This window comes from Amblyomma maculatum, chromosome 2 (assembly GCF_055883805.1).
Source record: "Amblyomma maculatum isolate TAMU_Amacu chromosome 2, ASM5588380v1, whole genome shotgun sequence".
NCBI lineage: Eukaryota > Metazoa > Arthropoda > Arachnida > Ixodida > Ixodidae > Amblyomma > Amblyomma maculatum.
The window spans coordinates 191984907-192056995 of NC_139345.1; the positions used below are offsets into that span (position 1 = coordinate 191984907).

The window sequence follows — 72089 nt, forward strand, 5'->3', positions numbered from 1 at the left end:
TCCATATACGTAGAAGTTGCCCTCAGAGGAGTGATTCCTACCTGGCTCTGTACTGCACGGCCCGCATGTGTCAGCGAGAGGCGCTCATATTGGGAAGTTAGAGTCGCTTAAATCAGCTCGTCGACTATTTTGGAGATCCCGAGGGTCACCAGTTTGGTGGTTGAAGTGGACATGGGTAGACCCAATGCTGTCTTGTATGCCTTGCGCAGTGATGCATCCAGTCGTTCCCGATCTGTTCGCGTGAGGCGGGGATAAGGGCCAACATAGGCAATGCGCGTACAAACGAAGGTTTGTACGAGGCGCAAAAGGTTGGATTCACGCATGCCCTTATGCTTGTTGGCGACTATCTTGAGCAGGCGGCTGATCTGGATTACAGATTGATCTATTCGCTGAAGAGTAGTGGCGTTTCCTCCATTATCTTGTAGATGAAGGCCCAGGATACGGATTCGGTCAGTATGGGGTATGGGAGTGCCCTGTATTTGCAGATTGAAGGATGCTGGAGGCGAGCTGGGGCATCTTCCTTGGGTTGGGAAAATGATGTATTCAGACTTGGTGACCGAGCAGGATAGGCCGATTGTGGCCAGGTAGGTACCAACACGATCGATGGCTGTCTGCAGAGTCTCCTCGATCGGGCTGTCACTGCCGTGTGTAATCCACAGAGTGAGGTCGTCGGCGTATAGGCTGTGGTGCAAGTGGGGGATATCTGCCAAAAGATTGGGCAGGCCAAGCAGCGCAATATTGAACAGGAGTGGGGAAAGCACTGAGCCTTGGGGTGTACCCCGGCTTCCAAGAGAGATGGTGGAAGGCCTTCGTGAGCCGGTGTCAAGTTGCACTGTGCAGTTCGTGAGAAAGTCGCGTATATATGCATACGTTCGGTGTCCCACCACTAGGGTCTGGAAGTTCTGCAGAATGGCTTTGTGCCGGACATTGTCAAAGGCCTTCGCGACATCTAGACCAACTATGACTTTGGTGTCCAAAGTGTTATGTGTCAGCACCTGATGCTTGAGCAAGAGCATGATGTCTGGGGCCGCAAGGTGTGGTCGAAAGCCAAACACCGTGTCTGGAAGTAGGTGATGTTCTTCTAGGTAACGAAGAAGACGGCTCTGAATTACATGCTCCAACAGTTTTCCCACGCAGGACATGAGAGAAATGGGGCGGAGGTTCGAGAGAGTAGTTGGTTTGCCCGGCTTAGGGATGGGCACGAGGTTGGCGCATTTCCACTCTTGCGGGATGGCTCCCCGCTCCCAGCATTTTTGCAGAAAGTCTGTGAGAGCATGAATCGAGGCGTCATCGAGGTTCCGAAGCATACGGTTAGATATCCGGTCCGGGCTTGCAGCTGAGTTTTTCTGAGACGATTGAGCTCAGCTCGTACCTCCGGTAAAGTGATGGGAGCATCTAAACTGACGTTTTCCTTCCCCTGATAAAGAGGGAAAGATTTCACCGGTCCTGGGCGGATGTAGGTGTCTACTAGCTCCTGTTTGAGGGCGTCTGAGGTGCCCGGAAATTGGTGGAAGATACGCTGGAGCTGCTGGCGAGCTTGGAACTTGCTCCCTTCAGGGTGGAGGAGGTGACGGAGTAGTTTCCAGGTGCTTCTGGTGTTTGGAGCTTTATCCATCTGGTCACATACATTGTGCCAGTTTTGGCGTGTAAGCTATACGGCATAGTTCTCGATGTTTGTATGGACTCGGGCGAGCCGTTGTCGAAGATTCCGATCCCACTTGCGTGTTTGCATCAGGGCCTCCAGCTTGCACTTGTGGTCCCACAGTTGGGCATAATATCTGTCGCAGTTTGGTACGGAGTCTTCCACAGCAACTTCAGCAGTGACATCTGCAACTTGTTTGAGGATGTCGGCTGACCAAGCGGCGACGTCTGTGATAGGTTGGGAAGAGTCTTGTTCTTTCCGCTTGGCGCGAAAGCAGTCCCAGTTGACCACTTAAGCCGGTTGCGTACGTTGTCGAGTAGGCTCCTGAATGACAATCTCCAGAACGTAGTGGTCGCTTCCGAATGTTTCCCGAGTATTGCACCAGGTAGCTGCAATCCCCGGTCCCGTAAAGGCGAGATCCGTGGTTGTGTCCCGCGAGACGCCCGTTCCTCTCCGAGTGGGTTGGGTGATATCCGTTAACAGGTTCAGATGGAGTGTGTGCCAATCGTCCCAAAGCAATCGGCCTTTAAGCGTGTCGTAGGGGTAACCCCATGCTTGACGCGGAGCGTTGAAATCACCGAGAATAATTAGAGGTTGCCCTCGCGCTAGCTGCTGTACTCGGAGGAGAAGTGGCCCGAAGACGGCCCTGCGTGATCGGGGTGGGCTACAGACGTTGAGCACGAAAAGGCATTGCCTGGTCGCACGAGAGGGCCGCGGGAGAATTTCGAGAAGGATATGGTCTGGGAAAGTGGAGTCTAGCTCATGTAAGATAACTGTAAGGTTTCGCCTATCTAGAGTAGCAACCTGGGAGTTTGCTCTTCGCGATGTGTATGTCCGATATCCAGCCGATTTCGCATGTTTCCCTGCTTCTTGAAGGGCAAAGATTTCGGGGGGGGGGGGGGGGGGGGGGGGGGGTCGCTCGCGGTAAGAAACTGCTGAAGGACCGCGCTCTTGCGCGCGAACCCCCTGCAGTTCCATTACCAGATGGTAGTGTTACCCGAGCGAGCCGCCATGATTAGGTTAAGAGAAGTTCGGAGTGGAGGTCGTCGGGTGATTTGGCGTCTCAATCGGGAGCGGGGTCATGCCTTCATGCTTGCAGAGGGAGTCGATTGCCTTACCAACAGATTCTAGCTGTAGAGAAAACTGAGAGCTAAGGGTGCGAAAGGAGTTCTCAATATGTTCCTCCATCGATTGAATATGGCTTTGAACGAAGACGCCCTGTGCTTCGAGGCGCGCTATCTGTACGTGTATGTCTTCCGTTTGCGTATCGCTTGCGGCAAGAGCCTTACTTTTGTGGGCAGTGCCAGCTGGTGCGGGGGAAGTAGGAGGATGAGCGTCTAAGCGTTTTTCTATAGTTTCGACTCTATGAACCAGTTGTGTTACGACGGCCGTAAGGTGTAATGGCTTGTTCGAGTGCGTGAGAAGTGGGAGTCTCTCCTAGCGTACTCACCGCTTGAGGTGGAGCCGGTGGCGGTCCTGGCGAAGCCGGGCCCTGGAGCTGCCCCGGTGGAGCAGGTTGCTGCTGCTGCTGGACGACTGCAGGCGTACCTGGCCGCGTTCTGGATGGCGTGCGAGATGATGGCCTTGAGGCATTTGGCCCGAGGGGTGGGAGGAGTCCAAGCGGTCCCTGAGACTGCGTTGATTGCTGCCGGAACATTGGCGGTCCCAGCGGCTGGCGTGTTGTAAAATTATTCGCCGTGAGGAGGCTTGTTCTGGTTGCTTAGCAGCTTCAGCCTGTCTGCGATTTTCCCATTGACGGCTCTTGACGGCGTAGGGAGTGCGAAATATTTCTCTGCATCGGCTGTCGCCCGTGAGGCGTTCTTTCCCGCAGAGACGGCAGGTCGGCGTACAGGAGTGGTTGCTGGCCGGGTTGGGAAGCCCACAGCCTCGCCATTTGGTAACTGTGCTCACGCATACGTCGGATCGGTGGCCGAGCTCGGCGCAGCGGTAGCATACCTCATATTTCTTTTTGAAGATGGTACAGCGGTGTCTGCTGCTACAAAAATAGATCCATGCAGGGACCTTAGGTTGGGCGAAGGTGATCAGCACGGCAGTGGTGTTGCCGAGTCTTCTGAGGTTCTCGATAGGAGGGTTTCGGTTGTCCTGGAGTTCTGCTTGAATAGTTGCATGATCGAGACGGAGATCAACCCATCTGATCACTCCTCTTCCTGAACAGTCGTGTGTTGCACAGTACACTGATATTCAGTACGATCGTTGGTCGACGACGAGCTCTTTAAGATGTATGAGGCGCTCAGCGCGTTCGACATTTTGTGTGCAGTAGGCAAAAGTGTTTTGTAGGTAGTTGGCTTGTATAAGGTCCTCATGCCGGATGGAATCGCTGTTGAAGTTTGCTGCCGTGCAGACCGCTTCGAGCAGTTGAAATGTAGTTGTCTTGGAGAGTAGTAATCCTCCTCTGGGGCGGACGATGAGCTTGAGCGTGTTGCTAGGCAGGCGGGGCTGCTTGGAAGCTACCGAGCGTCTAGCGAGTTGGCGTCCACGTTGGCGAGGCGTAAGCGCGTCTGCTACCATTTACGGTCGATTTGTTCCGCGACCACGCCGTATGCTCTGATAGGCCTACCGCCCCTCGCCGCGGCTACGCCGCCAGCTGCATCAGGCGCCGAGCGAGCCCACGCGCCGCCTGCCGCCATGAAGGTGACTGTGGAGGGCACAGAACTAACGCCCGAACAATTTGCAGGAAGTAAATGGCTGACTAAAGTGGGCAAGCTCCGGGAAGCTAGAACAGTGAAGGGGACACCCGCACCCGAAGTTCCAGGCTCTCAGGATGGAACACCAGCGTCCCAAACGATCCCCGAGCATGGTCAGGTTACTTTTTTAAACTATAATTGTCTGTTTTTTTCTGAGTAAAAGATAGTTGTGAGTCAGCGCTCGTCCGTGCGGTTTCTTTTTGTTGTCTCACGTCCCTTCGAGAGGTTTATTCACTTAAAATAACAGATATTACGCCTACCTTTTCCTGTAAACCAATACATCCAGCCTATTACTTTGACTCGGTCAAACTGATTGATTCAATCGATGTGCGATGTCAGCGCACGTTAAAGATCCCCAGGTGGTCGAAATTACTCCGTAGCCCTCCACTACGGCTCCTCTTTCTCTCTTTTCACTTTCACTCCCACCTTCCTCCCTTCCATTACGTCTTGGTTGAGGTGTCCACAGCAAGCAAGTGAGACAGTAACCGCGCCTTTCCCTTCCTATAAATCAATCCATCAGTTTTATGTGCTCAACGAGCACTGTAACGAACGTATGGTTGTGTTCGACAAAGGGCGCGCGATGTACCGTGTGCCGCAATGCTCTCAGTTTCATATTTATGCACTGAGGCAGAATTTTTTTGGATGGCCTCAAGTCCGTTACTCAAGGCGACCTTTTGAGCCCACTCAGTTGCCCGAACTTGCGTTAACGGGTCTGAACTGGCCAGTATAGCCTCCCACCGCGCAAAAGAAGGGACTGGTAGTAGGTCCGCTGGTGGCGGCGCTTTTTTAGAGCGCAGCGATTTGGCGTCCGTTCCTGGGTTTCGCGTCGGCGTCGGCCTCGTAACCAGCTCCGCCCCCCTTTCATCCCCCCAGCGCTAGCAGCGACCGACTGATACCGCTGGATGCCGCTGACACCGCTGGAGAGTCAAGATAACGTGACTGCATAGAACACCCTCGCCGCCATGCAGAAAGAGGAGGGGAGGGTCCCCCCCCTGTTCCTGTGTGGCGGATAGGGTGCTCTTCAGTTGCCGACGCGCCGGTTATTTTACGTAGGCCCCAGCACGTCGACGAATACGTGACCACCTTCCCACGGCTAGACCTGGTTCTTGGCGCTGCGGAAGCGTGGGTATCATATTGTTTGCGTCGGCATCGGCGGCGTTGTCCCTGAAACAAACTCCGCAGCTGGGGTTGACTCGCTATCGGCGTCAGCAGCATCAGTCAGTCGCTGCTATCTCTTCCCTCCTCCCTTTATCGCGTTGTCCGCTTGCTGCGCGCGCTTCTGCCCCCATCGTTTGCCGCTGGGTGTACACGCCGCCCCCCTCCCCCCTCTTCCTGCGAGTCTCCTGTCAAGAACTGTTAGTGCAGTCTTTGTTAAAGGAATACGTGTGAAAAATAAAAAAAAAATATGTAATAGCGCATACATGTGTTGCTCGATTTCTTTGCCTCAATCTATCGAAAAGGTGAAACAGCTTATTTGCTGCGCTCAAATTTCGCATTAGGAAGTAACGTAAGCGTCGGTAATTTTTTCTTGTCTCACGTCTCTTCGAGCGGTTTATTCACCCAAAATAATAGATATTGTGCCTTTCTTTTCCTGTAAACCAATACATCCAGCCTATTACTTTGAGTCGGTCAAACTGATTGATTGAATCGCTGTGCGATGTCAGCGCACGTTAAAGATCCCCAGGTGGTCGAAATTACTCCGCAGCCCTCCACTACGGCTCCTCTTTCTCTCTTTCCACTTTCACTCCCATCTTCCTCCCTTCCCTTACGGCGCGGTTGCGGTGTCCACAGAAAAACAAGTGAGACAGTTACCGCGCCTTTCCTTTCTAATTATCAGGCTCTTATAAAGCAATTTACAATTTACAAAAAAAAATTGAAAACAAATACCTTCAGTGGGTTGTGTGTAGGTGTCCACAATTCCGTTGAGACCTCCCAAAAGTGTAGATAGTTAGAATAGCAGCTAGGGCATGTTGGTTATGTATCTTGAGGTAACAGCGCGGAACACAGGACGGGAGCACAAGATTAGAGGACGACACAACGAGCGCTACGTATCGTCCTGTCGCTGTGTCAGCGCTCGTTGTGTCCTCCTCTAATCTTGTGCTCCCATCCTGCGTTTCGCGCTGTTGCCTCAACACCCAAAAGTGCTAGCTCAAAACTTAACTTTAAGAAGAATTATGAATAAACCGCGGATTTAATAGATGGTGTCAAGACTGCCGATGCAAATCTCATAGCCATCGCTCCATCACTAAGCTCAAGCCTTGTTTAAAGCCCTGCAATGCTTCTGCATGACGCGTTTAATACTATTATGCGTTGTTTTTGTTGCGACTGAAGGAAGAAGGAAAAGAAAATGCACGGGCCTGCTACTGGCTCTGTAGCTGAGCCACCTCCACTGCCTCGTGCGGACAGAAGAGAAAATAGAGAAAAAAAGAAGAGGGGGAGAAAGACGCGCGCCGCAAGAAGAAGAGAGAGAGAAAACATTTATTGCTCTAAAAAGTTTCTGGTTTTAGCGGCGGGCCGATGTCTTCATATCTTCGGCCTCTTCACAAGGTCGGCGCCCCTATTCCAGGGCACCGCTGAGTCTTGCTGCTTCGCAGGCGTGCCGCACCAGTGCCCTTTGGGCCGTGAGCTCGCTGCTCTTCAGCAGACCCTCCCATTGTTCCGCACTCGGGTTATTTAGTTTGTGGAAGGCTCTGTTTCGTTCGCATTCCCATGTGATGTGGCATAGTGTGGGGGTTGCCCCGCACCACGGACATGTGTTCCTGTATTGTGTAGGGAACATCTTGTGTAGTATGTATAGATTGTGGAATGTCCCTGCTTGCAGTCTCCGCCAGCAGACCGCCTCATGCTGTGTTAATGATGTGTGGGGTGGTGGGTATTTGAATCTCCGCCCTCTGTGGCAGTTTAGTATTTCTGTATACGTTGGTTCCACCGTTATGGGGTCCTCCAGGGCTTCTGACTGCCCTGCTCGGTTCGTGATCTCGCGAACTAGGCTGTCTACCCTCGAGTTACCCTCTACCCGGTGTGTGCCGGTATCCAGAAAATCCTGTGTCTTAAGGTCTTATTTGGAAGCCTTGCTTCGAGGAGGATGCTCAGCGCTTCCTTGCTTATTTTGCCCCGTGTGTAGTTCCTGCATGCTGCTTTGGAGTCTGTTAGGATTATGAGAGATTTGTTCCTACGGTAACCTTCGGCGGCCGCTAGAGCTACGGCAGCCTCCTCCCCCTCCGTTACCGTACAGTTTCTTAACGTCGCACTGCTGATTGGTTCCCCCATGTGGTCTACCACTGCTGCCGCGACTCTCAACTTTCTGGTCTTGCGGTCCCATGGGTATAGGGCAGCGTCTGTGTATACCGTATTTTCCATTGTGGCTAGGTTCCGCTGCACATAGTCTGCCCTAGCCTGCCTTCTAGCGGCGTGGAGGTTGGGATCCATGTTTCTCGGCAGGGGGCTGACATCCAGTGTTTGACGGACCTCGTCTGGAATGGTGGCTGTTCTATCTACGATCCCTTCTACGTCGTGTCCTAATCTCTCTAGGAGCTTGCGGCCGGTGACTGTCTGTTGGAGCCTGACTATTTGCGCACTTAGCTGGGCGTCCGTTAGTTCTTCGAATGTGTTGTTTAGGCCCATTTGTAGCAGCTTTTCATTTGATGTGTTTTTTGGTAGGTGGAGTGCCGTCTTGTACGCTATTCTTAGCAGCGCCTCCGTCTGTTCAGAAGCGTGTGTGGTGGCCCCTGAAGTGGCAATGACACATGCTTATATATTACGGTCGGATAACTGTTGTGGTGGTAAAACATTTATCGTGGGAACCAGGGTACATTACAAGGATTGAGGTGGTTGCTGATCCCTGTTGGTGTCTGTCAGGCCGCGCCTGGCAGCGACCCAGTCAACCAGCATCTTTTGCGCTGCTGGGTCCGAGCTGGAAACCCCGATCTCCCAACCCTCTTGGTCCGTGAGGCCCCATTGGGGCGTTGGCTTGAAATCTTCTCATAAAAACATTATGTGATTGAAGGTGGCTCTAGGTGCGCCACATAGAGAGCATTTGGGGTTCTATCGGCCCGGGTGTGCCAAGGCCAACCAAGCTAGGGAGGGAAAGGTTCGGGGCTTGTAACTGTCGCCAGAATATTTGATGGGGTTTGAGAGAGAGGTATGTGGTGGAGCATATAAGAGTCTATCTCGGATGTGAAGTGTTATGTCATGATAGGTGAGAAGTCTGTCCCGCGTGCTTCCCCATTCTTTGGTATGCCCCGCTCAGCTGACGTGCGCTCGAGCAGTTGAGTGGGCTGCTCGTCCTGTAATGACATTTGTACCTGATGTTCTCAGGCAGTTATGAAGGGGATTTCTGACTAGCAGAATATTTGCGTTTAAAATAGGGTATTGACGTCAATGTAAAGCAGTATGCGACACAAAAATGGCTGAGGCTTAGCTTGGTTAAGCCTGGTCAGATGCGAAGCATATTGATTGCTAAACTCGGCTTTCCATGGTTACACTTAGCTAAACTTTTCTTTCCTTGCTTACACGTGCTTTTACACGGTTTAAACTTTGAATGCACAATGTTTTCCCATCGCATAAAGCTAGGTAATAAAACTCGTTCATCTCTAATCTGTGTTACCGATACGCACAACGAACATGTCGTCCCTCAGGCCAACGATACTCGATTGCCACTACGCGAATATGTACGCAAAACAAAAGCTCTTAGAACACCGACGTGCACGGCGTGCAACCGCAGCCGACGGCGCGAGCTGGACCCCTGTTGTTGTTGTTGAAAACCTTTATTTCCACCGAGACGAAGCTCCGTTTCGGACTCCCCGGCACGCAGGCCTGATGGAGCCTTACTCAGGAGCCTCGCGAACTAAGGTCTGGAGAATATGCATAGTTCCTTCACGGCCTCAGCCGCCAGGCGGATGGCTTGCTGCTGCTGAGCAGGGTCCTCGCTTCGCAGCAGGGTCTCCCAGGCGTCTCTATCTATATTTTCTTTAGCTCCTGTAATATGATCTATAATGCCCCATCTCCCACACGTTATGCAATGTAGATCCTTTTCATCTTTTGAAATTGTTGCATATACCCAAAAGGGACTAATATGATTGCCCCCTTGTAGTCTCCTCCATGCAATTGCCTCCCCGTTTCCGAGGGAACGGTCTGGCGGCGGATAGACCCTTCTGTTTAGTTTATAGTGCTCTGTAACCTCTTTATACAAGATTAGGCTATCTTTTATATCCATGCAAGAGGGCTTCTCGGCAGCCGCCCGGTGATAGAGAGTTCGGGCAAACTTGTGAGCAGCCTCATTCCCTGCGATGGATTCATGTGCTGATATTCATATAATTTCCACGTTGCGCTCAAGTGGCCGCGATTCGAGGACTCGTTTAGCTTCTTCTGATATTCTTCCCTTCCCAAAATTTCTGACCGCATTTTTGCTATCGCATAGTATGAATTTAGCCTTGGTACCGACACAAGCGAGCGCTACTGCCAATTCCTCCGCCGCGTTGGCGTCTCTCGTGCGGCTTGAAGCCGATACTACAGGTGCTCCTGTTCCGTCGACTACTGCGGATACGGCTGCTCCTTGCCGTCCACATGCAGCATCTACGTAGGCCACTTGTTCTGCTGGTTGTTCTCCCATTCTTTTCTCGTAGGCTCTGGCTCTATGCCCGCGCCTCTGTTTGCTATATTCGGGGTGCATATTTTTTGGCATAGGCGGGACGCGTGTCCTGGCTCTTATCTCTTCCGGGATATCCACTGTCTTATGAGCAGTGTATCCCGGTTGGATGTCTATCCATTCTAGTATTTTTCTTCCTGTTTCAGATTGGCTAAGTCGCTCCAGCTGAGCTATCCTAACTCCCTCAGCTAGCTCGGCCCATCTGTTGTGGATACCCATTTTCTCAAGACGTTCCGTTGATGTGGATATGGGAAGTCCCAGAGCCCTCTTGGCACATTTCCTCAGTATCCTGCCTAGTTTATCTGTGTTCTCTGTTCATATTTACGTACGGCGTTGCATAGCAGATTCTGCTTGTTATGTACGCCTTTGATATTCTTAGGAGGCTTCTCTCTTTTAGGCCTCTCCCTTTTACTGTTATCCTTCTGAATATGCCTTGCACTTGATCCGCATATGTTGCTAATTTCTTTATGGTATTGGTATTGTTGCCTTTATGATTGATAACCATACCCAGGACCCTCATCTCCTCGACCTTCAGCACCTCTAGGCCATCTACTACCACTTTGATGTTTATTGGCTTTTTGTCTCTGCTGTTGGTGTTGTACCTAAAGAGCTCCGACTTCTGCGGTGAGCATGGTAGTCCTCTCTCGGCCTGCATATGGGCAGTGATCACTACATAATAGCCACCAAAGTGGGAGAAGGGGTGAAACTGAGGAAGATCAAAAAGCTGGACCCCCGTTGTTGTTGTTAAAAACCTTTATTTCCACCGAGAAGCAGCTCCGTTTCGGACTCCCCGGCACGCAGGCCTGATCAACGTTTCCTGATGGAGCCTTACTCAGGAGCCTCGCGAACTAAGGTCTGGTGAATATGCATTGTTGCTTCACGGCCTCAGCCGCCAGGCGGATGACTTGCTGCTGCTGAGCGGGGTCCTCACTTCGCAGCAGGGTCTCCCAGGCGTCTCTATCTATATTTGCTTTAGTTCCTGGGCTGTTGCTACATTCCCAAATAATATGATCTAGAGTTTCGCCTCTGTCGTGACGTCAGCGTATCACGTGGTGTGAAGTCACCATACCACGTGGTCCGCACGGCATGCAACCGCAGCCGACAGCGCGAGCTGGTTCACCGTCTCTCCTCTGTCGTGACGTCAGCGTATCACGTGGTGTGACGTCACCATACCACGTGGTCCGCACGGCGTGCAACCGCTGCCGACGGCTCGAGCTGCACCCCCGTCTCTCCTCTGTCGTGACGTCAGCGTATCACGTGGTGTGACGTTGCATTCCACATTCTTTGCACGGCGTGTAACCGTCACGAAGGGCTGTGGTTTACCTCTAGCAATATGCTTCGCATAAAAAAGAACACAGGTATTGCTGTACACAACTACGCGCTGCGCTGTGGCTGATTTTTGGCCTGCAGTGAAACGTGCTGTTAAAAACGCTTTCGTATCCAAGCGCTGCGTAAATATCTGCGTAAATTACTCTCGAGTAACATCAAATGAGCAGGAGGTCCCTTTATTTAGCTGCTCAATAAAAACTACTATTAGCTTAAAACTGATCGAAGGGAACAGTTGTCCCCAAAGAGACGATAACAATACTGAGTTGCATTGCCAATTTTTTTACTAGCATCTTGAAAGTGTGTCATTGGTACGAAGACTTGACAAAGGCTCAGAGTGCAACACAGTATTTAGGCTAGGCGAATAAAAAGCCCCATAAATTGCCTCATTATTGGATTGGTGGACACCTAAGTCGGTCAGAAGGAAAGATGCATAAAAGAGACACAAAGTTGGAAATTGAAATTAAAGCTGTAAATGTAACTTCGTTTAAAGAAGACAAAGATCTTGCAACTTTCACCCTTCTCTGTGGATGCATGAACGTCTTAATAGAAGGCCGCAGGATGGTGGTTGTGTAAGAAGAAATAAGTGGTGGACGTGGGGCAAACTTGCTACAAACAATTCAAATCTGTACTTTCTTTTGAAGCGAAAAGCTTCAGTACGAGGGTCGGAGCCAAGCTGCGTTTGGGCCGTATGCTGCAAAAGCCATGTTCTGCGCATGCGCGAAACCGCGGGATGTCACGCGCAGCGCAGGTGGCCGCCATCGTCACCTCCGAAGCCAGCTGCGCAGTCCTGTCGCCAAGCTCTGCCGGCGTTACCTAGCAACACCTAATACCCCTGTCAAGCGTGCAAAATAAAGTGCACTTAGGCGAGTGTCACTAAAGAAAAGTGTACTCTACCGCTGTTAAATGGCGCAACGGAAGTGCACTTGCCAAAGTGCGCACTCAGGTCGGAGCACGCACTTTGGCCCAGCTCGGCCAAGCTCGGAGAGTCGAGCTGGGCTAAGTGCATTGGCTTGCCGGCAGCAACTTCTTCGTAACAAAAATGTTTCAGGTAAAAAGATACGCATACAAGCTGATATTACGTGTTTTATACAGATTCGTATTTGAGTAATTGTTTTATATTAGTGACGGGCAAAACACCACATAACCAAATTACGAGCGACTTAAGTAGTGAAAGGCGAAAGCCTGAGAAGTCTCATCTTGTCTAGCGTTCCAGACGTCTACAATCCCACACTTGAACGCTCACTAAGGAACGACACGCGGCAGGAGCGATGGCATACAATCCAAACGACTTAGGGACAATGATCTGTGCAAACACTGTGGGGCGAGAGGGACCCTTGACCACATAATTTGGGAGTGCCCATAATCTCCAGGGATAGGAGAAAATATTACAAGTAGAGTAGCCTGGGATACCCTGCTGCGAAGCGCCGACCCTGCGATCCAGCACCGCACCATCCATTTGGCGGAAGAGGCCGCAGGGCTACCTGCCAGTGCCCCGCCGGGGTGGTGCAGTGGTAAGACGCCCGACTACTGTGCCGGAGTTCCCGGGTTCGAACCCGACCGCGGCGGCTGCGTTTCGATGGAGGCGAAACGAAGTGGCGTTCGTGTGCTGTGCGATGTCAGCGCACGTTAAAGATCCCCAGGTGGTCGAAATTACTCCGTAGCCCTCCACTGCGGCTCCTCTTTCTCTCTTTCCACTTTCATTCCCACCTTCCTCTCTTCCCTTACGGCGCGCTTCGGGTGTCCACAGAGCAAGTGTGACAGTTACTGCTCCTTTCCCTTCCTGTGAACCAATTTAACTTTTTTACCTGCCAGCCTCTAATCCGCAGGCGCACGACTCCCCGTCTTCCCCGAAACGCGTGCCGGGGCGGGGAAGAGGACGCCCATTTCCGATGGAATTAAAAGTTGTAGAACCAACCACACTTGTCGGAGAAAGTGTGACAGATACTGCGCCTTTCCTCCAGAAGTCTCATCTTGTCTAGCGTTCTTGCCATCTGCTATCCCATACTTGAACGCGCCCCAAGGTGCACCACGCGAAAGACGCTACTTTAAAAGCAATATTTGGAAGTTTACGTCCGTAGATTCGCATTTAAAGAATAAAATGAATTTTATTGAGTTGCTAGTTTTGTATCTACTAATGCACTGGGATTTCCTCGTTAGCACCAAATTGCGTTAAGTACCCTTCGAACTGCGAAGTGCATTCCTCGTAGGTGCACTTTAACTTGCACGCTTGACTAGGGTATAAGAGGTGTGCGACGCCTGCTCATTAAAAAATTAATTATATTAATATTAATAATAATTGGTTCACAGAAATGGAAAGGCGCAGTATATGTCACACGTTTCTGTGCACACCTGAACAGAGCCGTCAGGGAAGGGAGGAAAGTGGGAGTGGAAGTAGAAAGTGAGAAAGAGGAGCTGTAGTGGAGAGCTAAGGAGTAATTTCGACCACCTGGGGACCTTCAACGTGCTCTTACATCACACAGTACTCGGACCACCAGCGACACCCGGCCGATTTCCTACCCTGTCTAGCTCGGACCTGGAGGCCCAGCGAGTCCTGGGCCAGAGAGCTCAGGCACCGGCGGCGGCCAATGGCGTCCCATAATTGGGTCTGCCACTCAGCTCAACAACCAAGCACCTCCATTCCCAAATCATATCATCGTAAATAAATGTTTTCTCCTCTTCCTCCTCGTATGCAGGCAAAGATAACACGGAGCTGGACACTCCGTTCCAGCTCCACAACCTTCGGGTAGCCTTAAGGTAACAGGGTAGATAAAATTAAAAAAAAATGATTTTTTATTTTTTGGCATATCAAAACCCCTATTCCATCTTTTACATATTCCAGTCCTTCATTTACCGGCACGCGAAATATTTACTCGGAAATCGACATTTTTCGAAACCAAGGCGGTGAGCAGCAATGCCCTCTTTTGACACCTGCTTGAGGCCTTTGCCTTTCCCAATCTGAAAAAAAAAAAAACATTTTTTGCAGCATCTATTTTGCTCACGTTGAGCGGCATGGTTTTCATTGATCTGGCAATAGTGAAAAGTTAGCTAGCACATTTGTTTTAGCCAAGGAAATAATACAACGCTGCTAGACTACTCACGACTCACAGCATTTGTTTGCGCTTCGGCGCGTTTCGTGGGCAACTGATATTTTCTTTATTTTGAAGCTGAATATTTAGCGCTCATCCAATGACGAAGAGAAAGAAGGGGCTTTAGGAGACTGCGCTTCCACAAGATTTGGCATAAATCAATCAGCAATGACACCAAATCTCCGCAAAACAATCCAGCGCTGGACGCCGCGGTCACTCCGCGCGTCTACATCGTAGCTTTTACGCTTGGTGAGACGCATGGAGACAATAATGGCAAGAACTTGCGCCCGTAGCTATGGCCTGATTGACATTAACCTTCTCTCGTTTGCCGTCGCCGAACACTGTTAGTGTGAAGCATGCGGTAAGGATTTCCAGCTGGTTGAAGATGCTGCACGACAAGGAGTTGCTGGCACGTTCTCCCAGCATTCTGTAAAGTGGCTCTCAGGGCCCAAGTCGAGACATCCAGACGGAAAACATTGAGCAACATTGCTCGAGTTGGCATTTGTGGTTATTCGAAATTTCTTCAGCGCGATTAACAGTCCACTGGTTATGTGAAGCTGACTGACGGCCACTACACGTCGTATTGAGGCTACATGACAGGTTTCTAAGAGGGTCAAAAGAGCAAAGTATCTCGCACAGGAAAGAAATATCGATTATGGTGGTGACTAATATGTTGGTGGCTATTGACAAAATCTCATCAGTATCTATTTCTAGAGTTAGTAGTGTAATAATGCTCTTTCTTCCACTTCAAAGGCAATTATCTCAAAACGTGAAATGTTACTGCATTTGACCCTTTTTGTCAGGACCTACAGGTGATAGGGAGATAAAACTTTGGGAGTAATGAGTAAAGACTACAGAGAGTTTGCTGAACTAGAATATATAAATGTTAGGGCAGAATATTTATTTTAAAGGATATTTACTGCAAATTGTTGTGAATTTGGTAGGCCTAGTAAAAAAAGCAAACAAAAAATCTAATGTCGGAAAACATTATCCTAGTTCAGTATCACTACCTCCGATTGCTGATTACAATGATACCAAGATGAATGTTCTAACCCCAGCAGATCCTGAGAAAAAGGGTCCCAAACATAGGCTAAATGCATGGGAGGAATTTATTTATTTGCAATACTACCAGTTTCTTGTTGAGACCATAGCAGGTAGGCATTACATTCATAATATCGACAAAGTGACGATGACAAGCATTAGAGCAGCTCTACAAAAATACAGTATTAGGCAATTCTTAAAGCACAAAAACTGAAAATGTGTTATCAAATTCGCGCAAACAACTCACAAATAAAAAACACATACAAGTTCAAAAACGAAACAATGCGATAACAAGTTGTCGACTGCGTTAAACAAGTGAACGAAAAAAAGAAAGCGAAATCTGTAATCGAATAATATCAGCTCACACCGTGGCCTGTAGTTTGGAACAAAAACTTGAAAATGAATCAACGTTAGGAACAGATGAGTGCCGGAAATTCCATTCGCTTGTTGGAATAGGGCCTACCCTGTGCCCTTAAGGAAGATGAAGCGCGGCGCTACACCCGGGCGCATCAAGGTTAGTGTAAAGCTTTTGGCCAACCTTCCCGACGCAGCCATGCCGTGCACCTCAAATGCTTCAATAATATTTGGGACGGAGACACTCCTTTCCCTCTCGATTTAAAGTCGACTCTCGTAGCCTTTATCCCGAAAGCCGGGAAACCTTTGACGTGGAGAACCTTCGCCCTATATCTCCCACGTCTTGTGTCGGCCAGCTAATGGCAACAATGATGCGTGAGAGACTCTCCGAATTTCTGGAAACACATCACATTTTCGCGAACACCATGTTCGGTTTCCGTCCTCAAAAATCAGCACCGGATATACTCATTCAGCTCCACCACGACATAATAGATCCTGTCGAATGCCCCCATAATGACAAAGTGGTCCTCGCCTTGGACCTTAAAGGTGCATTCAACAATGTCAAGCATGAAGTAATCCTCCACCACATCAGTCAGAGCAACTGCTGCCAAAAAACATTCAATCACATAAGACAATTTCTTACAGACCGCCAAGCCTACATACGCATACAACACGCGGAACACGGGCCATACACCATTGGCTCGAGGGGAACACCTCAAGGCGCGGTTTTGTGCCCCCTCCTCTTCAATTTAGCTATGCTTCAGCTTCCCTTCAAATTGGCTTTTCTTCCCGGGACACATCACACACTTCCAGCCGATGATATTGTTACGGGCAAAGAAGAAGAAGCGGACAATGGCGTCGGCAGGCGCGCTCGCGCTAGGTCCGCCATCATTCATTAAACGTCATCTACCATCGCCACCGGTCATGTTCTGTCTCCTTTCATCGTCGGCTTGCCGCCCTGCAACATTTGGTGGAGGTGCGGGGTGCAGCATTATACCTTGTTATCCTTGCCCGGAGCTTTGACGCCTGTGTCATCTTGCGCCGTCGGCACTGGTTTCCTGGGACGACGCATCACCTGGCTGTGCGCCAGCCTGCTGGACCCAACGCCACATCGCCGTTCTGCACCCCTGCCCAGTCCGCCGCCCTGACCAAAAGACACGAAGAAACACAGGCAGCCCTACTTTAAGATCCCACCGACATAAGATGCCACGAACACGTGCAAGGAAACATCACAAGACAAAGAACATGAAAGACCTGACCGAACGCGTTGATCGACCCGAATCGCCGACCAGATGAACCCACCGACCCGATACAACACTACACGTGAAGACATCGCCCTCGCCTGTGCCGTTTGATGCGTACCTAGGACCCAGCCATCAAATCCTGGCAACCGGTTCAACGAAGGCTTCCTGGGCCAGGCTTCATTATTCATCATGGCGGCAAGTCGTTACCTTCTTTCTCTTCTTTCTTCACCGGCCCGCACAAGATCACCGTCATGTCACAGATTGCCAATTCCTGACACCATTTTATGGAGCTGCATCATAGCACCGCCACCGGCGGATATTATGCGTGATCCTTCCCTCGAGCAGTGGGAGGCCGTGTTGGCCAGCTTAAACCCGGTCGTCCAGAACAGGGCCGTAAAGTGGGCCACCCAGGTCGCCGTCAGCCATGGGTTGATGGCCATCTAACACGGAATCGTCCACACATGCCCTCTGACGAAACGTTTTTCCATCCCTTCATCCATCCACCGTCATGTCACAAATCTGATCAACTTTGACTTCTTCTTCGCACACTGATCGGGTGGATCGCTCGGTGGCCCCGGGTAGTGTTACGGGCGAAGAAGAAGAAGCGGACAATGGCGTGGGCAGGCGCACTCGCACTAGGTCTGCCATCATTCATTAAACATCATCTACCATCGACATCGGTCATGTTCTGTCTCCTTTCATCATCGGCTTTCCGCCCCGCAACAATATCATAATCTGGGCCACGCAAGGTAACCTAGGCCACAGCGAGTCCTGGCTTCAAGCAGCGGCGACCGTTGTCGATGACTACGCGAACTACATCGGACTCCAATGTGCCTCAGCTAAATCTAAATTTCTGCACATACGCCCCTCCTCTCGAGACACAACTCAGCTTCGCATCAGTCGCCCCTTGGGAAAGATCCGGGAGGCCAAAGAGATCCGCGTCCTTGGCCTCTTTATACAAGCGGTATTGGCCGGCACAAATTCCTTCCTGCAGCCTGTTCCTACTGTCCCCCTCCCCTCGGTCACCTCCTCGGAGGCAGCCGAGGAAGCAGCCATCGCCTACGCGCTTGCACACACGGAAGCACGCTACATAATTTCCGACTCAAAAACTGCGCTACTAAATTTTGCGCTTGGTAGAGTTCACATTTCTGCATTCAGTATACTGAGCTCGCCCGCCGCTAACCCACCCCGCTATGTGGAGCTGATATGGGTGCCTGCGCACTCCGGGAATCCCGGTAACGAGGCCGCCAATGCGTTAGCCCGAGGTTCTTTAAACCGGGCGCCGGCGGCCTCCGATCCGTGATGCACGCGTGATCGCATGCACTCCTTCAGTGAGCTAACGCAGGCCTATCGGGCCGAGCGACTACTCTATCCTCCACCTCACCCATCTTTAGACAACTACCACCAGACGCTCTGGCGACGACTACAAACGCGCACCCTCCCGTCCCCTTATAGTGCGTCTCGCTACCACCACACCCTCACCAATCTCTCCTGCACCATTTGCAACAACTCCATTGCCACCCTCGCCCACATCCTGTTCCAATGCCCGGCGGATCCTCCCCCGCAGGGTCGAGAGCACCTTACCACCTGGGAGGACTGGGAGACCCTGCTGCACTCTGAGGACACGGTTCGGCAGATGATCGCCACAGACTGGGCTGCCGACGTCATGAACCATAGAAACATGAACGTTTGAGTGTAGTGGGGCCGTGCGGGGGCCCAGGGGCATGCATGCCCCAAACTCCTCCGTTTTAATAAAGTTATTACCACCACCAACACCGACACCATCTTAGCCAAACTTCTCACGGTGGGAGACCAGGGGGGCCGTATGGTCCGCCAGGTCTCCACCAAGCGGGGCGGATTACGAAGCAAGGATGCACTGCGGCTTGCCCATGCTTTCGTTACTAGGCGAATCCTCTACTCGACCCTGTACTTATACTTGTGCAAACACAATGATGACCAACTCGAGCCCATCCACCGAAAAGTCATCAAGCGGGCTCTCGACCTTGGTTTGTGGGGTTTTAATGTCCCAAAGCGAATCAGGCTAACAGAGACGCCGTAGTGGAGGACTCTGGAAATTTCAACCACTGAAATCGCACAGCACACGCGCGCCTTGCTTTTCGCCTACATCGAAAAGCGGCAGCCAAGGCCGGGAATCCATCCCGCGTCCTTGGGCACAGCAGTCGAGCACTGTAACCACTGCACCACTCTGGCGGGGGCCCTCGACCTTCCAGTCAGCACGGTCCACAAGAAACTTCTGGCTCTTTGCGTGGTGAACACCTTCCGGGAGCTTCTAGAAGCCCACTTACTGAACCTATACACGCGTCTTACACAGACCACGTCCGGTCACCGCCTTTTAAACCGGCTACCCATCAAACACGAATACCACATTGAGGAAAGGGTAAGAGTGCCAGAATCGTGGAGACGCGCCCTCCGGTCCTGACCCCTTCCCCGAAGCATGTCCAAAGAAGACCATAGCGGTCGTCGCCAGGCGCGCGTGGAATCGTTGGAACGATACTATAGTCACCAACAACACTTGTATACGTGGACGTTGCCGGCCCATACCACGGGGGGTGGTATATGGGGGCAGTCGTACACAACACGAACACAGTTAAAGCGGTAACTTTCAAAGCCTACAGCACAACACAGGCGGAGGAGATTGCCATCGCTTTTACTCTCCGTATTGCCAAGTCGAAACACATCATCACCGACTCGCGAGCGGCCTGTCGGATGTATAGGCTGGGGTTTACGGAGCTTCTCCCAAACGCACACCACTGGAAAAGCCGAGCGTCAGGCCGGGGGACGCTTGTACCCACTTTCCCGGCATATACTGCAATCTAGCTACCGATACAAATATCCAACTCTGCATAACCTCCTTTGGGCGCCTGGTCACCAGGGTCTGAAGGGAAACGAACAGGCCGATCAGGCTGCCCGCGCAACCTCTCCCCAGGCTATCTCCCTGTCCTTGAAAGCCTACTCCCACTCAGACAATCTGGGTCTTACATTCAAAGACATGACCGATTACTACAAGGAGGAGCACAGGCGCTACCCGGCCCCTTGTGAGGGAATGGATCGCGCTGATGAGCGCCTCCTCATCAAAAATTTTACCAATAGGTACTGCCCGACGGTACTTCAACATTTCAACCCATCCTTTCATGGTGCATGCCAGTACTGTGGGGAGGTGGCTGACACCTTCCGTATTGTCTGGGCGTTCTAGTCAAACCCATCCACTCCCCCGAACGACCAATCCAACCATAGAGGACTGGGAGGCGGCCCTGCTCGGCTGTCAGGACCTCAAGGACGCGGGCGGCGTTGCTTGCCAATGGGTCCCCGGAATCTGGTTTTCCAGCTAAATGGTATAAGAATTTAGAAGCACAAAGAACAAGGAAACGTGCCGAGCGTGCTCACGAAACGGCTCAAGACACTGAGCGTCGTCGTGAAATGGATGCCGAAGCGAAGAGGAAGAAACGTGCAGTAGAAACTCCAGGGCAACGGGATGCTCGACTGCAAGTGAAGGCTGCTGTGAGATGGTACACGCCGCTGAGAGGCTCGCGAAAAATCAAGCTGCAACAAGCATAATTGCCCGGGTGCAACCGACCAAGGGCAGCGGTCGGAATGTTTGGGCCTTAGGTTTGTGTGTTGTGTGTTTTGGAAGCGCAGCCGCCGGCGCTCTTTGTCTTTGTGACTGCTGGCCACCTCTTGCGTGAGCTGAGGGACGATATTGGAGCGAGTGTACATCGCTGAAGTGTATGCATGAAAGGTATAGCGGAGATAAGCGATGCTACGTACCTACTTGGTATTTGATTAACTATTCAAATCGGCCATATTTTTTTCCTTCTTCCTACAGCCACAACAACACTGTGCTGACACAGGGGCGGGGAGGTGGTGAAGGGTGGCAGTTCCAAGCCCTACGGGGCTGGGACGGTAGGTCAACGCCGCTTGCGGCGGTGGCTAGCCAGCCACTGACTTTTATCTGTTGTAGGCCGTTATTGCACCAGCCACTGCTTCGGTGGGGGCGGACGACGGCTGTTGTTACGGCGCTCGTTTCTCTCTCTCTCTCTCTTGTTTTTTTCTTTCTTGTCTATTTTGTCTTCTGGCCGCACGAGGCAGAAGAGGTGGCTCAGCTACAGAGCCAGTAGCAGGCCCGTGCATTTTCTTTTCTTTCTTCCTACAGCCACAACAACAACTGCGCTGACATGAAATACTGGATGTGTTCGACAAGGGGCGCGCGATGCACCGTCACGACAGGTCATGATGTCAGGTGTACCAGGAGTATAACTCGGCAATGTTTCTGATGTGGCACCATCCACAGAGTATAGTTGGACTTCCGTCTGGCTTTTAGCCGACGCAGCTGTCTTGGCAGAGGGGGGCCACACTATAGCGGAGGAAGCGTACTTGCGCCGCATCCGAATAGGAAAGGCGCACATAGCATGTGACCGTCAGGTGGTGGTAATGTGGACAAGGTGATTCATGCATATACGAACCTCACCCCGCCAAGCATCCAATCCAGGCGCCCGTGCGGTGCCCTTCATTTACCGCTTCTTCGAACGCTGGACCACAGAGCAAACAGAAACAGACCCAGTTGTCTAGGAGGTGCTATTACAGCAGGCATCAGCAGCGTTTGAAATTGATTTACACAATGCAAAAGGCGCAGCACCTGTCACAATTCTCCGTGGACAAATGTACCACGCCTAAAGGAAGGGAGGAAGGTGGAAGCGAAAGTAGAGAGGGAGAAGTGCGGTAGCGAAGGGCTACGATGGACCACGCTATAATGGATTCCACCTCACCGCACATTAGTGGTCCAAAGTGGACTCTAGAATTTTTTCGGTCGGCTCAAAGCCTCACATGCCGACAGCAGCTTCTTTCTGCGAAATCCATGCTTGGCCTGGATGCCGCGAACTTTAGACGGGCACGGCGGTTTCGGTGACGATATGACAGCAGCGGTCTCGATAGCAGATGGCTCATCCGAGAATCCGGGGCCACCGCGGCATGAGCCTTGGTTGCGCATGCAACTACAACCTCGGTTGGACCTGCCATATGCTTATCAAACGCCAAGTCACCACTAGTGGCCGTGCTTTCCGCCGGTGTACCAGGAGTATAACTCGGCAATGTTTCTGATGTGGCACCATCCACAGAGTATAGTTGGACTTCCGTCTGGCTTTTAGCCGACGCAGCTGTCTTGGCAGAGGGGGGCCACACTATAGCGGAGGAAGCGTACTTGCGCCGCATCCGAATAGGAAAGGCGCACATAGCATGTGACCGTCAGGTGGTAATCACCGCAGCACCGGCGGGGATGGGAGTGGTAGGTCAGCGCCGCTTGCGGCGAGGCTAGCCTGCCACCGAATTTTTATCTGTCGTAGGCCGTCATTGCACGCGCCACTGCTTAGGTGGTTGTCGAGGGCTGTTGCGGTTCGCGTCTTTCTGTTCCTCCTATTTTGCTTTCTTTACTTTCTTTCTTCTGTCTGCACGTGGCAGTGGAGGTGGCTAAGCTACAAAGCCAGTGGCAGGTCCGTGCATTTTCTTTCCCTTTTTCTTAAAACCCCAACAGCAGCAACGACCTTCGCCTTGGTGACCATGGACATCACATCGTCCACAAACAGGTGGTGCTGTTGTTGTTGCCACTGTGGGAAGAAGGAAAAGAAAATGCACAGGCCTGCTACTGGCTCTCTATCTGAGCCACCTGCGACGCATTAATTGGAGAGAAACAAAAATAGAGAAGAAGCAAAGAAAAGAAGACAGCGAGAGAAAGACGCACGTCGCCACCGCCGTTGTCCATCACTGAAGTGTTGGCTGGACTACAACGGATAAAAATCCAGTTGCAGGTTGCCCCCATCGCAATTAAGTGGCTGTGATCTACCAATCCCAGCCACGTAGGGCCAAGAGCAGCCAGCCTCCCTCTAAAAAAGGCGCTGAACAGAATGGCCGAAATTGGTTCGAGGAGCCACACCTTCGCAAACAGGTGCCATACATCGGTAGCCGAAGGCGATGCTGACCAGCGACGCGTAGGTAGTTGGGTACTGGTGATGTTGCAGACATTTCCATCTGCACATACCGCCTCCCAGTCAGAACACCATTTTGTTGGAAATGTAAGATGGCGGGAAAAGGCAGGACATGATGGTCTTTTGAGGCCCAACCGGAGCAATTGTTATATGCTCGCTAGCGATGACGATGCAGCAGGAGTTGACGATTAGAATCATGGAAGCCATGCTCTTCACTGGTACTTGGAAGAATTGGGCGAGACGAGACGTCCGCTCAACCTGAGAACAAAACTAACTGAAGAGAATTTTATTGGGACTCCGAAAACTGAGGATACATGCCCACATACACACTATACAATACACCCTGCCCAACACTATATCAAACAATGATATCCAAGTTGCAGGTCCGTCCTGCACAACGACCATTGCACGAATGCCATTGCGCTAATGCCAAGCTAAACGCACATATCACCCCGCCGGGGTGGTGCAGTGGTTACGGCGCTCGACTATTGTTCCGAAGGACGCGGGATAGAATCCCGGCCTCGGCGGCCGCTTTTCGTTGGAGGCGAAAAGTAAGGCGCCCGTGTGCTGTGCGATGTCAGTGGCGTGTGGTTACCTCAAGTGGTCTAACTTTTCGGAGTCTTCATAGTCATGGCGTCTCTCATAGTCTTAGTTGCTTTGGGACGTTAAACCCAACAAACCAACCAACAAAGCACACATTATGCACGCGTTAAGACTTCAACATCCCTCCCCAAAAAAAAGGAATAAAAGAGAGGAGGTGGGGCGTTCAGAACACGAAAGTTGGCAGAGGCTTAGCTTGGTGAAGCCCGGTAGGTTGCGAAAGCATCCATAGCAGTAGGCGGCATCGTAGTCATGCGGACCGCCGTCACTCACGGACGGCGCGAGTCGGTCGCCGCTTTATACAGTTATATAACGCCACAACACCTGTGGCGCTCCTAGCGGAGAGAGCGGGAGGTTAGGCCGGCGTTCTTGCGCACCGCCGTCTCTCACGGACGGCTCGAGTTGGTCGCCCAGCTTTGAAGCGTGACGTCATAACACCTGTGGCGCTCCTGGCGGAGAGAGTGGGAGTTAGGCCACCGTTCATGCGCACCGCCGTGTCTCACGGACGGCGCGAGTTGGTCGCCCAGCTTTGAGGCGTGACGTCATAACACCTGTGGCGCTCCTGGCGGAGAGAGTGGGAGTTAGGCCACCGTTCATGCGCACCGCCGGGTTTCACGGACGGCGCGAGTTCGTCTCCCAGCTTTGAGGCGTGACGTCATACAGAGGTCATGCGAAAGGTCATTTCATGTGCATCGCCGTCGCACTGCAACGGCTTGAAATTGAAAGTAGTATTGCTTTCGCAATAAAAAGAGAATTTATCGGGTACATACATGCATACAAATACGCACATTTCTCTCAAAATAAAGCACTGTAGGTTACATATGCATAATAAACTAAAAATAACATGATTCCCCAGAGAGGGGAAAACAGTATAAACGAAGAGGGTTCTAATAAAGGACGGCAGGCATCTCAAGTCTGCTGTCTCGTGCAACATAGAAGCGAGTGTACCAGCGCCGCAGAAACCGCGTCTCGCCGTCAGTTTCTAACTGTCCAGAAAGATACTTCCACACGACGAGAGCCTCTGCAAGGCTTGGTATATTGCTCGGGCGGAAGTTCGGCGCGCCTCAGCGTGGCACCTGCGACGCCGCAATACAAACAGAACCACACTGAACGAAAGGTATTCAAAAGGGTTGCCCCGGAGCCTGAGGCGGGGGTTCATACGGACGTTAAACACCACACGACACTTTATAACACTCAATGCAGCAGTGCGGGCATGGCGAGACCATCCGGACGACCAACAAAGAAAGGTGTATGCCAGCGCGGCAGGAACCGTGCCACCCCATCTGTTTCCATACGCTCGGACAGGTACTTCCAGAGGGGGAGACGGGGATTTCGCAGCGCTAAATGTATTGCGCGTGCCGGTTGCCTGCGTGCTTCCACCAGGTAGCGGCGACACCACAAAATAAACATGACACAACACACAACCAGCCGTGCAAACACTTCGCGCGGGCGACGAAAACCTGGCCCGTAGTGTACGGAAAACTTACATCTCACGAGGCGCCACATGACTCGCGCCACTGAGCAGTCATGTGGTACTGCACGGTAGATTGTTTCCGTCGCGCCGCAGTTGAGACAGTTGTCGTTAGGCACGACGCCCGATGAAGCTAGGCGCTGACACGTGGGCAGAACCCACCAGCGCCGCCGCCAATCAAAGTCTCTGACCTCGGGGGGCAGGTGGCTTACTGCCCAAGGCCTCCATGTATTATTTGAGGTGCCCCGCTGATCGTCCAGGCTGAGTCACAAGCTGGCGACTATATCACTAACTGCAGTCGGTGGAACCGCAACTATGTCCACCTCGGGTAAGTCGGCGTTAAGGGTCTGCATGAAACCTGCTGCGACGCGATAGAACGGGTGTGGCCTTTCGGTCTGCGGGCCACTATGTCGATCCGCGGTACAAGCTCGACTAGCTTTGCTCCTCCAGTAGAATAAGAGCGATCGCCCGGATACCAATCACTATCTAGCAGTGTCGTAACTAACTTAGCCATAAGGACACGAGCCACTGTGTTGATACAAGGCAGCCCGAGCCCTCCTCTGCCAGTCGGTAGGTGCAGGAGGTGGCGCGCGACGAGAGCCGTCCCACCATCCTACAGGACCGCGCCTATCAAAGACGCCAGACGGCCAGCCGTGCGGCGCATGAAGACGGCCACTCGCGCCACATAAAATGTGAATGCACATGCTCGAGATTTTAATAACGCGACCAGGGAGTTGAGCGACAGCTCGAAGCGCGCGGTGTCGTGGAGAATTCAGGTCGTACGTGAAACTGCTTTGTCCCATGTGCGAGCCAATACGCCGATTGGTTCAAATATTACTCCAAGTACGCGGAACGCGTCCACAAAGGGGACCTCGGCTGGCAGTCAACCCTGAAATAATCGAAATCGGAGCGCATGACCTTTCCTTGTGTTGAGCTGAGCCCCGAACACGGCCGCGTACTCGGAAAACACACCTTAGAAAATTAGGAAGCTATGAGCATCCCGCAAGAAAAGGGAAAAGTCATCCGCGCACGCAGAGATTGCCATTGTCACCTGTCCAACAAGTGGAAAACCGTGAATGAGCCTATCAGCTGCTACTCAACGTAGAAGCTAATCGAGTGCAAGAGTGAACAGCGCCGACGATAGAGGACACCCCTGCCGAACTCCCCGTGAGACAGGAAATTTGCCTGCAATGCCACCATTTGGAAGGAGCTTACTTGTAAGATAAGCATAGAGGGAACGGACAAGGTGAGTAAATTCTTCACACAGGCCAAGAGGGCGCCGCACAACGAACGAATACCTGTGCTCAATTCTATCAAAGCCTTTGGCGTGATCTAGGGCGACGAATACTTCCGCTAGGCCTTTAGCGCAAGCGTAAAAGAATACATCTCTCATTAGAGCTAGTGCAGCAAACACGGACTGTCCAGGAGCCGAACAGCACTGGTACGGGCTTATCAAGACTTGCAAGTGGACCCGTAGCCTTCGAAGAAGAATGGTGGCCCCCAACTTGTAGTCAGTGTTAAGGAGGGTTATAGCTCGCCACGACGATGGACTCGCTGGGGTCATATCCTCCTTTGGGAGCAACACAATGCATCCCGAGTTAAAGGAGGGTGGCTTAGTGCCGCTTTCCAGTAAGGTATTCACTACAGGGAGCAAGAGAGGACCTAGAATGTCGTAAAAAGATTTATAGAAACCCGTCAGCAGGCCATCTGAGCCTGGCGAACTGGAACTGTTCATTGCGCTAATTGCACTCCGAATCTCCTCCAAATTTGCTGGGGCACAAAGCGCCCTATCAGTCAGCAGGAAGCACGGAAAGGGGCCCACAAAAAGACCCGAAAGGCGTGCAATATACGAGCTGAAAATGCTTCTGATGTCGGCATGATCGGATGAAGTGGAGCCATCCTCACGAGCTACAGATTCTACACGAGTGCGACGGTTGCTGTGTTGGCTTAGAGCTCTCGCGTGCCGGAGATCGGCGCTACCTTCGAGCGACAGACTCAATGCTCATGCGGTGAGTGACATGAAAGAAATATTCTCCAAGATTTGGCGGAAGGAACACTACTAAAAATATAATTTATTGGGTACATACATAGATACAAAACGCACATTGCTCACAAAACGAAAGCACTATACATACAAAACACTATAGGTTACATGTGCATAATAAACTAAAAATAACATGATTCCCCAGAGGGGGGAAAACCGTATAGACGAGGAGGGTTCTAATAAAGGACGACAGGCATCTCAAGTCAGCTGCCTCGTACAACATAGAAGCGCGTGTGCCAGCGCCGCAGAAACCACGTCTCGCCGTCAGTTTCTAACTGTCCAGACAGATACTTCCAGACAACGAGGCGCAGTCTCCGCAAGACTGGGTACATTGCTCTGGCGGGAGTTCGGCGCGCCTCAGCGAGACACCTGCGACGCCACAACACAAACGAGACACCTGCGATGCCACAACACCTGCGACGCCACAACACACTGAACACAAGGTGTTCAAAAGGGTTGCGCCGGGGTTCATGCGGACGTTAAACATCCTATATGCGAGCCGCCACATTGTTCTTGCAAACTACAGATTCGAAAAAAAAAAACATGCGCGAGGCTCTCGGGAGCACCCCAGGTGGCACACTGGTCATTGGGTACAACACCCCATCTGGCAAAGCGCTGTCTCGTGGGAAGGACGCCCCAGCGCCTAAGCCAGTCAAAATCTTGCACTTAATTTGGCAGCCGACAAGCTGCCCACGCTCGCCATTTGCGTACAGTGGTTTCTCGTGGCTCATCAGCTGAAAGCCTGCGAACGGCTACTATTTCGCTGGTGCGTATGGCTGGTAGGTCGCCTACATTAACATCTGGCAGGTCTGCATCGAGAGTCTACGTTATCTCTGCAACCTCGCGGTAAAAAGGCAGAGGTCTGTCCGCCTGTGGACCGAGGTATTGTTCGGGTATAAGCACACGAGGCGCCGTACTCATCCAGTACAGGATGAACGAGCGACCAGGGTAAGACTCGTCAGCTAATAGCCTCTCTACCAGCCTTAACGCGAGTACTCGAGCCACTGTCTGGATGCGCGGAAGGCCAAGGCCTCCCCGGCTGCTCGGAAGGTGTAGGATGTGACGGGCGACTAGCGCTGTCCTGCCATTCGAAACAAAAGTCCCTATAAGCGAAGCGAGTCTGTTCACCAACCTGGCGCGGGATTGTCGCGATACGTGCCACATAAAAGGTGAAAGCGCATGCTCGTGTCTTGACGACACTAATTTTAGCACGTTGAAACGCGCTGCGTCAGAAAGGACGTGCGTGGCTCGCGAGAGAACTACGTCCCATATCCGGGGGGAGACTCCGCTTGGCTTAAATAGCACGCCAAGTACGCGCACTGCGTCCGCAAACAGTACGGCGGCGGCTAACGGGCCCCTGATCTGACCGAAGCGGTGAGCGTTACTTTTCTCCGGGTTGAGTTGGGCTCCTGATACAGCTGCGTATTCTGAAGCTGTCATTGTCACGCACGAAGAGCGAAACGTCGTCCGCGTATGCAGATACAACGACAGTCTCTTGTCGTACTGATGGAAAACCTCGAATCCGCCTGTCAGCAGCGACCCTACGCAGCAGAGGGTCGAGCGAAAGTATGAAGAGTACCAGCGAGAGCGGGAACCCCTGACGCACTCCCCGCGTAATCAGAAAGCTGCCGGCAATTTGGCCATTCAGTACTAGTTCACTGCTAAGATCTGTGTAAAGGTCACGTAGGAGCTGAACGAATTCTTCAGGAAAACGAAATGAGCAGAGCACGGCGAACAAGTAACCATGTTCGACGGCGTCGAAGGCCTTTGCCTGGTGCAAGGACACAAAAGCTCCAGTGATCCGTTTGGCACAGGCGTATTCGAAGACGTCTCTCGTCAGTGTCAACGAAGCGAACACCGATCGTCCAGGTACCGAACAGGACTTCAAAGTCAAAGTCAAAGTTTATTTCCCATCTAAAACTACAGATGGAGGAAGTGTAGAAAAAAGCTGCCCTTGGGCAGCTTGACGAGTCTACAATCCTATTACTGGCAGGGAGGCAACACAAGAGTTTATACAATTTTAAAAACAAGCTCGTCAAGAAACACCAGAAGATACACGAAACAGCAATATGTATACATAATGAAACTTAAACCATGGTATTCAAAAACAAATTATGTAGTTCACGACGTGGAAAAGAAAACAAATCGAGGTTAATGTGGATATACCTATTTAGAAGAGATGGAAGAGTGTACTGAAGGCATTCCCTACCAAGATTTAATCGAGGTGTTGGCACTGTCCATTCTTCGCCACGTCTTGTTGGATAGACTGATTCTTTTTTCCTTAGTTCTGCTAAATTCTTAAGGTTTGTTACATTATTCCTGATTTCTGTTTTAAAAGTAACACTGAGGCGATATTTATAAAGATTATGTGCTTTAATAACTCTGGAATGACAAAAGAGAGCTGCACTTGGATGTCGGAACGGTAAATTATATGCATTTCGGAGATATCTTTTTTGCATTAAATGAATAAGTTCAAGGTTAGTGAATGTTGTAGTGCCCCACACTAACTGGCAATAGTTTAAAGGAGAGTTGAATATTGAATTGTATACCAGCATCTTAGTTTTTGTGGGAAGTATGTATTTTGGACGGCCTATAATACCAGTGATTTGAGCTATTTTTTTTTTTCAAGATATAATTGACATGATAATCCCATGACATACTGGCAGAAAATATAACCCCGAGGCATTTAAATTGCTCAACTATTTCTACAGCCCGCGAGTTTAATATAATATTATCGTGCGGTGGGATAACTTTGTTTTTCGGCCTAAATATGAGAGCTTTGGTCTTACGCTCGTTTATTTGCATCAAGTTAACTGCAGACCAGACCTCAAGTGCTTTCATTGTGGCATTACATTGTTTGATAAGTTCATGAAGATTTTCACCTGAAAAAAATACGCTCGTATCGTCGGCATAAATGAAAAACTTTGTATTATCGCGGATGTTGACAATATCGTTTAGGTAAATATTGAAGAGTAGAGGCCCTAGCGTACTGCCTTGGGGGACACCGCAGAAGAGCGGCTTCGGCTCAGACCGTATACCATTTATGAACACCACTTGCTGTCTAAACGACAAATAGGAACTTAAGAGTGAGAGCGCTTTTCCTCGGATACCATAGCAGTGTAATTTATTTAGTAAGATTTCATGATTTACCAGGTCAAAAGCCTTTGAGAAGTCCACAAATACACCAATGACAATAGCTTTGTTTTCAAGTTGCTTTATTATATATTCCTTTTGTTGGAGTAACGCAAGTTCAGTTGATTTGCTTTTGCAGAAGCCAAACTGAAACGGTGTTAGCAAGTTAAATTTATGGATGAAATTTGACATTCTTAAATGGAGCATTTTCTCAAATGCTTTCGAAAACACTGGCGAAACAGAGATTGGTCTGTAGTTGCCGAGGGCGTTGCGATCTCCTTTTTTGTAAAGAACAACAACTTTTGCTAATTGCATTTTTACCGGAAAAACTGCAGCCTCTAAACACATGTTAAAGATGTGAGCAAGTATAGGAGCAATTATATCAACTACATGCTTGACTGGCCGTATTCGGATACCATCAATGTCACAGCTAGTGCTATTGTTAAGATTTGTTATCACCGACACTACCTCGCCTACCATGACTGGGTGCAGAAAAATTGTTTCATCATTCTGAATTCGAACATATTTGCAAGCGTCAGATCCGGCAGCACGGGTAGCCAAGCTCGTTAAAAAAGTATTGAATACATTAGCGAGTTCAACGCCAGAAACTTCCTTTCCACCAATATTTAATTTTGTTAATGCAGTGCGTGAGCTGTCCCGCTGCAGAAGTGTATTTAGTCTCGACCATAGTACACCATTTCGAGCATCCTTAACCTCTAGAAGTGACACATGATAGGCTGTTCGTGCAGACCGCAGTTTTTTAGTCAGTTTATTCCTAGATTTTTTAAATACCGCAAGGTCCTCAGCCTTCCGGCTGGTCAAAAATTTTCTATACAGTTTGTCTTTCATTTGTATTTCTCTGCGAAGCTCTGGCGTTACCCAAGGCTTGCGGGTTGTGCGACTTTTCACACGTGTTACAAGAGGAAAGCAGTCGCGATATATCTGTTTAAAACAATCGATAAACGTATTATAAGCAACATTTTCGTCATGAAGTTCAGCTATCTTACTCCAATACACTTTCGTGAGCGCATCCCTAAAGGATTTCAATGATGATTCTGTGATAGCTTGGTATGTGATTGATGTGGACTTACTCTCTATTGTACTAGCCTTCTTAATGCAAGCAAACACGGGAAGATGATCACTAACACAACAAGATAAAACACAAGAAAAAGCATTCAGCTGCATAGAGTTAGTAATAATTAAATCGAGAACTGAATGGCCTTCGCTTGTGACTCTGGTTGGTGTATTGATCAGGTTAACAAAGCCATTAGACATAACAGTCATATTAAAATCTCTAGCAGATGGGTTGGGATTACCCATATCAATATTAAAGTCACCACAAGCTATTAAGGTTTTCTTATTGTGATACTGAACAACAAAAGCCAAGAACATGTCATAAAACTGTAAGAATGATGCAATATTACCGTTAGGAGGGCGATAACACACAGAGAATACAGCACTTTGTGTAGAAACTGAAATCATTTCATAATCTGTGGTAATTAAAGTGTATGCTTCAAGTAATTCGCCTTCAACGTCATCCTGAAGCAATAACGCAACACCACCGCCGCGAACATGTCTGTTTGCATAATATGTCGTAAAATTCTTCAACCTGAAAACATCACAGTCACTTGTGCTCCACGTCTCGGTTAACATTATTGCAGAGAATTCAAAGGAAAAACTAGCAAAAAATTCTTGCAGGCAGAATACTTTGTTTTTCACAGACCTAGAATTCAGGTGAATACATTTGTAAGAGGTCGCCGGAAAATCTGACACCACTTGATCAACATCACTGGGCAAGTAATAGCGAGTACCATCCATCACTTTTTTTTCAACAAATTAGAACAAACATTTGGTCTTAACAACAATGGCAACTGCACCGCTGGTCTTTCGAACCAGAACTTTTACGTTCACGCACCAGACAAAAGCATAGCCTTTTTCCTTTGCCTTATTCTTCGCGTCGCGAAGAAGTTCTCTGTGGTAGCGAGTTAGGTTTTCCTGAATGAAAGCATTTGTTTCACTGTCTTTCAGCACGCTTCTTTTCTGAAGCCATGCGTTTTTTGTTTGCTGCTTGGTAAACCGGATAATAATTCCGGGGATTTTATCTCTCCTGGCTGGCAGGCGGTGAGCTGATGCGACGTCAGCGTCAGTGAGCTGAGGGACTTGAAGCATGTCGGCAATCTGATTCAGAGATGATAACAGGTTTTCGCCCGCGACAACAGGGACACCGTGTACTTCCAGATTAAGCCGCCTACTGCGAAATTCTAGATCATTTATTTGTTGCTCAAGATCAACTTGTACTGTAGCACGAGCTAAATCCGTCTCTTCCAATTCTGCCATCCGCTCTCTGAGCGCCTTTATTTCTGTGTCCTGTCTTCTTATCTTCTGCCCAAATTCATCGAACTTTCCTGACATGAACTGAACAGATTTTTCCATATCGCTGATTTTTTCAACTAGTGCCGGCAAGCTTTCGAGCTTTTGATTAATGGTCATGAGAACATCGGTTTCAACTTCGCTTTGAACGCGTGTCACAGCGCTTCTGCATGTTGGGCATCTCCAATTAGCCTTGGCGGTTTCGGTTTTTCCCTTAAAAGATTTCTCGGTTACGCCAGCGCACTTGCCAAAGTGGTACCCGCTCGAGCATTCTGAGCATTGCACTGACCCCTATCCTTCATCCAAGACAATGGGCAGCTGACATGAGAGGCAATTATAAGACATATCTAAAAATCTTAAAAAAAACAGCAGCAACAACAACAAATCACGGAAGGAACAATTGCAAGGTGACGCTATGGCAGCGGCAGCAGCAGCAACATTGTTGGTTAACTGTTGATAAAATAATGAGTGCTTTGTACACCAACCTGTAAAAAGCAGGATTCCTCGATAAGCAGGTGATCCCACGAGCTGCCGCCGCTGCCAAATGACCACCGAGCAGGAAGACGTCTAGTTATATCAGTTCCTGCAGTGTGCCAACTGCGCATGCGCTGGCAGAGTTTGTTGAAATGGCGATGCAGGTGATCAGGGCTACGGGGCTTGCAGCGCGGCACTGCTGGCAGGGCTTTGTGCAGAGCCGGCACCACGTCCAAAGGTTCCCACGATGGCTTGTGTCAGCAGAGAAACAGCCCGGAAACTGTAAAAAGCAGGATTCCTCGATAAGCAGGTGATCCCACGAGCTGCCGCCGCTGCCAAATGACCACCGAGCAGGAAGACGCCTAGTTATATCAGTTCCTGCAGTGTGCCAACTGCGCATGCGCTGGCAGAGTTTGTTGAAATGGCGATGCAGGTGATCAGGGCTTCGGGGCTTGCAGCGCGGCACTGCTGGCAGGGCTTTGTGCAGAGCCGGCACCACGTCCAAAGGTTCCCACGATGGCTTGTGTCAGCAGAGAAACACCACGGAAACTGTAAAAAGCAGGATTCCTCGATAAGCAGGTGATCCCACGAGCTGCCGCCGCTGCCGAATCTTGTATGGGCTAACCGAGTCCTGAAGGTAAATTCGCACCCTACGGACCAGCAATGTGGCTAAAAGATTATAGTCGGTGTTAAGAAGGGTAATCGGTCGCCACGATGAGGGACTTGACGGCGTCATACCCTCCTTCGGTATTAGAACGATACGGCCGACACTGAACGAGGGTGGCTGGGCGCCGCTCTCGAGAAAACAACTTACAAGCTTAAATAAAGAAGGACCGAGGATGTCAAAGAAAGTAGAATAAAAACCGGTTACAAATCCGTCAGGACTGGTTAATGGCGCCTTAGGCGCAACGCACCTCCTCCAAAGTTTCCAGCTCCTTAAGTGCCGAACATGCGTCTTCTGGAAGTTGAGGAAGAGGCTCGCAGAAGGAGCCAACAGCTTCTTGAAACTCCTCCTCCTGGTCGAGGCCTTGCAACGAAAAGTAGGCCGCCAAATGCTCGGTAAACAAGTTGGGGATGTCCGCGGGTTCCGAAGACGTCGTACTGTCCGCAAACGTGACACTCTCCACGCGAGTTTGCCTGTTACTGCTCTGGCTAACGGCTCGAGTGTGTCCGCGGTCCGCGGCATCCTCAAGCGGCACGTTTGATGGTCCCGCTGAGAGTGATGCGCGTGAACTGTCTTCGAGGATTCCGTGATAACGCCCGCGCAGCGTCTCGAGATATTCACGTATTGCGAACGTAAGCGTTTCGCCGCCCCGTCCGATCAACACCACCTAGACTAGTCTAGGCGGTGTTGGTCCGATGCGTGTACGGTGCAGAACGTCATTCAGCATGGTCGTAATGCGGACATGCCGCGCCTTCCCTCCCCCCCCCCCCCCCCACAGACACAAGAACATCGCGCCAGCGTCTTTTCTGCGCGTCCCAGGTAGCAGGTGTTATGTCGCTAACTGCGGCCACAGACAAGCACAACTCTCGGCTTATATCAGTGAAGCACTGTTCATCGCGTAGTACCGCTGCATCCATGCGCCACATCAGCGACCGGGACTGCTCGCACGGCCCGGGACTGCTCGCAGAGTAACCGTGATCGGGAAGTGATCACTTAGTTTAATGCCTGGTGGGAAAGGCAATACCTCGCACTGTAGCAAGTCAGGGAGGGGATGTAAACTCGATCTATTCGGCTCGCGCTCTGGCCCCAGACTAGTGTTGCCTCGAAATGGTCTCTGTGAAGAGTGACCCACGCGTCCTCTAAGCGTGATGATCACACTACTTTTCCAAGTTCTTTCACGTGGTAATTGGTGGCGCCCTGACCAAGCCCCCTAATGTTGCGTATTGTGTCTAAAACACAATTGAAATCTCCGAGCAGAAGTGGGGCACGTCGTCGAGAAAGTGTGTCATGATGGATCGAAAGAACTTGTTTGTTAGTCTACGCGTGACTGGGGCGAAGACTACTGCGGCTAGAAAGCAGGTACTGTTATAAATTACGAAGCACAGCGATGTGGCTTCCTTTTGGCACGCTAAGAAACGCGCTTGGAAGATCTGCCTTTGCATCCATGTAGTGCTTAAAATAGTATATCTGGGCCTATGGGAAGGGATTAGGAAGGTAATTTTATTTTTCTGCTAAATGAAAATGACCGTTAGGTGGCAAATACTCAAATTGAAAAGTACTTTCCGCAGAGAGGGTTGAAATACGCAGATGCATTGTGAATGCGTTTGCTATTGCCCTGAGCATGTGTCAGTGCCACTAGCGCATCACAAGGGGTCTAGGTATAACAGGTGCTTTAGCAAATGAAGATAGTTCAACGGCTTTCCGAGGAACACACTGTTACCAATCTCGAACTCATTGCCATACGACTTGCCATTACTCGAATAGTAGCAAGACAAGATCGGGCTCCCTGCACCTACCATGTTTACACAGATTCACAAGCAGCGTACACTGCATGCCGCGCAGGGGGAGCAGACTATGCCATTCTGAACACTATTCGAACACAAGCCCGTCGCCTGAGAGAGGAGGGCTACACGTTAATTATCAAATGGATTCCTGCACACGAAGGAATCACTGGAAACGAAAAGGCACACCAGGCAGCGCGCGCAGCAGCTCTTTCCGCACCTTTGCCTGGATCCACATTCGTTTCCGCTTCGTGGCCCCCTGAGGACGTTACGCATCCGTCGTAGCCTCATATGGATAGGGCGGAGACATGGCATCGAGCACAACGCTATCGTCGAAGCATACTCCAGCACTTGGTCAACCCTGAGAAACTATATCGCCGCCCAGATAGCTCATTCCAGAGAGTGGAGGCAGTACTCCTTCGCCGAGCCCAGACTGGTCAGCTTCTGTCACCCGCGAAGCTGCACCTCATAAACCCGCAGGTATACCCTACTCCTCAGTGCCCGACATGCCCGGCCAGAGGCACGGCCGAACATCTCCTGTGGAGCTGCCCTGCTTTTGACGCAGTACGGGAGAGAGCACTCAAGTCCCTGGGTGGGCTTCGACCTGCAACCCTGCAGGCATGGGTCGATCCCCCATCGCACATCGGGCCATCAGACGCAACCCGGCTCTGGCGAACTTTTCTTTCCTACTTCAAGGAAGAAGAAGGACCAGGCCATTACTACGCGGAGCCGACCTCGGGACGACCCTACCTCGAGGAAGAAGTGGACACCGGTCCCTCATATCTATCCCAACCTTCACCCCCACCCCCACCCTTAACCGCTCCCCCACCCCTACATCCATGAAGTAACTTAGTTCTGCCGCAAGGTAAACGCCTACAGTAAGCAGGAATTAAGACGTAATAAAAAAGGAGAATTACGAGGGACTTTATTACTTATTAATACTTCGTTCACAGGAAGGGAAAGGCGCAGTATCTGTCACACGTGTTTCTGTGGACACCTGAACCGCGCCGTAAGGGAAGGGACGAAGGTGGGAGTGAAGGTGTACAGAGAGAAAGAAGAGCCCTAGTGGACGACTACGGAGTAATTTAGACCACCTGGGGTTTAACGTGCGCTGGCATCGCACAGCGCACGGATGCCTCTTCGTTTCGCCTCCATCGAAACGCAGCCGCCGAGGTCGGGTTCGAACCCGGGTACTCCGGCACAGTAGTCGGGCGTCTTACCACTCCACCACCCCGGCGGTGCATTACGAGGGACTTTAGCGACAAAAGTAATGAAAGGCGAAAGCTTGAGAAGTCTCATCTTGCCTAGCTTTCCTGCGATCTGCAATCCCACACTTGAACTTGCGCCAAGGAACGCCACGCGATATGAGCGATGACGTACCATCCAAACGCGGACTTGTCGCAGACGATGTGACAGATACTGCGCATTTCCTCCAGAAGTCTCATCTTGTCTAGCGTTCCTGTTATCTGCACTCCCACATTTGAATTCGCGCCAAGGAATGCCACGCGACAGCAGCCGCAAAAACGGGACACACTTTGTCCACTACAGTATGAGCCATTAAAGGCTTTCGCTTTAAAAGGAATCAACTCAATGATTGGTGGACACCTGAGTCGGTCACAAGGAACCAGGTTCATAAAGCATTAAAAGAATGCCGGAAATTGAAATTAAAAGCCCCACCGCAGTGCTACAAGGGTTAAGATGCCAGACTACTGTGCCGGAGTACCCGGATTCTATCCTTACCGCCAGCGGCTGCGTTTCTATGGAGGACTCCTAGTTCCATGAGCGTTTGCGTCGATGCCTTGGGAGGGAGGGGGGGGGGGTCCTTGCGCGATCTTATATTCTTTCCTAACTTGGGCGTCAATTTGTTTTCCTCTTGGTTTAGCTTTTGGTACGACAAGCTGCATATCAGTCGTGGTATCACCAAGGCAGTCACTATCTTGATTGCGTCGGCCGCCTTTAGCCCGTTTCTTATATTCGTTATCCTGCGGATCATTCCGCATATTTGTTTCGTTGTTTTGGTTAATGTTTTCATCGTGTGGTCTCTTTTCCCGTAGTTTTGGAGCCACATACCTGTGACCCGGAGTTTATCCGTTCCCTTTATTGGTTGTTCGTTTAATAATAGCGTTATCTCTTCAGGTTTAAATCTCCTTGAGTGTATTCGGATAAATTTCGACTTCTCCTGTGAGCAATCCATGCCGCTGTTTCTTGTGAAATCCACGATGCATTCTGCCGCCTCCTTCAAGTTTTGTTCGTTCTCTCCGGTGGATCCTCTAGTGGTCCATACAGCGATCTCGTCTGCGTATATTACTACTTTACGATGCCAGAGCACGTTAGAGATTCCCAGATTCCCAGCTAATCCGGAGACCTCCACTACAGCACCCTTTTTTTTTTCTCTCTTCAGGCTTTCATTGCCACCTTCTACCTTCCTTAATGATGTGTATTAGCTATTCACAAATCAAGTGTGGCATTTACGGCGCCTTTCTTTTTCTATGAATTGATGAATAAATATGCGTGAGCTTTAAGTAGCCATGGTTGAGGAGCTTTTCGCCAGAACTTTGTTGGCAGAGCTGCGTCGATGTGGGGGGTGATATGAAAAAGTGAATAGTTGTAGTTTATAAAAAATGAAGAAATATAGCCAGGAAAAAAGTAGGGATGAAGAGCTAGCAGTTAACTGATTACAGCCAATTAAGCCAATAGTACGTCTAAATATCCAACTAAAAGAATACGTACGTCCGAAAGGATGACTTGATACCCCACTTCCTGTCCCGTTGTACCTCACTTCCGGTCTCGTAGCCTATGAGGACGTCAGAATATTGACGTAATTATGTTAACATAGGGATGAGACGTGAGTGTAAACGTCACAAAACTGGAAGTGCACGTTTTTTGACATAAATGAACCAAACAATTATAAGTTTCAACATGAATGAGCCGAAGAAACGAGTGAAAGTTATTGGAAAATGCGTAAAGTGTAAGTTATTTGAAGAAAAAAGAAAAACGTTCCGTGAGCACTGCACAACCTGCAGCCGAAAAATGGGCGGCCCTCGTAATTTGTTTTGTACTCGTAACTACCGTTCAGTGCCCGCATTTTTATTCTGCATTCATTGCTGCTTTACTTCTGATACATATGAACAGACGAAATGACTCAGGGCTGTGTGTTCGCGCCAAACCTTTTTAATACATTGATGACTGATATTAGCGTTCATTCTGATGTCAATGAGTTTGTAGGGCGCTGTGATCCCAGGAGAAAGGACGCGACAAGAGAGAAGTGCGTACACGTTAACTGTTTATTCTCCGTGTGTTACGCGGTGAGAGCGGAGCGGCGTCAGACAGCCGGTGAGGGCGCACCGCACTGCGAGGGAGAGAGAGAGAGAGAGAAGAAGAAAGGACGCGCGGGCGTGTTCGCTGCTGTCGCGGGGATGGTGGCAAAAGAATGCCCACGATTATGTTACTTCCTAATGCGAAATTTGAGCGCAGCTCATCAGCTGTTTCATCTTTTCGATAAATTGAGGCAAAACGAAGAGGCGTCCGTGTGCTGTGCGATGTCAGGGCACGTTAAAGATCCCCAGGGGATCGAAATTACTCCGTAGCCCTCCACTACGGCTCCCCTTTCTGTCTTTCCAATTTCACTCCCACCTTCCTCCCTTCCCTTACGGCGCGGTTCAGGTGTCCACAGAGCAAATGTGACAAATACTGCGCCTTTCCTTTCCCGTGAACCAATAGAGAAAAAAAAAGAGGCAAGGATTTCGAGCAAGGCACATAAGCACAATTACATACTTCTTTTTTTTTAATTTTTCACACGTATTCCTTCAAGAAACACTCCACTAACAGTTCTTGGCTGTCATGAAAGAAGCTTTGTGGTCCGAGAAATGAAGAGAGCAATTGAGTTATCGGCAGGTTGTGGGATGCAGCGCGTGGGTCCAATAGGAACGTTGCGCAACGAACAGATAGCAGCGACTCGCTGACGCCGCTAGCGAGTGAAGCGAGCCTGGAAGCGAGTGAGAACGGGATGCACGCACCGTGATCCGCCGCTGTACGGTTGTTTTCTGCGGATGAAGGATGCGAGCGCTATTGTATCCCCCTCCGGACCGGTCGTCTCAATGCGCCCGCATGCTTGCGGAGCAGGTCGGCGTTTCCGCAACTATCCGCAACCGGAGAGCACCCTCGCCTCCACTCAGGAAGAGGGGGGGGGGTCTCCTCTTTCTGCATGGCGGCGACGGTGTTCTACGCACCACGTTGTGTTGACTAGCTAGCGACGTCAGTCAGTCGCTGCTAGCGCTGCCTCCGGCGACCCCCCCTTTTTTTCCTCGTGTGCTCCGGTAGCTGCGCGCGCTCCTGCCCCCATCATTCGCCGCTGAGTGTACCCCCCCCCCTCCTCCTGCGAGGCTCCGGTGGCCAAAGCGCCGGTTCGAACGGGGGGGCTGAAAGGGGGGCGGAACTGGTTACGAGGCCGACGCCGACGCCGCCGCGAAACCCAGGAACGGCCGCCAAAGAGCTGCGCTCTAAAACATTTATCGCCACAAAATGAAGGGAGTTATTTCGGGCTGGGGCGAGTCTAAGGTGGCCTCTAGACGGGGGCGACCTCTTGAGCTCGCGTGACGAGGGGCAGTGAGTAGTTTTTCTTCGGCTGGGCCACCAGCTTGTCCCATTCCTACGCTGAGGGAGCTGGCAAGAGTGTCTTTGGAGGGGGATTGCTGGCGCATTCCACAGTATATGGTCTTGAGTGGCCTGCGTCCCGTGACCGCAGTGCCGGCATGCAGGGCTGAACTCTCCGTTCGTAATTAACGATAATCGGTAGGGGCTAAGAATGGCCTTTGTTTGTAGGCGTCTGAGTTTCGTGGCTTGCGCCCAGTCGAGATCGGGGTGAGGGGCGGAGTACGCGCATCTTAGCTCGTGATAAAAGTTTATCTCCGAGTACGTGCGCGGCGCCTCGACAAGCGCATCCGTTCCCGATAGATCTCCCGTCTCTCGGTTGGTTAAGCCTCGGGCTAGACGGTCGAGCCCTTAGTTTCCGGAGTTAGCCGCGTGAGCCGGGACCCATACGAGATTGATGTTGTGATTGAGAGATCGGTTGCGCAGAATTCGCGCCGCGAGTGCGCTTACAGAATTTTTGGCGAAATTTTAAATTGCCCTCTTTGAGTCGCTTAGAATAGTCTTGGTGCGGGGATCTGCGATGGCCAGTGCGATAGCTACTTCCTCTGCCTCGCATATGGAGCTTGCATGAAATGTTACGGCGTTAATGAAGGTTGACTTTGGAGTGGCCATACATGTCACGTATGCTCCGTTTTTGATGTGTTGTACTGCATCCACGTAGACTGCTCGTGGATCGTCTTAGTACTCTTTCTCAAGGGTCTGTGCCCTTGTCTTCTTGCGCGCATCATGTCTGCCTGGTAGAATGTTTTTGGCTTTTGGTTTAACAACTATTCTACTAGTAATGTCAGCCGATAAATGGGATGTTGCGCACACCTCCTCAGTGGGGTGTATGTGGAACTTGTCGAGAATTACGCGTCCCGTATTGCTGCCTTATAAGCAGGCCACTTGTGCTGTCTTATGGGCTTCAATTAGTTCAGATAGCGTGTTAAAAATTCCCAAATGCAATAGTCGATCTGAGTTAGCATATGCTGGCAAGCCAATGGCCGCTTTGTATGCTGTTCTAATTATGCTATTAAGTGCATCTTCGTCCCTACGACGCAGATGAGAGCAAGGGCAAGTGTACATTATTCTGCTTATCATGTAGGCTTGAATGATCCTGCACAGGTCACCTTCAATCATGCCCCTGCGACGTGTGGCAATGCGCCTCACCAGCCCACCTATCCGGTGAGCAGTGACGCGTAGCCGGCGTATAGCTTCTGTGTTCTGCGTAATATTCTGAATCAACGCTCCCAGAGCTCTTATCGTGGCTACCGGGGGTATCGGATGGTTGTCATTGTGCAACTGGATAGGTTCTCGAGAATCTGGTTCTGCCTGTGAAGCCTGTTTGTTCCTTTTAACTAATAGTTCTGATTTAGCTGGTGAACAGGTAAGTCCGTTTCCCTACACGAAAGACTCTACCGTGTCGATAACTCGTTGTAATGACTCTGTAATCTCTCCATCGGAGCCAAAATTGGTCCACAAGGTGAGGTCGTCGGTGTATTTGAAAGTGTATGTGTGGGATATCATCTAATAGACGCGGGAGGCCGCTCATAGCGATGTTGAAGAGAAAAGGTGAAAGTAGGATGCCTTGCGATGTAATTTTGTCCCTAGTATTGTCAACGAAATGGAGCGTAGCCCTACGCGCATTCAGAAATGTAGCGATGTAGTCCTATGTCCGTTTTCCTACGTTTATCTGTTAGAGGTGAGTGAGGATGGAAGCGTGTGAGACATTGTCGAAGGCCTTACTCACATCGAGTCCCAGAATGGTTCGCGTGGGTCTTATGCGATATGGATCTAGAATGTCTTGCTGAATTTGCCACAAGATGTCCTGAGTCGAAAAACCTGCTCGAAACCCAATCATGGACGGGGGAAACGTGCACTCCGCATCGGTGTGCATAAAGAGCCTGTTTAAGACAGCGGGTTCCATTACCTTCCCGAGACATGACGTTAGCGAGATTGGGCGGAGGTTCCCCATCTCGAGTCTGCCCAGTTTAGGTATGAAAATAATTTGAGCGTGCTTCCATTCTTCAGGGACGCTGCCCTCTGTCCAGTACCTGTTGAAGAGGTCCGTAAGAGCCTCTACTGACTGGTCCTCTAAATTGCGCAACATCGTATTGGTGATGCAATCTTCCCCGGTGCCGAGGTGGTGTTAATTTGGTAAAGAGCAGCTCTGGTCTCTGCTACGTAAAAGAAGCTATCCATATGAGGATTATCCAGTCCTGTGTACCCATCTAGCGTGGGTATATCCTGGGAGGTGTTATTGTATTTATCTCTTAATGAGGTCATCAGCTCTTCGTCAGTGCCTTGGAAAGAATGCGAAACCCTATATTGGTTCTTGTGGGATTCGGCCTTAGTTCTCGTAGGATTCAGTAAATGTCTAAGTAAAAACCACGTGTTCTTGTTGCCCAGTTGCCCATTAAGGCGTTAGCAAGTCTGATGCCACTGTTCTTCGCAAAGTTCCCACGAGTACGCCTCTATTTCCTAATCAAGCCGAGTTAGCCGAAGTTTGAAACGTCGGTTGTGCTTATTTTTATGCCATCGAGCATGGATACTTCCTTGTGCTTCAACCATGTGCACTAGCTTAGCGTCCGGGCTGGGACGGCTGTCCTCCAGGGTAACAGTTTTTGAAGTGTTTGCGACGTCTTGCAACAGACGCTCCGTCCATTGTCTTAAATCTACTATACCTTCCGCTGGCCTTTGCGAGCGGACATATCTAAAGGCGTCCCAGTTCGTATGCTTCACTTCCTGGTGACGCATTGTGCAATGCGTGGCTCGGAAAGTGGTACATAGTACATAGTGGTGGCTTCTTATGTTTGTATTTAGATTTTCCCATCTCGTATCGGGGATATTTCTGGCAAAGTTAAGGTCAGCGCACGTATCCCTGGTTACACTGTTACCAATGCGTGCAGGTTTATCAAGGTTGACGAGTAAGGTATGCCCTAGTGTCTGAGCTGTCTCCCATAATTTAGTTCCATTTCTACTGTTAACTGAGTAGCCCCATTCTGCATCGGGTGCGTTAGTCTCCAGCAGTCAGCAACATTCCATTATGAGCGGCTACATGCGCCTTACGGAAGAGTTTGGGTATTTATTTATTTATTTATTTGCAATACTGCCAGTCTCTAGTTGAGACCATAGCAGGTGGGCATTACATTCATAATATCGACAAAATGATGATGACAAGAAATAAAGCAGCTCTACAAAGATACAGTATTAGGCAATTCTTAAAGCACAAAAACTGAAAATGTGTTATCAAATTCGCACAAACAGCTCACAAATAAAGACCACATACAAGATCAAAAACGAAACAATGGATAACAGGCTGTCGACTGCGTTAAACAAGCGAACGAAAAAAGAAAGCGAAATTTGTAACCGAATAATGTCAGATCACACCGTGGCCTGTAGTTTGGAACAAAAACTTGAAAATGAGTCAGCGGTAGTAACAGATGAATGCAGGAAATTCCATTCGCTTGTTGCCAACGGGAAGAAAGAATGTTTAAAAGCATCACTGTGACATGAAAATTCGGTTAGCGTGAACGCGTGATGGTTTCTTAACTCTCGCTTATGTGATAATGAAACGTACTGTGATAAGTGGATGTTAAAGCGTTATGTAGTAGTTGATATAAAAATTTTAATCGCGCCAACTTTGCTCTTGCTGATAGCGTTTCAAGCCCGGATATTACAGCTAGTTCGAGTTCGGTTGGTGAATCTGTTCGCTTGTATTTGTTATGAATGAATCTTAGTGCTTTACGCTGTATTCTTTCAAGCCTCGAAATGTTAGTAAGAGACTGGAGAAATCAAACGGTGTTAGCATATTCTGGTACTGGTCTAATAAAAGTCTTATAAGCTGAAAGTTTAGTTTGTGCAGGGGCTAGGCGAATACATCTTCTAAGAAAAAATAACTTGCGCAATGCTGTAGCAGTGATGTTACTAATGTGTTCGTTCCATCTAAGATCTGAAGTCAATGTGACACCTAAATATTTGTGTTTGTTAACAAAGGTAAGTGGAATGTCATTCATTTTATACGCGAAATTAGAAGGCTGTTTTTTCCTGGTTACTGCCATTGCTACGGATTTCTTTGTGTTGATTGACATCTGCCAGTTATTGCACCATTCAGCGATTTTTTTCTAATGACCTGTTAAGAATGACATGATCTTCGTGGCTTCTTATTTCTCTGTATATTATGCAGTCATCAGCAAAGAGTTTGATCTTACAGTTAATATTGGCGGTAATATCGTTAATAAAGTTAAGAAATAACAGGGGTCCCAGAACAGAGCCTTGAGGAACTCCGGATGTGACTGCTGCCGATCTGGATTGCACGTGGTGGTAGAATACGAATTGTGACCGTTGATGCAAAAAGTCCTCTATCCAATGAAGCCTTGCAACTTTGCGATTAGTTTCGAATGACACACGCAGTCAAATGCTTTAGCGAAATCGAGTAATATAATGTCAGTTTGGCTGCAGTTATCAATAGTGCTGTTGTCTTTAGGTGCACTATATAAGTTTAGAATGTAAAGGGGAGATTGTGTTTGTTTGTTCGTTAGGATTTGTATAAATGTATGAGTTACCTCCGGTGTTTCCAAATCTAGAAGGTTTGCTGTTAGATTACGGTGTACAAGTGTAGCTGCGATCGGCCGGCGCTCAGCTGACACTTTCTCATTGTATGCTGTATACCCTGCAAGCTTTACTTCTGTATTCGTCTATTGAAGTGCTATGACTATCGGTCTGTTTGTTTGGGCCAAAACTGCATATTCCGGAGCCTTACACTTGGCTCGGAATCCCCTGCAGTTCCACTGCCATACTATAACAGGTGTACTAGCCATCGCGTATCAGGTAAGGTTCCGCTCGCGCGGGTTGCAATATGCTGAGTTTGAGAATGCTGCTGGGGGACGAACGCGCCGAAGCGCCGTCGGCTGGGCCTGAGAATGCACTGTGAGCGGAAGGCGAAGAGCCTTCATTTGGCGTTGAAGATATCATCATCAGGTTGCTAGGGGATGCTAGTGCGTCAACCCTGGTTGTAAGCGTGTCGAGTTTAGCTAGGACAGTTTCAAAAGTAGTTGGAAACTTTGTCATTGTGTCAGTTACTTTGCTAAGCTGTGGTATTCTTTTTTCTGGATTGTTCCTTCCACCTTGGCGAGTCATTGGTCTATTTTTGCAAATCTCTCTTCATAACTACTCTCTAAGTAATCTGTATCTGGCCGAGGTACCAAAGAAGCCTTTCGTTTATTACGGCGGTTTTGATCTACTTCCATGTCCTCATTGCGAGTGCCCTCAACGCGAGCGCAAGCCATAGACGACTTTTCATTTTTTGATTCCGCATTTGCAGTTTGTAGCTGTCTTATTTTTGCGTTAGACTGAGCTAACTGTTGCTGCAGTTGTCGGACTTACTCTTCCAGCTCACTTACCTGTGGGTCGGGTGCTCGGCATTGCTTGTCGTCTGTAAGTGGCGTCTTCCATGACAAATGTTTGGCAGGTCTTCCTCCTTCTCCGGAATTGGAGTTGGTCCGCTCGCTCCGTCTCTGTGACGACGACCTGCTCCCATCTCTGCTCCCACTGCGTCCACCTAGAGGGGAAAAAGAGTCATCTCTTGGTTCCTGCGGCTGAAGTTTTTGGCTTGTGGCTGGGTCAGTTGGGGGACTGCTGCTTTGCAGTGGCGGGAAGGATTCATTCCTTGGGGGTGGTTGTTGGTGGCCGCTTTCTCGGAGACGGGACTGGCGGCCGCTTGACGCACTGCCTGGGTCAGGGGCAGAGTCTGTAGGGGATTGTGAGGATTTGGGCCTGTGGCTAGGCGCGAAACGGTATTTGCAGCTTCTGCTGCCTGTTGAATGTGAGCCTTTAATACGATGCACATGGCTTGACAGGTAGGTGGTTGGCCAGTTTCTGGGGACTCAGGGGCGACGCCGCAGCGGCGGCAAGTAGATATTCATGGTTGGGGGCACACGTCCGCTCGGTGACTCAGCTTGTGACAGTTGAAGCACGCCTCGGAGCGAGACTTCAAAGGGAATACTTCGAAAGTAAACCCCCAAGTACGCACGTATCGGGACAGCTCGGGGTTGGCGAACGTCAGGACGAAGCGTTGTGTCTTGCCCATACGACGCGAGCGACGATGGGGAGATCAGGATTACGAGCGCGGAGCTCAGCCAGGATCTCGGCATCGTTCTCGTAACTGTAGGCTCGGTACAAAATCCCCCGTACGAAACTGTCCGTGGCTGGGGCGTAGGCGGCAACCGGGACTTCTGTTTCGTCAATGGTAATGGTGCCGATTGTGGCATAAGACATTGCACGGGCATTGTCGGGCGTGCTGACTTTGATAGGATAGGATAGGATAGGAAATACGTTAGTTTCTCTAGGAATATCTTGTGCTAGTTGCAGAAGAGGTCCATCTTCCGTGTTGTTGTTGTTGGTCGGCAGCAACCGCTAGCCGGTAGTAGACGTTGGCGGCTGCGGAGACAGCAAGTGGAAGTCGTACGGGGCCTACAGTGGGGAGGTTCAGTGTGCCCTGGGCAGAGGATGATCTTGAGGTATTTCGAGGGCAGGCGGGGAAGAAGACGCTTTTTGGTCAAAGGTGGAGGGCTCCCACGTGGCCGCGGATTCGGTGGAGTCGAAGTCGTAGCTGGCGTCTGGGCCTCGGCAGGTTGTTTCTGGGGCAGAGATGGTCTTCGGTATCGGCCTTGCATCTCGAGCGTCGTCTATGAGCAATCGGATAACTCCGCGGCAGTAATGTCGGTGCCTTCCACAGTGTAAGGCATAGTCAAGGCATTGTTGGGCTTGTTGGGACGCGACGTCGCCACCGCCGCTGCGCGCGAACGCGCCGATGTCGTGAGGCAAATTTGGTCAAAAAATCATCAATCTTTGCTTGCTTAGTCTGGAAATCACCATACCGGGTCCGGAGCGCCAGATGAACGTCCAGGGAAAAATTGGTGAATGCAAGTGGCCAAAAACAGGGACGTTTGCTGGGTAATCACGGAGCTTACGTGAGATGCGTCTGCTCGCTCCACTGTCACTCTGCCACTCCCTGTCGCGGGGATGCGCATGGCCTTGGTCATCGGATAGTCAGTCACACATAGCTCTAATCAGAGCGCCAAACTCTGAGCAAAACCTGAGCCGCAACACAGTTCCCCTTCGAGAGAGGAAGCCAAGGCGAAGAACAATTTACGTTTGTAGGCAGCTGCTGTGAAAGTGATCGGGACTAGCCGACGGTGACTGGCGTCTGTCGGGAAGGTTTATTGTGGAAAGCAGGCGCCGAAACACAAGAAACCGGGGTCTGGACGTACGCCGGCTTGAGCCGCTCAAGCGCCACTGCATATTGTGTTCCGTCCATGTCGATGACGAGAGTAGACTGACGGCGCTCGATCACACGGAATGGGCTCAGGTAGTGTGGTTGCAGGGAACCGCGCACTGGGCCGTAACGGAAGAAACATAGTTTGTAGTTGTTAGGTCTGAAGTCTATTACATCGTGCGTGCATGGGCTCGCATCGGCTGTGGGCGAAGGTGGCGGAGGATCACTCGGAGTCTGTCGATGTAGTCACTGGCATCGGGTGGGGCAGCTGGGGGTGTACTTTCGAGAAAGTCCACTGGCAAGCGTAGGCAGGTCTCATAAACAAGCTCGGCACATGGGCATAAAAGATCCTCTTTGAAAGCAAGCGGTTTCCGAGCAGGATGAGTGGCAGGGCGTCAACCCATTTCACCGGAAATCCGTGTGCCATTATCGCTGACCTAAGGTGGCCAAGGAAGCGCTCCACAAGTCCGTTGGTTTGCTGATGGTAGGATGTAGTTCGCACCCGCGCTGTTCCGAGCCGTTTGAGCTGTTCTGAGAAGAGAGAGGATCTCGAAATGGCGGCCGTGGTCCGTGACGATGTTTGTGGAACAGCTGAAACGCGCCATCCAAGTAGAAACAAAGGCCGAGGCGACGGTTGCTGCTATGGTGTCGGCTATCGGCGCTGCTTCAGGACTTCTGGTGGAGTGTGCGTCTACGCATGTTAATAAATAATTGTAGCCTTGACAAGAGGACAGGGGCCAACAATATCGGTGTGGAGAACTGCGAAACGTTGGTCAGGCTGCAGAAAACGCTGGACTGGCGGCACTGGGTACCGGTGAACTTTCGCATGCTCGCATGGTGCGCACCGTGGACCCAGCCGCGAATGTCAGCGTTCATGCGGGACCAAACAAAGCTTGATCCGATCAACTTTTGGGTAGCACAAATTCCAGGATGGGCGAGGTTGTGCAGGGAATAAAAAATTTTCTTGCGGTGCCAATTGGCAAAAATGCTCTAGGTGTTCCCTTTGAGGTATCGCAAACGATTGGCACATTTTCAACAGGGACTGTTTCATGCTTGAAGGATGTTTGCGCTGTACGTAGGGGCGACAGCTCGGAGTCACCCTTTGCGCTGCTGACAGTTCATGTATGTCCAAGGCAAAGAAGGACGAACTTGATGTTTTAGAACGCCTGCGTGTCACAGAATCGCCGTGACTGAGGGTGTCAGCCGGGGTGTTATGAACACCACTAATGTGTCGGACGTCTGTCGTGAACTCTGAGATGAAGACGAGTTGTCGCACTTCTGGAGGCGTATATAGCGATGCAGAATGACCAATTGAGTCAGTGAGTGGCTTGTGATCCGTGAAAAGGGTGAACGCTCGGCCTTCAAGTAAGTGGAGGAAATGACGTACTGCCAGGTATATGGCGAGGTGTTAGCGACCGAAAACACTGTACCGTGTCTGAGCAGAAGTAATGCGTTTTAAGAATGCGAGGAGTTGCCACACGCTACTGACTTGCGGGTGAAGAACCGCTTCGAGTGCTGTGTTAGAAGCGTCCGTCATTAGCACCAGGGCAATATCCGGGTTTTGGTTTTGGTGGGCGAGTGAAGTGGCGTCGGCCAGGGTGCGCGTGATAGCATCAAAGGCGTCCTCCGTAGCGGTGTCCCAGTGCAGTGTTTGCGCAGAGTTTTTGCCGCAAAAGCATGCGGTCGAGATGTGCTGATAATTCGACGGTAAAAGTTTACGAGGCCGAGAAACTCGCGGAGCTTCGTGGTTGAAGTGCGCGTTGTAAACGCGATGCACTTTGTCCGGAAGCGGACGGATGCCGTTGGTGTCCATGTGATGGCCGAGAAACTGGAGTGCTGGTTGACCAAATTCGCTATTTTCTGTGTTGATAACAATTCCGTTTGCCGAACGGAGTTGGAAAGGTAGGCGCAGGTGTTCCACATGTTCTTCGGTGGATGAACCTACCACGAGAATGTCGATGAAACTATGGGTGGTTTGTGCAGTATTGCGAAGTCCGAATGGCATTTTTAAGAATTCAAACAGTCCGAATTGTGTTGTGATTGCTGTTTTAGGGATGTCTTCTTCTGCTACTGGAATTTGGTGATAGGCCCGCACAAGATCTATTTTAGAGACGATGGTTGCACCATGTAGCGCTGATGTTAAAACTTGAATATTTGGCAGTTGGTAGCGATCTCGGGCGGTCTTGCTGTTTAGGAACCTGTAGTATCCGCATGGTCTTCAGTCTCCTGACTTCTTCGGGACAAGATGTAGTGGAGATGCTCAGCGGCTGGAGGGGGTCTGATGATGCCAAGTTCCAACATGGGCTCGCAATCTGCGCGGGCCACTCTGAGTTTGCTAGGTGCTAGGTGTCTTGGGCGTGAAAAAACTGGTGGTCCTTATGTCATAATATGGCGCTGAACGTCGTGACACGCAGGTTGAATCCAATCCGGGGATGACGTTAGCTTGGGGAACTCCTTAATCAGGGCTGCGAACGGTTCTTTGACAACTCTAGCACATGAAGGTGCTGCATCAGTAGTTGCGCGCGCTGCGATGCCGGGAATGTTTAGTTGCGGATTCAAGTAGGCGCTTTCGCTTGACGTCGACGAGGAGTCCATGCTTGGTCAGAAAGTCGGCACCGACGATGGCATACCCAAGGTCAGCGACAAAAACACCCACCGGAAGACTATTCGGAGCCCCAGTCTGAGCTTCAAAGAGCGCTGCCTGTACAAAGGGATGCGAGTTCCGTTCATTGTTTGGAGGTAGGAAATTGCAGCGGAAGCGCGCTCAGCTTTTGTGACTGGGCAACGTTCACTTGGGCCCCGCTGCCAATGAGAAAATTTTGTCCGGTGGTTCGGTCAAAGACGTGGAACAGGCGACACTTTTCTTGGCAATGACCGCTCGTCGCCACTAGTGGTCAGCCTTCAGGTTTTCTGCCCACGTGCAAGGCAAGAGGCAATGACGGGCGTTGGCGCCGAAATTGCGGTGATAGTAGCATGTTGTGGAGCCTCCGGATTTACTTTGTTCGTGTTCTCCACGCCGGCGAGACGTTGAGGACCGACGACGTTGGCGTCCATGTAATCGCGGCGGCTCTGAGACTGCACTTGCCGCGATGAGTTGCTCGAGCCGTGAACAAAGACGGTCGACTTCGGAAGTGGCGGCGGGATGAGGCGGCTGCGGAGTGGTGAAAGGAGTGGCCAACAGCGAAGCTTGTGTGGACGTGTTGACGGCAGCGACGCTTAGATGTGGCGTGGCCACCTCCATCACTTTGTCAGCTAGCGCAGCCAACGATGTCAAGTCCATGGTTGCGGCAAGCACCATTTGCAGGTTGGATGGAAGGCGCTGTAGGCAAAGTTCGACAACACAGCATTTTCCAAGGCTTGAGCACTCGTCCCAAGAAGCTGCCTCATCCGTCGCCAATGCTGACATGGCCGTCGGTAACCGAGCTTCTCCGCGGAGAGCAGCTGCTGAATTCTTGTCCTCTCCGATGCGGCTGTTCGTATTAGTAGTGCTGCCTTGAGCTGGTTTAGGGATATGTTGGGAGACTGGTGCTGAACAAGGTGAGGATATCGGGCACCTCCTCCGACGCTGTTGATAGCAGTGCACTCACCACGCGATGGAACTTCTGTGTCTGGGATGTAATTTTACCGAGCTGAAGTTGTGATTCCATTTGTATGAACCACGCAGCCGATGGCGTTCCCAGTACGGGAGGGGGCGAACAGCTACAGAAGAGAAGGCTCCACAGGGCTCGTCTGGCGTTATCTGGCTGGTGCTAGAAGTCAGTGCCTGATTGTGGTCCATGACAGCGGCGTGGATTTGCGTGAAATATTCCTTAGGGGGGTGAAAATCGGGTGACCTGCGCTACTTAGGTGCGCTAAAAGCCGGGTCACCAATTTCAGGTCGCTGTGATCCCCGAAGAAAGGTCGCGTCAACGGAGATGTGGGTTCACGCTAGCTGTTTATTCTCCGTGTGTTGTGTGTTACTCGGTGAGATTGGAGCGGCGGCAGAGAGCCGGGGAGGGTACGCCGTCGCTGCGAAGGTGAGATAGAGAGAGAGAAGGAAAGACACACGGGGGCGCGTGGTGCTGTCTTCGGGGGTGCGCATGGCCTTGGTTATCGTATAGTCAGTCACACGTAGCTCAATGAGCAAATACCCCAGCGCAGATCACGCGAATGATCGCAAGAACCTCCGGCAGAAGACGAGACATGTCCGAGGAGGAGACATATAGGCTGGTACAGGCCCTCGTTGTAAGTCGCATTGTGTATGGTGTCCCCTACCAAATTGCGCTCGAACAGGAAAAGGAACAACTAGAGGCAATCCTGAGGAAAGCCTACAAATGCGCTCTTGGACTACCGGTCAACACCACATAGCTCAAATCTCGGCGCCGTACTCCAAGCAGGAACCGAGCTGCTACATATTTATATGCAGACGACTTAGCAATCTTCGATTCTGTAAGATTTATTCATGCCCTGTGTCGTTAACTGCAGGCTTATATAAATGCACTTGAGGTTTGGCTGGTCATAATTTAGTTTATTTTAAATTGAACATGAAAATAGTGCGCTAGTTTATAAAACGAACACCCTCTTATAGCTTTCCTTTCACTGCCGCTCAGACAACATACATCAAATTAAATCCGCGGTATTTAAGCATTATTTACATGCTAGAAATTTTTAGAATCACGGTGAGCCTCGAGCCGATTGAGCACAAATCGTTTCTTGGTCTTTCACAGTCACGATGTTAGAGAGGCTGGGCGGACGTTTTGAAGCACAGGTTTCTTGCCTGGCTTTGACAGTAATGTTGTAAGTGATTGTTCACAAGATGCTTGAAGGGTCCTTTCTTCCCAGTGTAAGTTTACGATGCTCAAAAATTGCTCTTTATTCTTGTCAGATACGTTTCGATGAGTGAGTACGTAATCTGGTTCTCACTTCAGACAGACTTCCGCGTTAGCTGTTCTAGCGCCCAGTCTAGATCCTAGAGGACAAAGGGCTGATCGAGTTCTGCATTGGAAACACCATTGTACGGAGGATGAAGACTAGGTAGGGTAGGAGGAATGTAGGGATTGTGGAGGTGGGTTGTTAACATATCCGCGCCTAGTAACGACTCTTGCTTCTCGAGAGTGCGAACAGGAGCCGATTGATGCCCGAGGAGTTCTCTGCATAAGTGCCAGGTTCTTTTTTGATTTAGCGTGTCGTTGATTGCATTAACGTATTAACTTAACTGTTGAAAATCCTCCAAGGTTGGCTGCAGCAGTATGTGGATCGGGAGCTTCCGGACGTGCAAGCTGGGTTTCGCAAGGGCAGAGGAACTAGAGACCAAATTGCCAACCTTCGCTGGATCATGGAAAAAGCAAGATAGTTCCAGAAACCCATCTACCTCTGCTTTATTGATTATGCAAAAGCGTTTGACTGCGTAGATCATGGCAGATTCTGGCAAGCTCTCCAAGAGATGGGAGTTCCAATTCACCTCATCTGTATCCTCAGGAACCTGTATGAAGGGCGAAAGGCCACAGTCAGAACTGGGCATGGTCTTACTGATTGGTTTCCGATTGAGAAAGGAGTGAGGCAAGGCTGCATACTATCGCCCTGTCTATTTAAACTATATGAAGAGTGCATCATGAGGAAGGCCGGTCTGGACGAGTCTTCAGCTGGAGTGAAAATTGCTGGAAAACGTATCAACAACCTTAGATATGCGGATGATACCACTTTAATGGCAGACGCCTGCTTCTGGGAAAGAGAGCAATGGTTAGCCTTGACCGCCTAGTAAAGAGCAGAGACATTAATCTGCCAACCAAGATCCGTATAACTCGTGCTATGGTCTTTCCAGTTGTGATATATGGATGCGAGAGTTGGACTTTGAAAAAGGCTGACCGCCGAAGAATTGACGCGTTTGAATTGTGGTGCTGGCGAAGACTCTTGAGAGTTCCTTGGACTGCCAGAAGATCAAATCAGTCGATATTGTCGACCATAAACCCTGACTGCTCATTGGAGGGTCAAATTCTAAAGTTAAAGCTCAGCTACTTTGGTCATCTGATGAGAAGAGAGGAGTCGCTGGAGAAAGATTTGATGTTGGGAAAGGTTGAGGGTTGCCGGAGAAGGGGTAGGTAGCGAACGCGATGGTTAGATGGGATCCTCGAGGCACCGCAGATGAAGTTATGTGATGTTAGGAAGATAGTGAGAGACCGGAAAGCGTGGCGTGACATGGTCCAAATGATCACGAAGAGTCGGACACGACTGAACGCCTGAACTGAACTGATTAACTTAACGCAAATCACCCTCAACAAATTGGCTTCCAGAAAGGTGTCTTCTCAGAGCCTCTTTTCTACTCACGTACGAATTAGATCCTCCGCCCCCTTCCCAAATACAAGCCATGGTTGCCTTTGAAGTGCGTAAGGCGTTTGATGACCTTGTCTATGATCCTCTTTTAAACATCCTTGCCTCTGCTGAGTATGGTCCTAATATGTACGCGTACCTCGCTGCATTTCTCCGCGACAGCGCGGCCAAGTTCCGTCTCCCCGATTCTGTCTCTGATCCTTTCCCCCTCACACGTTTCACTACTCAGGGTGCTATTCTGTAACCCATCCTTTTTAACCTTGAAATGGCTCCCCTATCTCATATTCTAGCATCTATCCCAAACCTCAGATTCTATGCAGACGGCCTTACTATTTGTGCACTTTTGGATCTCCTGGAGCAGTTGAGGAGACTAAAGAAAGTTATCGATGCAGTCGCTAGTTAACTTGACAAAGTAGAGCTACTTCCCGCACCTGAAAAGTCCGAATTGCTGCTGAGTACAAAAACTTGATATAAACTTAAGAATAACTATCTAATCAATCTCACGATGGCAGGTCACCCCACTCCTCGCGTACCGACCTCAAGAATCCTTGGAGTTCATAGCAATGAGTCAGGTAATTATACCAATGTTTCAACAACTGTTAAAGTTTGCAATCAGCCTACGCATCTAGTTCACAGCATTGTAAATAAGCACGCCGGGCTACACGAGGATCAAGTAAGGCAGCTTGTCTACTCATTATCACTCAGCACAAATATATATGCAGTTCTATAGTTTACTCTGACCTGTCGCCAAACACATCAGATTGAGGTTGCACTTCATATATTGTACAAGGCTGTCCTTAAACTCGCTCTAAATATTTCCACGGAGGGCCTATACTCAAAAGGGCTGTTCTTGCCCCTGGGAGAGCTCATACAGCAACATCCAGAGCTGTAAATGACATGTCTTTCTAGCACCAAATGACATTGTATACTTCGTTTTCTATAATGTCCATCCTACTGATTCCACGATCGTACACAGATGCATCACGATCTAACGTCGGAGCGACTGCTTACTCAACTGAGAGCTGAAGCGAGGTAGCGATGCATACCCTTGGTCCTTACATAGAACCTCCTCCTAAGCGACTCTAGAAACGCTACCAAGAGCCGCCAGTATTCAGGTGCTTGCACAAGCACCCCCTAACCCTTAGCGGCATTCGCACAAGTCGCGTTCCTGAAGAACGTCAAGATGATCTGCAGAAAGCTATCACCAAAATACGTCCCAACGCTGTCACACTGGGATGGATTCCTGGTCGCACTGGAATCCAAGGCAATAAGGTAGTGCATCACCTCGCCAGCTAACTTCAGCGCCAGGAGCCTGGGATTCCCTGGCCTTATCCACCCACTTGGGTAGCTACTCTCCACTACAAAAAAGAGATCCACATTCACTATGGCAACAATATTAAAACTCTTCGTACGCTTCTTCATGTATAATCTCAAATAACGCAAATACACTATGCAAACTTAGAACACTGCAAGTTTTCCTGCCCTGTTGCTACCTATCTCACTTTCTTCACCCACCTCCTTCAACCTGGCGTGCTTGGTTAGCCTTTGACCAGCTGGAAGGCCAGTTGGCTTTGGTAACTCTGGCTCAGGATATTCTCGAGCATTGAATAAAGTTGTTTTCTCCTCCCCCTCCTATATGCTAGTATGAGTTGGAGGGATCACATCAAAAATATTGCTCAGAAATTTGAGCTTGCAGTCGGTAGGATCATACATATAGGTAATAGGAAATATGAGTGCGATTGGACACTCTTGTACTTCTTGATAAAGCTTATATGCGACCGATTCTTGAACTTGGATGCATTCTTTTTTTCTGCTTCTCTAATACATAAGCTTCATCACTGACGGTTTTAGAACTATGTGCGGTGCTTCTACCTAGACCTCCCACAACCAGTCTCCACAACTGTTTTGTAGCTGGAGGCTCGTATTACAGACCTTAACTCCCGTTTCCGCGCCTTCTCAGTGTCAGATAATTTTTGCAGCCATTTGAGTATACTCGCGAGGTGACAACCTGTTTTTGTATCCCAACCGGCCCTCTCTCTCATACCAGTGGGTAATGTTCTCTATGCCTCATATTCTTTTCATTCATAGTAATTCAGAAAACATTGGTGTGAATATTTGTTCCACATGTGTAATTGGGTACGCACCATCCAATGTCGCTATCAAGTTATTTCTATTTTCCATCTAATGTGAAACCCTTAGCTTCCAGTCTAGTTATACAGTCTTCTCTCCGATCATCTTCAAGACATTCCGGAACAAATTATAATGGCCCCTGATGCATCTGTAACCATAGAGGAGGCAGTGATTGGAATATTTTAGGCGAAAGTCTTTCTAGATGCATGGTGAATATTCCTCTTCTGCTAGATTCGACCGCGAGATTCCGCGAGGTTTGTTTCCGAGATGTGTCATCGAGATTCTGCAAGATTAGTAGATATGTGACAGCGAGACTTTGCAGTATGTTTTGGCGTCAATATAAGGACGTTGCGATATGTTCTGACAATGAAGGCAAATAAAAGAAAGTAATGAAATTGCAACGAGTACACAAACACGAAGAATAGATGAAAAAGAGAAGGAGTGAAGGCCTTTGCTATTACGCTCTTAAGCGAAGGCATCTGTAATCATGTAATGTTTTCAGAAGCTATTCCATGGAATTCGTTTGTTGCATGTTTCGAAATACGCACCAATCGTTTTAGCACAGTTTATGGCAATTGTACTTGCACTTATAATCGTTCCCTAGAGTCAAAATTAATTTTTCTATCACACTATCTCTCTACCTTGTTAGTGGCATCAGCACATATTGCTTCGCTTCCTAAAGTATTTCATACCTGGTTGGGGGAAAAGGCACCCTTCATCTGGGTACTAGGTCACTGCGGAATTTTCCAGAATAAAGCAGCAGGTGTCTTCGCAAGATCACCTGTTGTTGCACCTGTTGTTGCACCTGTTGTGCGTAACTTCCCATATATAATGCGTCTTGGAATGTCCCGTTTTCAGCGCTACTAGTACATAGCCGCCTAGTGCATCGATCCCATGATATATACAGCTTACTATCAAATTCTCTGTATACATAGAAAGTTCTTTCATGTACTTCACTGCAGTGTGAGTACCGTTGAATCTTATAAATTGCAGTATCCCCGCCAACATCTGCTTATGTAGAGGTGGGTATAGTCAGTCCTACAAACTTTCCTAAGGCTTGCGGTGAAACTGAAGTGATTGAGTAATTCCTGCTCACTTGACGAAGCTTTGCGCATGGCACAATCGCGTGGCAAATTACCATGGCAAAATAGGAATTTTCTTTGACGTTTCCGCATCTTCTCTCCTTCAGTGCGAGTGCAACAGGATTGGTCTTGCCTCATGTGTCAATATTTACACGCCTGCACCACAGCTATGGACATATTAACATGCTAATTGTATTCGACATTTATAATCTCCAAAAACCTAATTCTATTATTTCCTTTCATACGAACACTTTTTCTTAAACCCTAGGCTTATTTTATTATTTTAAATTGATTTACTACACTATTCGAGGATCTGCAGTGAACTTGGTCAACAACACTGAAACCTGGGTAATTCCCCTTCGTGGGTGTGTACCATTTACCAAGAAAGAACTTCAGCGATGGTCCAAAAGGCGAGTTTCTCATTCATCGCCTAATGTCGTGAAGTCCGAATAAGCCCCTTCGACTTGGGGGAAGTTTCCGGGCCCTCATCCAGGTCCTCGTGAACATCCAAACCTTGAAACTTCAAAACCGCAGTTTACGTTCTTTGGATACCATCCGAGCCACCATCGGTCCCTTACTAGCAGGAAACTCTGTTCCAGGGCGCAACGCTAGCCTGACCCACCTTTCCTCAGCGGTACCGACGGTCACGACGTTGACAACTGGCTGGCCTCCGAGTGCGACAGCACATAGAATCGGTGGGATGAGTCCGTAAAATTAAGCAACGTTCATCTTTCAGAGAACTCACTGCTACGGCTCTTGGAGATGGAAGGCTCGCTACTGTTAATGCTGTCGACTGCTCGTCCATTTAATCTCTCAACGGCTCGGAGATCTCAAAGGATTCCAAAAGTGACAATGATGCCCCGCTACGTCCTTGTTGTGGTTTTCCCTTTGCGACCGACGAGAAAGGTGACTGCGTAATAGACGAGACTTTTCTCCCTGTCGTGTCCTTTCTTCGTAAGGGTACGGTACTTCTGGCTTCACCTCAACGCTGAAGTGCAATGTCTTGACGGGTTGCTTTTGGGGATTACGCGGGACCACTTTTGCATACTTGAGTATTCTTGTATGCGCATGCTTCTCAAGTAGGGACAGACATTGTATATAATGCGCTGGTGCGAAATTGCCTCACAAAGGTCCGTTGCAGAACTGTGGTGGAGACGTCCTCATGCTGGCGGTGCGTGTTCTTGTTTCTTCTACTCATCGGCGTTACACGCACTGCGCTCCTTCATTCCGATTTTAGGAAATCTATTAAAGCCGGTTCAAACGTCATAGCTGTCTTATAAAGCAAGTAACTTCTATACAGGGCTCATGATGGAATAGCACGCTTTAATCATCGGTAAGCACATAAGACAATAGCAAAGGAAGGGCATTTCCTCTAGCGCATTCCGCAATACATGAATAGGATGCAGCACAACTAGAGTAGATTTTCGCGGCTGGCAGCATGGTAGGCAACAGAAACCGATTCTTTCTTCGCAACATTTAGTTCTCGAAGTTATTAAGATTTAACCGATGTTTCAACCTCCTCTAATGGCTAAGCTCAAAACTTTGGAGCCATTGTTTATAGATGTATACATTTATATAGCTAAGTAAGGTAGTATCATTTGAGGTAGGAAAATGCATCCGTTTCCAGCAGTACAGTACTCCATACTTTCTTGCATATAGTAATAATAACCAGCCTCCATAAAACATTTCTAGATGGCCTATGTTACTCCCTACGATCCCCTTTAGAGTAATTCGTGTTTAAATTTTATATGTAGCAGTTACGTAGCTTCTGGCCACCAAATGAGTGTAGGATCTATTTTTAATCACAGAGGAGCTCAAGAACCGACTTAGTGTCCCCGCTACTAACATGAAAGCGTTCAAAAGCCTGTCATCCAGAATATTAGGAACCGGCAATATCACCATTAAGATCGAGATGTCATGGGAACGCCTCTGGTAGGCGGTAGTCGCCAGTTGACATGGTAATTGACTCAATGGGTAGCGGGTTGTATGAGGCCACACACAAGGCAATGATGTGGCGCAAGTTCCGGGAGAGAGCTCGTGCAGCTCCTTCTAGATGGGTGGGCGAAATAGGACGCAAATTAAGAATGTTAAGTACATCCCGAGATATACAGACTACTCCTACGCCACACAGGCGCGCTCGTTCTGTATGGAAAAAGCTGGAATAAATATACATCGGCAGGGCGCTCGCTTATATTTGTGAGATATGAGCCCGCTTCAGCTACCAACACATGGCAGCACTTTATACTTGACATATCCTGCCACACCACAGCTGGCGACACCTGTCTTGGGTTCACTGTATTACTGAGAGGCTAGTGGGAGTCTTTTGTGTGTGAACTCCGCTTGTGGAGCCATGGGAGCCCCGTGTAGTCACGCCTTTTATTCTGATTCATTGAGTACTACGTAGTCACTTTGCCATTTACCTTTTGCACCGCACCGAGCCTCACAAAAGTTGTAGCTTCAAACAGTATGGCAATGAGTATGCATGTTAAAATGGAGATACAAATTAGAAATTATTTAATTGGAGAGCCACTAAGGGCATGTACGGGAATGATGTTCCCCCAGAAGACCCTCAGACTGAAGGAACAACACACCAACCGGCTGAGAAATGGACCCTGTAAATACCTCATGACAATTAGCGAGGAACGAGCATTGGGAGGGACTGAGCCTTTATCCGAAAAACATGAAGGCTGGACAAGAGTGACAAGCAGCCGCAAATACGGCCACCGCTGAAGCACATTTTCTCTCTAAAGCAGTGAAATATTGAGCGGATTTAAGTTGGAAGCTCAAACTGCAGCTTCTCTTGAGATGGCTGAACAACTTACCAAAATTTATGTACGGATACTAAGGAAACCACGAATAACTTTTTCTTACGCTACACGGCTCTGCCAACCCATCGGCCAAGTTTCGCAAAGGAAGCACATACCGCTGTCAGAAAGTGTCGTCAGATACCGTTGTAGTGATTGGTGAGAGGTCCGCTGTAATTACGCCCGGTAAAGTGTGCTGACTCTGATGACGATTTGCGAAGTCCGACATCCCTGTTGAGGTGTAATGTTTAGAAACATAAAAACAGTAACATGGCCCGACTATCACTGGTATTGTGTATTATATTTAGGACATGGCGCACAAAAATACTCAATTTATGTTTTTCGTATCAGTTAGGCGGAGTGGGAGTGGGGTAAAGGCTCCAATAACGGCCGGTAACGGCCGTCCAACTGGTTAAAGGTTGTTTCAACAGTGGTAGTAAATAGTTTTGTAATCCTCTTGTCTTCATCCATCTCTCTCATGATTCTGCCCTTGGTCTTTGCAAATATGCAAGTCTGAAGGGATGTCGAAAGTCTGAGAGAGCCTTTTATTTCGCCCGTGAAGCAGTAACATAAGACCGCTGTCCAAGTGCACTGGAGCAGGCAGCAAAGATTTGATGTTGGACATAGCGCATCTAGGCCAAAGAAATCTCAGTAAGGTGGAGGGTCCTGTTAAACTCACATTCTTTTCAAAGTGTACTATAACCTAGTCAGCCTAGCGCTCTCACCCATATAAGAGTCCGCAAGCACCTGGAGCTACTTTTTGCTTTGCGTTTGAGCAGTAAGATGAAGACAACTACTGCAATTTATTAGAAAGTATATTTGGCACGAGATACGATCTTTTACAGTACTATTCAGCGATAGCTCAGAGGAGTTATTCAAATCTAAGGAATGTGAACTGATAGGGAAAATATTTCTGGCAAATGCTTCAGTAATCTGCGAAGTGGTGATGACAATGGCTTGGTAAGTAACGCTTGGGCAGAATACAATAAGATTGATGACTCAGGGAGATAAAGCAGAACTCCAGGCATCGAACCTAACATACAGGAGAAGGGGACTTCATTGGAAAGGAACAGTTTCAAAAGGAGCAGGAGCAAACGATAGGTAGCAAAAGGCTGGGAGTAGTAATGAAATACATCTACATGGCATGGAAAGTGGCAGCAGAACCGGGTGCAGAAAGGAAAATAACTAGAATAATCAGGCTGGGCAGATCTCATTTGGCAAGTAGTTGGACGATGAACGCAGGTTAGATTATCCTTCAAGAGCAAAGAACATAACAATCCATGTTACAAGTAGTCACCTTTGGAGTCTATCGAAAAGAGTATAGCTTAAATTGAGGACTACAAAGAGAGCTATGTAACCTTTAAGATTGGTGCAGCGTTTAGAAACAGCAAGTGCGCCGAATTAGTCAAGAAACAAACTAAATCTAATGACATTCTAGTAAGAATGGAGAAGAAGAAACTGTCGTGTGTAAGTAATATAATGCCAAGAGATAATACTCGGCTGTCTCTTAGTGGGAAAGATTGAATTTGGAGGGATAGCAAGAGTAGCAGTTGGAGGTAGAACGTTGCGTGGGGAGATGAGAGTGGAAAGGTGGGGGAGAAGGAAGTAGGCAGATGAAAAGGATCCTTCTGCAAAATGACCCTGTTATTTGGAGAGATAGTGCAGCAGTAGTTTCTCTCTAATGGGTATAGCCAGGCTGATGATTCTAATGAATATTAGGAAGGTAATAAGTGAGTGAGAGAAAAGTAAAACCGATAGTGCTGCAATGAAGGTTGAGATGACATATGTTATGTTGAGGCAGAAAAGGAAATAAAAATAAAGAGCCTCGGCCCGTGCCACTTAGTATAACGGGCTTAATCCAATTAGAATAAAATGAATAGGGATTAATCCAATAAATAATTTTGCATTGAAGAAATGGAAAAAAAATATATTATCTACTGTCCAACCCAACCGCCGCCACGGGAACGGGCCAGCAAATAGCGGATTTATTTGATTGCTTGATTTGTTGGATTACTATTTACATGATTATTGCAGTTAACACTGTGATTTAGATATTTACAAGCTTCTTGATGATACCATATTGATTTATTTGGATGAATAGGGCTTGCTTGAGGTTTCCGGTGACCAGACTTGTTTTGGAGATGTCTTGCTTGTAGTTGTTTGATGGCGCTTGAGTTGGAGATGAGTCTTCCTTGGATGTCACTTATTGCCGCTCAATTGGGTTCTGGAATGATTTAGTGAGGATTAGGTTCCCCCCCCCCCGCGTTTAAATTCTGCCTAACAAATGTCACCTGGATACATCCCCTCCCCAGGTGTCCCCTAAGGGTTTGTTCCATGTATATGGTGGCTGATTATCGGCAATGATCCTTGGGTATAATGAGAAGCGCTGGTTGTTGGAAGGAGACGTCCTGGAGGCGAGGTTTGTTTGGTGTTAAATGAATTAGTGAGAATTGGTATTTATTTTTTTATATATTTTTTTTCGTTCCCCGTCCCTCTCCCCCTTCCTCCCGGGCTTTCCCCCCATCCCCAGGCCGCCCCTCCCCCATTCCCTCCCTGTTTTTTTTTTGAAAGGTTATGGAAGGATAGATGTGAAGGAGACGTGAAAAGAGTGAGGGAGGTAAATAAAGTTGACTATGAGTATAATTTATATCTATGTAGTTAGGTTATATGATGAGTATATAGTAAATTGTGGGAGGATTTTAATTCGGATTTCTAGATCTCCTTAGGAATTATTTGAGAGAGTGTGTTACTTATTTTCTCTTTTGTCCCTTATCCTCTCACCTTAGAAAGTGCTTATTCTTTTGAGCTATGTTTGGTTGATTGGTGGGACCCCCATCCTTGAAGTTCGGAATTGAAGTTCTGGTAGGTCCCGGGCGTGGTTACGGCCTCCGCCCGGGAGCCGCTTCATTGAGCGACTGACCACCCTCGGCTTACCGGTCGTTGATTGAGCGAGCTCACCCGTCTGCTATCCTGTAGTGGGGTAACCAGTGTACATGGTGCGATGATTGGTCATTGCCCTTGCCGAGCCTAGTTGTAGTTGGGGGGCCGGCGGATAGCAGTACTGCGCAGCAGGTGTAACCTAACTAGTTTTAGGTCCTGCCACTCGCGCTGATGCCATGCGCTAAGTGAGTGCGCAGCACAGACGTGAGGAAAGAGTAGGAAACCTCTGTGCCACTTGCGGGGCCCATGAAGGGTAACCCGCTCTGGTGGTGTGAAAGTTGAGGCCTCAGAGGGCATTGGGCTGGTTTTTCAGGGTTAGGAACCTGATCAAGTAGCACTATTTGGCATTGCCCAGATTTTGGTGCTGTAGTTTCGTTGCGCCTGGGGGTCAATTCTTCTTTGCTTCTGCCCAAACGTCCCTGTCTTAATTTCCCGTGAACTGTCCTTTTTAGGGACAGCTAGGAGGTTATTTTGTGCTCTTTATCATACTTTATATTGAGGGGATGGAATAGGGAGAGAGGAGCGGGAGCCTGCTGCTTTTAGTCTCCGGTGAGATGAAAAGATGCATAGGGGTGAGAGGATTATTTATTTTTCCTTTCCTTTTTTTATATCTGAGTGAGTGAAAGAATTGGATAAGAGGTAGGAGGAGGAAATAAAAAAATACTAAAAAAATAAGTGAAAGAGAGAAAAAGATGAGTTTAGGTATAGTACTTGTAGTTGGTGATGACTGAGAATAGAGGGAGGAAGAAACAAGGAACGAGAAAGGGGGAAAGAGGGGCCGGGGGCCGGTGGCATTAAGTTGTCATTCCACACCAAGTGTGTTTGCACTCAAAAGTACCCAAATGGATAAGGATGTCTGTAGAGTGGTCATGTTTGATCTAGTTCGTCGTTTACTTTTTTAATGATTGCTTCGAGCGCCTTGTATGTTTTTCGTTTTTGATGATTTCAGGTTTATGTTCTGTAGTGTTTCTTAGAAATTTACTCATGATGGGTTGTCCTTCTGTTGTTGTGATTGGGCAGACTGTAAGGTAGTGGTCAATGTTATCTGTCTGAGCTCCACATTTACATGTGTTGTTTCTTGTAGGTTAAATCTTTTAAGATAATGTGGAAGGCGTCCATGCTCTGTGATTGCCTGAGTGGTATAATAATTTGAAGGAAAGTATGATGGAATTTGTGATGGATTTTTGATCCATTTATATGTGTTTGAATTTTTTCCCTCTTTATGACAATGTTGTGCCCATTTTTTGTACATGTCTTTGCGAAGGGATGTTTTGATGTATTGTTTTGTTGCAGGTATATGTAGTGTAGTGCCATGTTTTGTTGCTTCTTTTGCTGCCTGATCTGCCAGTTCATTACCTATTATACCAATGTGAGCTTTTACAAAGTGAAGTGTTATGGTTTGATTTTCTGATGCTTGATTATATAGTGTTTTTAATGTTGTTTATGAGAGGATTTATGTTGCAGGGATTTTTTAGTCCTTTTAGAGTGGATAGGCTGTCTGTCATTATAGCGATTTTGCTGTGTTGAGAGTTTGTGGCGTAATGGAGTGCTTGTGTTATGGCGGTGGCTTCGGCTTCGAAGTTTGATTAATATTTTGGTAATATAAATTTTTTTTTCATCGATTAATTTGTGATGTGAGTTTAAAATGATTATTGCTGCACCTGTGCCAGTTTCAGACTCCGATTCGTCGGTATATATGTATAGGCCAGCATCAGTTGGAATTTCTTTGCTGTAGTTTATGGAAGTTAATTTAGCTGGGTGTATTTGTCTTAGGTCGGTTTTAGTGGTGATGTTATCTGAGTTGTAGGTGCATTCGTTTGTGTTGTATGATGCTTTGTTGTGTAGTATATTGAATAGTGTATTCTCCCTTTCAATAGTTAGATGTAATGGAGGAATGTTGGCTAGGATAGGGAGAGCGATGTTAGGAGATGTTATAAAGGCCTTTGTTATTTTAAGGAGAGGGATTCTTTGGATAGATTGAAGTTTTCTTAGCATTACAGAGCCAGGTGTATACCAAATTGGGGAGGAGTAGAGTATTAGTCTTTCTGTTGCCCTTATATAGATGTCTCGTAAGTCTTTAGGTGTCATGCACCATGAGTGTCCTGTGAATCTTGATATGTTTGTTGTGATTGTGGATACTTTTTCTTGTATGTCTTTTAAATGTGGAAGAAATGAGAGTTTTGAGTCGAAAGTTATGCCTAGTATCTTTAAGGTAGTTTTGTGGCTTAGCTTTTGATTTGAGAACTTAATTTTAGGGGGCCTTGATAAATATTTGTTGCCAATGATAAGAAATTTGCTTTTATGGGGACTGAATTCTATTTGTTTTGATAAGGTCCATTGCTGAATGGTGTTTAATATGGAGGCGGAGCGTTCTTCAAGTAGATTACGTGAGTGTCCATGTACAATGATTGTTATGTCGTCAGCAAATGCTTGGATTTGTGTGTGTTCTGGGAGAGTAGTGTTGAGGAGATCAGTGATTGTGATGTTCCAGAGCAGAGGGCTTAGTGGTGATCCTTGTGGAAGATTATGAGTGATTGTTGTTTTTCCTGTGTTGTAAGAGATGGTTCTGTTTGTTAAAATGTCTGCTGTTAATTGAGTGAGGTTTTGAGGGCAGTTGTGTTGGGTGAGAAATTTAGTTACATAATCTCGTTGGATTAAATTAAATGCATTTTTGATGTCAAGTGAGATAATAAGGGTTGTTTCCTTGTTTAGTTTGTTTTCTTTAATTCGTTTGATGAGTGAATGTAGTGCAATAGTGGCTGACTTGTTATGAGTGAATCCGAATTGGTTAGGTGGAAAGAGGTTGTGTGTATATAGAAAGAAATATATACGATTTTTAAGAAGTGTTTCGAAGATTTTGCCGAATATGGAGTTAAGGGCTATGGGACGGAATTGATTAGGTGAGGGTTGGTTAAGGGAGAATTCTTTTTTTTTTTAATTAAGATTATCTTCGATTGTTTCCATAGGGAGGGAAAATGTGATAATGAGAGACATGAATTGAATCTGTTTATGAATAGTTGTTTGTGTTGGTAATATAGTGTTTGGATAAATGATGTACTTAAGTTGTCTGGACCTGGTGCCGTGTGTTTTTTAAGTGCATGTACAACAGTGTCGATTTCTTGTGCTGTGAAGGGGATGTCTTTATTTAATTCAGAGGAGCTTTGGTTGATAAGTTCATTTTCGAAAGGATTGTGATCTGATTGATTAGTTACTGGGTTGGAGGTGGATGGAGACATGAAGAGAGTTTTTAGGATGACATCGACTGATTCTTCTAGTGTCGTTGTCAGCTCACCATTTGGTTTGGGAACAGCTGGTATGTTAAGGTGAGTTTTTATTTTGCTACAGGCTATTTTATAAGGTAGTGTGAATGGATTATTTGAGATACGGCTGCAATACTCTTTCCATGATTTGTTTCTTATGCTTGAGATGTTCTGTTGGTATTTTTTTAGTAATAGTATGTATGTTTTTTTGTGTTGTTCTCTTAATGGTGCTGGGGCTTTCTGGTACCGTCTTCTAGCTGCTTCAGTTTTTTTCCTCTCCATTTCAAGCTCCGTAGTACACCACGGGTTTGGAGAATGGTCATTGTTTACATTTTTACTGAATTTTTTGCTGAGATTTTCGATTTTTTTGTATAAGTGATTTATTACGTGTTCTAATCGGGTTGCAGTAGTGATGGGTGTGTCTGATGTTTCTTTGAGCCAGCGGTCTTGTTTAAGTTGTTGTAAAAGTTTGTGTGTGCCGTTCTGTGTTAGTCTTTTTTGTTGTGAGTTTGTTCTTTTGAATACCTCGATTAGAATGTATTTATGGTCGCTAGCATTTTCCTGGTCAAGGACTTCCCAGTTCTGTATGTGCTGGAGTGTATTGAGTGTTGTTGCTGCGAGGTCTATCCAGCTGCGTCCATTTGTTGTTTCGAATGTTGGAGGAGAATTAGGTGTTGCTGCGAGGTCTATCCAGCTGCGTCCATTTGTTGTTTCGAATGTTGGAGGAGAATTAGGTGAATTAAGGATGGCCAGATTATATGCATTTAGAATTTCGATTATTGTATCCCCTCTTTGGTCTGCTATTGTTCCCCCCCATATAGGGTTTTTTGCATTGAAGTCTCCTGCTATTAAAGTATGTTCTTTGTGTTGTTGGAGTATTAATTCTAATTCAGATGTGTGAGTTTCGATGTGTTCTTTTGGGGGTGCATATACATTTATAATTAGAAGTTGTTGTTGGTTCCACGTAATGCGTGCTGCTATAAGTGTTTGTGTGACCTTAAGTGGAAAAATTTGGATGTTTTTGTTGTGTATTATGATTGCGGTTTTAGGGGCCTGATTAGATGCTAAAATTTTGTCTTTTAATGTGAATGATGTAATTTTGTTGTGGTAGTATGGTTCTTGGATGATTGATATGTCCTGAAAGTGTTGTTTCTGAAAAACGTGAAGAAATTCGTTTGCATGAGATGAGTGTGCCAGATTAGCTTGTAATATTTTGAGAGTGTGTGTTGTGTTGTGATCTAAGTGTTTTGTGTGTTGTTTAGAGTGTGAGCGCGATGTGTGTAATGGGCGAGTGTTGTCAGAGGGTGTGCCCTGCGCAGTCGGTTGTTGATTTGACATTTTCCTTAAATAGATTGGCTCCCTTACTGCCTGTGTGGCTCCTGTTCTCTCTGTAGCTCTCTGTTGGTTGGCCGTTCTCTTTAGTTAGAATGGCTCGCTTTTTGCCAGCGTGCCTCCTGTTGGCGCTGAAGCTGTTGTAGTGAGGGACAGAATCTGGATCCCACAGGGTGGTCGACTGTGTGATGCCCTGCCAGATGGCAGACATTGCATTTAGGTGTGTCAGCCCTGCATTCATCTGGATGATGTGATTCTGTGCAGTTCGTAGACTTACGTGTCCTGGTTTGGCAGTGTTTCGCCACATGTCCATATGTGGCGCAGTGCTTGCAGTGAGGGACATTTATGTAAAGATAGGCTGGATAAGACATCCAACCCATCCTTACAGACTTTTTTTCCTTGAGGACGTGATAGGTTTGGATGTCAGTTGTTATTGTTACAACCCTTCTATTGGAAGGGTTGACATAATCACCTGAGAGGGCAATCTCAGCTTCGGGTTGGATGTGTTGATTGTTTTGTTTGATAAGGGGGATGATGTCCTCCCCCTTGATATCTTTGGGAAGTCCCACCACTTTGAACATGGTTTTTTTGGGATTTGGGGTGATGGTGGTCAGTTCATGCGCCCTCGGGTTCTCCTCTATAGCCTTTTGCAGCTTGGAGAGACCCTGTGAGCTGTTGGACTGAACCATCACCTTGTCTGATGTGATCTTCATTGCCACCTCACTTAGTCCAAATTCTGCCGGATCGAATGTTCTTTGAATGAATGTGGCTATTGAGTTTGCGTTGGTGCCTGAGGGGGTTTTGGATTTGATAATTAGGGCTTGTGTGGGAGTGGGAGAAGGCCCTGCCTGATTGTTAGTTCTACAGCTGTTCTGAAGGGGGGTGGTAGGAGATTTTAGTTCGATGTGGGCCTTTAGCTCCCCTGCTAGCTGTGCATTCTTAAGGGATGCAGTTATTAATGCCGCCTTGAGGTTGTTGAAGGCCTGCAGGAGCTTAGAGGAGTGCTTCTTTTCCAGCACGTGGGCTCTGCTAGATGCCAGTGCCTTAGTGAATTCTACATCGTTTTCGATGATGGGGTCTGTGATTTCCTCGTGTGAGGTTAGGGAGGCAGTTCTCTCCTTTGTCTGTTCACATTGTTTGGGTGAATTTGTGCCTGTTTGTAGTGTTAATGTGGTGTGTTCCTCATCAGATTCGTCTGAGCTGTCGTGGTTTTGAAATGTTGTGTGCGATGGTTTCGGGGTTTTCTTTTGGGCGTTGTGTGATGATGATTGAGAAGGCTGGATGTCCTGTAATCGTGGAAAATCTGGTGTCTCGATCTGGTCCCCTGGTGTTTCCAGTAGGGGCTCCTTTGTCCTATCCCCTTTCTTTGTTAGTACAGTATAATTTGGAGTGGCTTTTGGTGGTGGAGGCATTATTGATGATTATCTAACCCTAAATAATGGCCGAATAACGGTGAAATTAAGGGAAATAAGGAATCCCAGACAGTGAGAACAAAAGGCAAAGTACTGGTTATGAAGAGAAAAAAAAGGAAAAAAAAATTTTAAATTTAGTGAGAGAATGGGATATAAAAGATTGCCTAAACGTGGTGAATTAAACTTGGGAAAGTAAGTTGAATGCTATGGAAGAGTAAAAAAAAAGAAAGAAAAAAAAAAGAAATGTAATTTTGGCTAAGTCAAGGTTGCAATTTTTTGAGTAAATTGTTCGAAATGCTGTTACAGTGAGCGGAATATGTTGTTTCTGGGTGTCATTTAGATCGTCGCGAAGAGATTAAAGCAGTTCTTGATGTTTTGAAGGGTTAAGGATGATTTTACTAACCTCGTGTTAGAGTAAGATTGAATGCTGCTTTGTGACTAAGTCCGAATTTGAAAAGTTTGGAAAAAATAGTGTAAATTTGGATTGGGTGGGTGGAATTGTGCGAATTAAGTGTTGTTTTGTTGGGAAGAAGCTAAACTTTAAGAATATGCAATTATTGAAGTTGTGTGGTTGTTGGTTTGGAAGTTAGCGAAACACGTGGTGGTGAGATTAAGTCCGAATTTGAAAATTTGGGAAAAATAGTGTAAATTTGGATTGGGTGGGTGGAATAGTGCGAGTTTAGTGTTGTTTTGTTCAGAATAAGTTGGGCTTTAAGGATTTGTGATTATGGACGCTGTATATTTATTAGTTTAAAAGTTAGATAAGCACATGGGGGAAAAAGACAAAGGAATTTGAGGTTTTAATTAATATCTTGTTAAATCTTAAGGTAAGAAGGTTAATGGGGGTGTGGTTGGAATGAGGGTGAGGAGGGGAATCTATTGACGTTATTATTTAACGAGTGCAGTTAATTGCAAGGTGATTATTTGAATTTGTTTTTCTAATTGGGTGTTTCAATTAATGAAGTATTTAAGTATGTTAGGCTTGTTTGTCTGGTTTAGACTCGCGGAAGAGTTGGAGGAGGGACCTTAGCGGTTATGTAAGTGTGTTTACTTGAGCTCTATGTGTTAGGTGTAAGGAGCGGGAGGTTGAGAATAAGTTGGAAAACTTTAAAGAAAATTTGGCGAGATTTTCAGTTTGTAGGCTGTAAATTAATTATTAATGGTCGGATGAAAATAAAAATTGTATGACACTTTGCGGGAAACAAATATCTACACAGTGGTGTAACTTTAACCAACCTACGACAAATATTTCAAAAGATATAGAGGAAAATGTGTGGCCGTGAGACCAAGACTCACTCTGGCTGGCGGTTAGCTGGCGGAGCTCGGGAGCGGGCGTCCGTCCGTGGCGGCGGCCGGAAGGAGAGTCAGGTTGAGATGACGTAAGGTAAGATGGAGTCCAAAGTCAGACTCCGCCCGCACCACTAATGTATCGCGGGTTTAGGTTGAGATGACAGAGTGTAGTTGAGTCTAATTGGAGTAGACTCCCCGCACCACTAATGTATCGCGGGTAGAGAGAAAGATGAGAAAAATAGGATACAAAAATAAATAAATGACAGATTGTCAAAAGGAAATAAATTGAAATAAATGTAGGAAAGATTGGGATTGTGAGGAGGAAATGTGAGGTGGCACCATCTAACGTCCACGGCCAAGGGAACGAACAGGGATCAGCGGGCATTTATTCAAATAATAGAAGAAAGAAAAAAAAAATTTTTTTTTCCCTTCTTCCTTTCTTCATTGTCTTGTTTCTTCTGATCTTGTATTTCCCTTTCGAAGACGGCCTTTTTCCCAATCTTCACGTCTTCCTGTCTTGTTTTCTTTCTTCTTGATCTTGTGCTTTTCCTCTTTGCTTCTGTTCAGTTGTTCTCATTACAACATTCCTCTTCTACGTTGTGTTTTCAAACTTTGTCATCTTTGACTTCTTTCGGTAACTTCTTTTGTTGTTTGTTTATTGTTCTATAGTTGTTCTGTTGTTTGTGTTGTTTGTATAGGTTTTGCCACCTCCGAAGCATGCTCGCCCCTCGCCAAAGGCCGCAGGGGTAACTTCTGGTGCCAAAACTGTGCCTAATCATATGATTTTTCCAATATTATCCCTACCATTTCGTTGATAACATTCATGTTGTTTTCTGTTTTTAATATTTCTGGTTTTCGTTTCACTGGATTTTTCCCTACAAGTTTCTCTAATTTTTTCCTTTGTTCCTCTGTCAGTGAACAGTCTTCTAAATAATGATCAAAATTTGTAGGTATTTTGCCACATGAACATCTGGTGTTATCGCTTATATTAAATCTGGCTAAATAAAATGGAAATCTACCATGTCCTGTTAATGCTTGAGATTGGTAGTGATCAGTTGGAAAATGTCCCGGAATGTGTTTAACATTTTTGATCCAATAATAAGTATATGTATCTTTACCATCTTTGTTCCATATGATATTCCATTTTTCTAGTATTTCTTTTTTAAGTTGTTTTTTGATGAATTGCTTTGTGATGGGGACAGCTATTTCATCCCCCTTATCCCAAGCTCCTTTTGCTAGTTCGTCTGCTTTGTCGTTACCTTCATTTCCACTATGTCCTCTTATGTATGTCAAAGATATCTTTGATGTTTTGTTTTTTAGTAATTGTTGCTTTATTTCTTGAACAAAAGGATTGTTACTATTTGGATTATTGAGTGATTTTAGAGTACTGAGGCTATCTGTTATTATTTGGTAAGTTTTTCCGTCCTTTTTATTGTTGATATACTGTACTGCCTCTTTGATTGCAACTGTCTCTGCTACAAAGTTGTTACTATAACTGGGGAGTTTAAATTGTTTGTACTCTAACATTATCCCTGATTTATCAAATACTACGAATGCTGCACCATGACGGAACCTTCGTTGCAGCACTATCGGTGCCGCGAAACGCTTCATAGGAATAAAAGTTGCGTGGCTTTTGAAGTGCACCAACCGCCATAGGATGCACTTGGATCCAGTCGACAACAACCGAAACGTACTGCCTCAACCAAAAAATATTTGGCACAACAGTGAAGTACCTGATCATTACCTCCTACAAGAAAAAACGTTTAGGATTCTGCCCTCAGGCGCCAACAGCTGCGGATCTACTGACGACGGCGGCGGTTAGCCCCGTGACGCTGTTATGTAGCGGAGGGTGATAAGATCCAGCGGCTCCGTAGCGGCCGCCAATGAAAACTTAACAATGCAATTTCTAGCGCTAGATATGATCTGGTGAGGCTAGTACAGCAAAGTTCCAAAGACTACCGAGCATTGGATGATATAGTGTAGTATAATATAGTGTAGTATAGTAGTGTAGTATAGTGTAGTATAGTGTAGTATAGAGACGCCTGTAC

At 48.2% G+C, this 72089-nt stretch overlaps 1 pseudogene; it reads right to left on the reverse strand.

Moving 5' to 3' along the window:
- Positions 1–16795: 16795 nt before the first annotated feature.
- On the reverse strand, positions 16796–51263 carry LOC146200786 (uncharacterized; annotated as a pseudogene).
- Between the last annotated feature and the right edge of the window lie 20826 nt (positions 51264–72089).